This window comes from Ursus maritimus, unplaced genomic scaffold, assembly GCF_017311325.1.
Source record: "Ursus maritimus isolate PB19 unplaced genomic scaffold, ASM1731132v1 scaffold_12, whole genome shotgun sequence".
In the NCBI taxonomy this organism is placed as follows: domain Eukaryota; kingdom Metazoa; phylum Chordata; class Mammalia; order Carnivora; family Ursidae; genus Ursus; species Ursus maritimus.
The window spans coordinates 3,239,625-3,311,713 of record NW_024423564.1 but is presented as its reverse complement, the minus strand read 5'-3'; the positions used below and the strand labels follow the sequence as shown (position 1 = coordinate 3,311,713).

Here is a 72,089-nt window from a genome sequence, read left to right as displayed (position 1 = left end):
GACTGAAAATCTTTAACACCCACCTATTATCAGAAAGGCTAAGGTAAATGCATATGAAATTAAATCAGGCAGTGAACAATGAGTGATACTGAGTGTTTCCCTTTGACCGCTCTTGGTGAAGAGTGACAAGGAAGGGCCTGGGGAGGTGTTAGGACCTGAAGGAGTAACACGAGAGAAGGGGACACCTCTGAGGAAGGCAATGGATGCACAAAGGGAAGGGGAAAGAAACCAAGGATGGACTTCATCTGCCAGGACGACTTGGGGAGGGCCAGGTTTTTCTCTGAGAATTTCAAATGTCTTATTGGTACACTGCCTGGGTGCTAGAAACGGAAATGCTTCAAGCCTTTCCTCCTCACGGCTGCACCTCTAGTCACTGGTGGCCAGGAAGCCCGGCTTTAAACTCCACAGCAAAGTTTGAGAGGCAAGACTGCTTTATGGTTGCATACCAAGTGTGTGCACACGTGTGTGTGTGTGTGTGTGTGTGTGTGTGTACCTGTAGAAATAGTCTCCTATCCTGCAATAAATAGCTCTTGACCTAAGGAAGACCTTTCCCATGGAAGCCTGAGTTGGGAATTCTAAGAACAGTCTCAATCTAGGCCTGGGAAGATTATAGCACAGAGAAAAGGGAGCACATGGATGTGAAGCAACTCATCCTCTCTGTAGAATACCTCAGAATGCCCCCGACTTCCTGTATTCTCCTGCTCAGAGTGACTCCCTCGGGAGGGGCAAAGGGAGAAGCACTTAGAAAGGTCCGGCACTGGGCTGGCATCTCATTCTCTGGCTGGGCCACAGGATACTGCCCCCTTCACCTCACCCAGTTCTGTGAGCCAGGATCTAACAGAGGAGTAAAACAATCCTTGGGCCCAAAAAGAATGTGTTCCCTCCCAGCAATGGGCTCTACTTCACCACCTGCTCCTTGTGTTTACCAGAGGGCTTGGAGTTGGGCCGGTACAAAGAGGAGAACGGGGACAGATGCCCAGATGCATTCATTTTCTGAGGCCTCGTCTCGTCCCATGGGCCACTGCTGCCCCGCTGCCCCGGGCCTGGCGTCCCGCTCAGTTGTGTGCTGCCACTCGGAGGATGGGACGGCTGGGCAGATCTGGCATCTGGGTGGTTGCCGAGCGATGAAGCTGAATCAGCAGGAGTGGCTGGGCTGACATCTGTCCAGAAAGGAACGTGAGTGAGAAACCAATGGGAAGTCAGATATAAAGTGTTTTTTAAAGATAATTATACTGGGTTCAATGGTGTCCTCCAAAAAGTCATGTCCACCCAGAATATCAGAATGTGACCTTATTTGAAAAGGGAGTCTTTGCAGATGTCATGAGTTAGGATGAGTGATACTGGATTAGGGTGGACCTTCATCCAATATGACTGATGTCCTTATAAGGATAGGAGAGGAGACACACACAAAGAGACACACGGAGGGAGAAGACCCCATGACAAGGGAGTCAGGAGGCTGACACTGAAGCGATCCATCTACAAGCCAAGGGAGGCTCCCAGAGACCACCAGAAACTAGGAAGAGGCAAGAAAAATGGAGCATGGCCCAGCTGACACTTTGATTTCAGACTTTTAGCCTCCAGAACTTGGGCAAAACAAATGTCTCTTGTTTTAAAGCACACAGTCTGTGATACTTCGTTGCAGCAGCCTAAAAAACAAATACGGTAATGCATGGAGTGAAGACTAGAGCGGATATCAGAGACCTCAAGCACAGGCAGTGATTTCTCTGACATCCGCTCTAGCAACATTTCTCCAGATACGTCTCCTATGGCAAGGGAAACAAAAGCAAAATTAAAGACTACGTCAAAATGAAAAGCTTTTGTGCTTTTTATTCAACAAAGCAAAAAGACAACATACTGAATGAGAATATTTTGCAAATGATGTATCCAATAAGGGGTTATATCCACATAGATAAAGAACTTCTATAACTCAACACCAAAACCCCCAAATAATCCAATTAAAAAATGGGCAGAGGACATGAATAGATTTTTTTTTCAAAGAAGACATACGGATGGCCAACAGACACATGAAAAGATGTTCGATATCACTCATCATCAGGGAAATGCAAATCAAAACCACAATGAGATATCAGCTCACACCTGTCAGGATGGCTAGAATAAAAAACACAAGAAATAAGCGTTGGCGAGTGGGAATGCGGAGAAAAAGGAACCCTCATGCACTGTTGGTGGGAATGTGAGCTGGTGCGGCCACTGTGGAAAACAGTATGGAGGTTCCTCAAAAAATTAAAAATAGAACTACCAGTATGATCCAGTAATTCTACTTCTGGGTAGAAGACAAAAACATGAACTTGAAAAGATATATGCACCCCTATGTTTACTGCAGCATTACTTACAATTGCCAAATTATGGAAGCAAGTGTCCACCCATACAGGAATCGATAAAGAGGATGTGGTATTTATATACAATGGAACATTACGCAGCCATGAAAAAGAACAAAATCTTGCCATTTGTGACAACATGGAAGGAGCTACAGGATATAATGCTAAGTGAAATAAGTCAGTCAGAGAAAGACAAATACTATATGATTTCACTCATATGTGGAATTTAAGAAACAAACGAACTAAGAAAAAAAGAGATAAACAAAAAAACAGACTCTTAAATATAGAGAAGAAACTGGTGGTTGCCAGATGGGAGGTGGGGGTATGGATGAAATAGGTGAAAGGGATTGAGAGTACACTTATCATGATGAGCACTGAGAAATGTATAGAATTGTTTTTTGTTTTTGTTTTTTAAGAGAGAAAGAGAGAGTAAGCATGGGGGAGGGACAGAAGGAAAGGGGGAGAGAGAACCTTAAGCAAGTTCCATGCCAAGCATGGAGACTGATGTGGGGCTCAATCTCACAAACCTGAGATCATGACCTGAGCTGAAACCAAGAGTTGGGCACTCAGCTGACTGAGCCACCCAGGCACCCCATAGAATTGTTGACTCACTGTATTGTACACCTGAAACTAATATAACTCTGTATGCTAACTGTACTTGAATTTTTTAAAAAAGGACAAGCATAGAAGTAGTGGCTAGATGTAGTATCTGGGGATTACAGCGCATGCACAGGAAAAGTACAAGGACCCCTCTCCTGGCTCCCTTCACGAGTCCCAATACTGCAATGATCCCAGGGAGGGACCGCAGAATGTCTCCTCCAGTAGCAGAGCTCACTGCCAATGTTAGAAATCATGAGATTAAGGAGATGAAGCATTTTGCTGGTCTGTGAACAGGTAATATACTCATGGAACAGTCTATGCCTTTCATGAGACTGTTCTATGTTGGGGGTTGTTGGAGGAAGGAGAGAAAGGGAAAATGGCTTCCGCTAATAGCCCATGTGCAGAGAACTTAAACAGGGTGATGCTGCTGGTGCCTCCCACTTCTCCTACCTAGCGCTCTGGGGGCCTACTGAGGTTGAGGGAGTCTCGGAGGAAGGCGAGGGGTGATTTGGATCCCACCCAGAATGGCTCACGAGACTGTAAAAATAATTCTTAAATACAGTTTAGATTGTCTGACTCCTGTCCAAAGAATGACTGGGTTATTTCCGCACGGGGGATTGTAGAACCAAAAATGCATGATGTCAATGATGCTAGGAGAACCTGGCTACACCCTTTGCTGTCTCCCTCTTCGAAAAAACCCACCTGGATGGTAGGGCCATAATTCAGCTAAAAATAGGAGTCAGCTCCCTTTCAAGGATTATTATCAAGGGCCACAGAGAAGGCAAGTGTCTCCTCTGAGCAGGTAGGAGTGAAGTCCTTATTTCCCTTCAACCAAGTCAAGTTCCTCTAAGGAACTGTGCACTTAAACCAAAATCCAGTGGGTCTTCTCCTTCCGTTATGGATGGCATTACCTAATACCAGATGTTATTAGCATCACTGTGAAATAAAGAGGAAGGTAAACTACATAAACCTTCAGCACAATTCCCGACAATGTAGGAACTCAACCAAAAGGTGATTCCCAGCGCCTTCCAAACCTCCTTTACCCCCTCTCCAGAAAATCAGCTTACTCTCAGCCAAGGCCAAAGGAGGTCCAAGTCCATCAGTAACAGTGATCAGCATTCTCATGTCCCGGTCTCCCCTGGCCACACAACACAGAAAATATGCCCTTATACTGCACACAGAAAGAAACGGGGAGCAGCCTCTTGTGAGGAGCATTTCACCTCACAGGGAAGCTGCCACACTAGCCACACTTTTTGTTAATTACTCCAGGAGTTTTGGCTCAAAAAGCAAAGGAGAAACAGTGATAAGCCATTGGCCCTCTGCGAGGATAATGACTTCAGATGGAAAAAAGAAGGGCTTCAGTTTCCCTCAGAAAAGATAGAGGTGGCAGAAAGTTAGGCTGATGCCACCCCAGAGGCCACATCTCAAGTGTGACCATTCCTACAAGTCGTGGCAGGACCTGCAGGTGAGGGGAAAGTGTGTCTGCCCTTCTGCTGTCTCTCAGGGTAGCAATGAGGTGGAATCAAGTGTCTTTGGGCAACTGAGTTCAAGGATGTAGGTAAGGCCCCACTGGCCCCTTGGAGGAGGTCATGTACATATCGAGGGCAGCCCATTTATTGATAAATTCTTGGATGAAAGTGCAATGGCATGTGCAGAGGCTAGATCTTTGTCACAAAGAGCGGAGGGGGGGAAACACCAGCTCCAGAAACCCAGCAAAAAAGGTGTAGAAAGAGGTGACTGCCTCCCTGCTCGGTCCCTGGCTGCTCGGGCTGCCGTGCAGTGGACGGTCTGAGCTTTCGAGTCACGCAGGCTCGCGGTGAAACCCCCAAGCTGGGCGCTCCTCAGTAAGTTCCCTGACTTTGCTAAGCCTCAGTGTCCTCAGCCGTGTTGTCAAACTGGGACGCCACCACCTACCTGAGAGGATGGTTGTGCCAATTAAATGAGGCAAGAGATGTAACGTAGTCAATAATGTGAGCATTAAATATGTGCTCAATAAAGGTGAATTTCCTCATTTCACTATGCTGCTCTGATCCCCGGGGTAAAATGGGAAACAGGAATAGTACCAGGTCAAACCCAGTATGGCTTATTCATTGCCTAAAACAGTCAATTCAGGAAAAAAAAAATCAGATACAGCCAGAGATTAAGGATGGTTTCTCCATGTTGTCCACACCGGGATTTGACTGATAGAGTTCCCTGAAAATAGAAATACTTTTCTCGGGAGGGAAATTAAAGAGAAAACTGAGCAGGAGAAAATGAAGGTTTGATTTTAAATGTAGTCTCCTCCTCCAACGCCCCACCGTGGCTACCCAAAGACCGTTCTTGGGGGATTCTGGGCAGGGGCAGGCTGGTGATGGATTCAGCTTCTACCCGAGACACATCCCAGGTAATGAGGGGTCAGAGGACATCATGGCTGAATTATTAGAATGTGGGATGGGATCTGCAAATCCACAAGTGGTAAAGAATATTTAGTGGTAAACAGAAAACAGGAACCGTGACTGTTTACCCCAAGGATTTCAAGATCAGGCCCGACGTGAGCGATGTTCACGCCGTGATCTGAAAGGTGACACGGCTGGGCTGCAGTGATGACGGAGCGTTTGCCCCTTCCCTTCCCAACTCCTGACTCCTCGCCTCAAGTCCAACACCATGCATGTGCCAGAGGGGGTCAGGTAGCTGATGACATGTGGGACTAGGAATGGAAAAGAGTTACCTGACACCCTTGGGCCTACGCTTGGGACGGAGTCCTGGGCCCGTGCTCTACCAGGGCCATCACAGTGGATCTGCAGGGCCCGGCCGCAAAGACACCTACTTTTGGTGTAGACAAAGGAGCCAGCACCTAGCAACTGGCCACGGTCTGGGTACTCACTGGCCACATCCACCGAAGGGCGTGCTTCTTGCTCTTCACGAAGCAGGAAGGTGCTGCTGGAGTGGATCTGGGGCAGAGTCTGGGGCTGGGCCTCCTGCCTGGTCCTTAGGACTGTTGTCACTTTACCCTTCTTATGCATCTCCCTTAAGAGACTGGTGGGTAAGAAAGACAGAGGAAAAATAAAGGTCACCTGAATGACATGGCTGTAATGATCTGACGGCTCACAGGATAAGTGCCAGAAGTCAAGGAGACCGTTTCCTTGGAGGAGAAGCCAAACAGTTTGTTTTTGTCTGGGGGTGGAGAGTGGGGGACAGGGGAGAACGGCAGCTGCCCAGTGCCTTGGCCACAAACATCCCGAGGAAGAGAGAAGACCCATCCCGCCCTTTCAGTAATACTCCTTGCTCCTGCGCAGGACAACCAGAGGTCCTTGAGAGTTCAACACACTCTGGACACGATGCGTTCAGTAGTAGTGCCGTGGCCCATTTGAAGCTGCTTCCTGAGGCAATGTGGCCTCCCAGGTGTCTGCAGTTTTTAGACCTCCATCCCAAGTATTATCATACAGTGTAAATCTTTTTCTTTTTTTGAGAGGAAAATTTGTAGCTCGGTAACATCGGCCAGCACCTCTAGGGTCACCATTGAAGAAACCAGATACAATCTCACTCTGGTCTTTAAAGATCTAGGGGAAATCAGAGGGTGTCCCTGGGGGTACAGGAGACTCCTAAGACTGGGTAATGAGGTTAGAGTGGCTCAGTATTGCTAAATTGGTGAACTAATAGAGAATGGGACCAAAATAATACTGAATTTTAAAAAATAGGAAACAAGACCACTTCATCACTAGGGATACGTAATGATTTGATGTTATAATCGCCATTTGCTTTTTGTGGGGTGTGAGAGCTCCTGCCTCTTTGAGATTCTAGCCCTTGCTTCTCAGTCCCTCACCAGATTATATGTTTCACAGCCCCTGAAAATTGGGAGTTACCCGAGGGTCCGCAGCATCTGTCCTGCTTGATTCTTCTCACTTGGAAAGTCATCTGAAAACCAGATTCAAAAAGGACTAGTTATAATTTAAACAGGTCTCATTTCCCAGATTACAGACAGACACTGAATTTTCTATGGAATCAGCTGTGACTACTTGATTTTTTCAGCCCAGGATACTCTGAATTTTCTCGGGAGGTGTCGGGTTGAGACTTTGGAGAACTTGCCTGGCAGGCTTTCCTGAGCCCACCACAAAGATCATCCTCTCTACTTGCTCTGTCCCGGGTCAGAGTCAAAAGCTAAAAATGTCACTTTTCCTACAGGCCATGGAGGCCTCCGGATTACTCCAAGCAGAGCCTCCAAGTGCTCCCCAAAAGCTGGTTTTCGGTCTCACATCTGTAGGCCCCCTCACAGCTTTCACGCAGAATCCACTCCCGTCTCTGTGTGGCAGACATCCTTGCCCTGCCTCTGATCTGCTATCAGCAGCCCACACAGCGGCCTCAAGATGGCTTTTACTATGGGCCCTCAGGTGCTCCAGGGAACATTCTGTGGTAAAGGCACCCGAAATAACTGACGTTCCCACCACCCGGTACTGGTATACACAGTGTCTGAAGCATGCCCAAATCAGCATGATTCTTTATCATTTTTTTTGAAGTGCACTGATTAATATTGCTGGTTTGATCCTTAGATCAATCATGCTGGTATTATTTGACCTAAATTTTTTTAGGTGAGGAAACAGAAATCAAGAGAAGTATGAACATGTCCAGAGCTAGTAATGAACACATACAGGCTAGAGCCAGGGTCTTCAGATCCTAATTCAGGGCTCTGTTCATAGCAACCAGCTGCCCCCATTCTACCTATCTTTCTGACAGTTTCAGATAAATGCTATCACCCCCCAGAGATGCCTTTTGCCCTAGTGTCCATATTCCACGAGAGATAAAGGAGCTGGTCATCATCCTGGCATCCCCATTCCTGTGTGCTTCTCCTCATTGTTCCTCACCAGCCAGTCCTGACTCCACCATGGTTCCAAGATGGTGACTACAAAGCAGAAGGTCAAACTGAAAAGTCACTTGTAGATGAGTGTGGGCTTCTCTGAGCCTTGGGTCCTTGGGCAGGACTGAAGGTGCTCCTGAGCCCTGGGACCAGCTTACCTGTGCTGAATTTGCTTGCAAGGCTCTCTGCCAGCTGGCTCCCCTTGCTCAGCTGCTCACGGAAGTGCTGTTCCATGTAGCGGTCAACTCTATTCCTGCTAAGGAGCTCCTCAAAGGTTTTCACCGTATTACTGACATGCTGCATGAGAAGGGAAGAGAAAGCTCTTCCCATCCTCACCTTTTGCCTCAGGTGGGTTAACTCTCGAGCCTGATCCTGGATCAAGGAATGGTATTTCCTGAAGTGGGAAAGAAACAGTAAGTAGGGAAAGAGGTGACTGACAGGTTCTGGTACTTCAGCAGAAGGCGCTTAGAGAATTTCACCCCTAAGTCCCCTACACTGAATTATATGGCACATGTTTAGTGACCTGAATGTGGTAAAGGGATGGAAGAAGGAAAGTGCAGCTTTCTTCTGCTTGGAAGTCCCCTTCTAAAAGTGTCTTTCCCCAGCTCCATACTTCTGAAAATGGAACCAGACTTTCTTCTCTAGTTCTGCTTTAAAATCTGCTTCCAGTCGCTCTCTTCAGTTTATAAGCCATCTCAATACGGTAAACAAAGCCAGGTATTAATTGGAAAGGTGGAAGGAAAACCATCATCCGAGAAAAGAAACCACTTGTTCTAGGCAGCAGGATTCTTCTCTCATCAGGATGGACCTATCTGCATCTTTCCTGTAGATGGCCAAGCTCCATTGGCAGGACATCTTCAAGCTCCTTTCATTCAACCACCGTATTCTGCCGCCTCTGTATGCTCCAGAGGAACTCACCAGCACGGTGTTCTGCTCATAGAGTTCAGAAGAATGATCTGAAAAACGATCTCCAAGAAAATGACACGAAGTAATCTAGTATCCCATAATATCCTGACCAACATGGCGACTATTTGTTACAAAGGACTGTAGAAGAGGAGGTTTTAGTTCATCTTGCTCCTGAGAGAGGCGACGCGGCTGGCTGGCTGAAGCAGGAAGCCACAGGCCCAGGCTGCAGCCCCAGTGTGCTCTCTCTACCCTCCCGCCGCAAGCTGGGGAAGTCACTTTACTACTTTGTGCTTCGGCATTCCTATCTGCAAAGTGAGGGCAAAATGACTACTTTGCCTTTTTAGAAATATGATCAGGATTGAAACTTATTTTAAATGTTGGGATGAGTAGAACAATGCCAGTAAAGCATTTGTCTTATCAAAAAGAAGACAGATGATCACTCGTGACTTAGGTAATGGTGAATTTATCAGACCAACTTGACATCCTCTGTGCTTCTGTAGGAGTGCTAGAGCAGAGCCAATGGCTTCTGATGTCACCAGCTGCTCCTGGAGACCTTGGCAGTGTTGGCCCCATTCAGCCAGCAGGGAGCACAGGTTCTAGTTGTTTCCTGAGAAGCTGAAATTTGCCTGAGGCCCTGAGTCACTGGTCTAGAACAGGTAATCCAGGTGTAAGGAGGAGCCAGATTAGGGATCAGGACATGTCATCCCCCAGGTAGCATCAAATCCTATTTGAACCTTTTAAACCACGCTATACTTGATTCATATTTCTAACCAACATTTCTTGTATCATTAGGCAGCTACTGGCTCTTAGACTAAGAACTCTTTCAGAGCTGGGAGAATTTTAGTCATCTTATGCACACAGCCAAACCCAGAGGAGGCTCTCAGTAAACATTTCTTCCAATTATGGGTAACAGAAGTCCTTACAAACCTCCACTCATCTCTCACTGTGTTCCTGTCCTAAATGCATAGGGATCCTATGCGTTTTCCATTGACACGGAAAACCCTTGCCCCTAAGAAAGATCCTGTACTCACTTGGGGAGCTCTACGAAGTGGGAATGTCCTTAGACTTGCAGGATATTGTCAATCCAGTGTCCCTGACATTTCCTAGTTAGCTTCTCCACTCTATGCACAACACTCAAGAACCCTTCTTCAGAAAACAAATATGAGGAAGCTTTACTGAAATTAAATGGGCTTTACAGAATCCTCCTGCATTGGGACTTCCTGACTATCCTAAACCTGTTACGTTGTTTGTTCAGGAATGTAATTATCAGGTTTGGGGAGCCCTTACTCAAGAAAATGAAGGAAAAAATAGCCCTACAGTCTATAATAGCTTAAAATTGCATCCAAAGACCAAGACATACCCAAATTGTTCAGGGAAATGAATTGAATTTACAGGGTTCTCATGCTGTAGAAAGTTTGCCAAACAATGAGCATACACACCATTTCTCAGCTAGTAGACAACATTTTGTGAGATTCTACTCTTGTCTCCTCAGTATTCTTTGCTGCAACTCTTTCTTTTTAAAGATTTTATTTATTTATGTGCTTGAGAGAGAGATCGCAAGCAGGGGGAGTGGCAGTGGGAGACGGAGAAACAGGTTCCCGCTGAGCAGGGAGCTGCATTCCTGCAACTCTTTAAATCCTGCTACCCTCCTACCCTTACCTAACAGAGGAGAGACTCTTTAACTGTTGACTTGGTCTCCTTAAATCAACTCCTAGATTAGATTTACAAGAAACCCTATTAGCCAATCCAGACTTAGTGCTCTGCGTTGATGTCTCCTATGCCAAAAATTCTGAAGGAAAATATCAAGCCAATTATGCTGTCACTACACAACATGAATTTTTAAGAAAGAGGAGCCCCTTCTTTACTTAATTCAGCCCAACCTGCAGAGTTGTTGGCCCTCATCGGAGCCTATAAATTGACAAAAGAAAAAACTTCAAATATTTACACCAACAGCAGGCATGCCTTCAGAGTAGTTTATGACTTTGGTTTGCTCTGGAAACAAAGATTTTTTTTTTCTTTCCAAGTAATCTCTACACCCAATGTGGGACTCAAACCCACAAACCCTGAGATCAAGAGTCGCATGCCCTAACACTTAGCCAGCCAGGGGCCCCTGAAAGGAAGATTTTCAATGTCACGTGATACACCTATAAAATAGAAGCTCAGGTTGCTGACCTCGTCTCTACATTATTATCATCCTCACAAGTTGCTATCCTAGAAATTGAGGCTCATATGCTCCCACCAGACCCTGAATACCAGGGAAATGCAACGGCTAACTTTCATGCTAAGGCTCTTACTCAAGAGATTCCTAATGTACCAAAACTTAAAATAAATTCCATAAAATGGCCAAAGGGTAGATACTAAACCTTTTGGTAAAGGCATTTTCCTGAATTTCCACAACCTATGGTCAACTATAGATCTAAGTCGGATTAGTTAAGACAGTTTGTGTAATAGACAAAAAGTTGTTTCACAGAAGTGGCACCAAGAAGGATGGAAATTTATCATAAAAAGAGGACTTTGGAGGGCACATATGACTGGCTGGTGCTTCCTGAATCTCTCAGTTACCACTTTTGTGGGGGCTTCAAGTGACTACCCACCATGGAATTGACTAAATGCTTCAAAATATAAAGAAATATCATGGGTGATTGTTCTAAACTAGCATCTTGAGTTTATAATCAATGTTTAACCTGTCAATCATATAACCTGGGATAAAATCATTAAATTAACCCCAGGGGCTGCTCCCCCATATCTGGGCCATTTGAACATTTTCAATTATACTTTTTCAATTGTCTCCAATTGGGCTATAAATATGTACTTGTATGGTGTATTTATTTCTTGGATGGGTAGGAGCGTTCCCATGTGGGCAAGCTACCACAGTAGCAGAGAAATTATTAGAAAATGTTTCTCCATTTTGGGGAATCTCAAAAGAAATTTCAAGTGATACAGGGCTCACTTTACCTGGACAGATTATAAAACAACTAAACAAGATTATTCAAACATGATGGCACTATCATTCTCTCTATCACCCTCAGTCTTTAGGGGAGGTTGAATGTACCAATGATACGCTAAGATTAAAACTGGCAAAATGGACTGAAACCACAGCAGTACCTTGGCCTAAAGTGTTACCCTTAGCCCTTATGAGAATGAAGTCAACATCTTCTGGGAAACATAAATTAACACCTTATGAATTCATCACTAGGCAACCCATGCCTTTGATGATAGAACCCCACAGACATCCTGCCCTTGTAAATTCTAATATGACCCAATGCTTTAAAGTATGGATGCAATATTCAAAAACTTATATTCAACAGGTCAAGGAGGCTTTTAGAGACCCTCTGCCTGAGGAAAACTTTATACTTCATACACTGGAACCTGGAGACTGGGTGTTCTGAAAGAGATATCAATGAAAAATAGCACTTGTACCTCGATGAAAAGGGCTCTACCGGGTTCTGTTTTTTCACACAGCAGTTAAATTATAGGGTATTGAACTTTGGGTCCATGTCTCTCAACTAAAGAGAACACCCCCCCCTCCCCTACCGTCGGCACCTGGGTGGCTCAGTTGGTTAAGTGTCTGCCTTTGGCTCAGGTCATGATCCCAGGGTCCTGAGATCGAGTCCAGCATTGGGCTCCCTGCCCAGTGGGGAGCCTGCTTCTCCCTCTGCCTGCTGCTCGCCCTGTTTGTGCTCTCTCTCTCTGGCATATAAATAAATCAAATCTAATAAAGAGAACCCCCCTGCTCCTCAATTCTTGGACTTGTCAACCTATGGTTAACTTAAAATTGAGGATTTCCAGGAAAAACAAACAAACAAACAAACAAACAAAACTTCCCTCAAAGCAGAAAACAAGGCAAAGTGGATAGCTTACACCTAAGACCACAGAAAAAGATTCTGCTAGATCCCTTATCTTTTCCCAGGACTCAAATTTTTAACAATTATTGTGATATTACTGTTTTACAAACTAACACAAAACATTCATAGTCGTGCTCCTTTTTCTGTTAGGGATTTTCTCTACCCACTAAGGCCTGCCATTCAATGCATACCCTCCTTAACTAAGCAAAATGATTGTTGGTTACGTGCCCACTTACGCGCTCAGGAAGACTCTCAGCTAATGTTAGAACCAGTGCCTACACATGCTCTGATGACAGGAAAAATGGCTTTACAAAAAGGTTGGGTATCCATCCCTTGGCCATTTAACTAATACTTATGGCCAATTAATCTAGTACTGGGAGGAAGCTTGGAAGCCATAGGACGGCTCATAACCACTGCAAACTTCATTGCTGGGAATTTGTCCCTATGCATAGAAAACCTTAATGGTACTGGACATAATTTAAGGCACGTTCCAGACTCACTCTATAATCACACACTTTGGTTTGACTCAAATGATGAAAATTGGGTTTCTATCTATAACACACAGATTTTAAAATAGATAATGACAATGATACTTTTGATTATGCTATTAGGAAAACTACTGAATCCAAACTTAGCTTATTCTGCTAAATAAATAAATAAATAAATAAATAAATAAATAAATAAATAAATATTGGGCCACTTCTGGCATATGTCTCTGAAAATCATAGATGAAATTCAAGCTGTTCCCCCAAATTGGCTTGAGGTGGTCACTTTTAACCAACCCTCAATCATTAGGAAAACTCTAATGACATAATCAATCATTGAAAATAACAAGCAAGCTCTGCACTCTCACTATATAAGCTGTCTTATAACAATATACCTTCGAACCTCATTCCACTGTCAGTTGGAGAGCTCCAAGGTGTAAACTATTTTTATGTGCACAATAAACTCTGACTAATATTTTAGTGATCTAGTGGTTTCAATCTTGCTATTTCTAGATTTTTGACACTTAATTCCCCCTAACTTCCTCTTTCACAACAACTTTGGCTACTCAGCCCCCCCATCCCCTTTCCCTGTCTTCTTACTCTCTTTTTCCAACCAAGAAGATGCCCCTCCCATCTGCTCTTTCAGCTCTGAGATCTCAGGATATAATGTTGGCACAGTGTTTTTTGCAAAATACACACACATGCACACACGCACACATGGACATAGACGTGCACCAGGGGCCAGAGCTTGATCCTGGCTGCAATTACTAAGTTAATAGACCTTTTAACATTCCAGTCCATCAAGATGTAGAAAATACTAGTGTAGGAAGAGGCCTCATTTTACAGATGAAGACATTGAGACCCACAAAGAGTAAGAAATATATCTGGTATATATGAATAATATCTCAATAAAGCTGGAGTGGGGAGAAATACACCTGAGCTCCCATTATTAGTTGCTGGAAAGACCATTATTAAAAAATTTGGCTCCAAACTCTCAGTCTAGTGTTCTTTATCAGAACCATCAGTATCCTCTTGCTCTGAGTTTCAGGAGTCTCTGAGATAAACAAGACTGTTCTACTTTTAAGACAAGGCCTTTTTCTGGAATACGTTTATCATTCTGGATTCTATGGGTTTATTATTTATTCCCAGCCAGTTTCCCAATAATAAGTAATATTTATCACAATGATAGTTAAAATGTATTTAGGTAGCGGCGCCTCAGTCAGTTAAGCTTGATTTCAGTTCAGGTCATGATCTCAGGGTCATGTGATTGAGCCCTGCATGGGGCTCCACTCTGAGCATGGAACCTGCTTAAGATTCTCTCTCTCCCTCTCCTTCTGCCCTCCCCCCACCCCTGCTCATGTGTCCTTTCTCTCTCTCAAAAAAATTTTTAAGGTAATTTTATTTTAAAAATATGATTATTTGAAAAGATCAATAAAATCAATAAGCCTCTAGCCAGACTAAAGAAAAAAGAGAGAAAACACAAATTACTAATACCAGAAATAAGAGAGGATCACTATAGAGCTGATGGACACTAAAAGGATAATAAAGAAATACTATGAACAACTCTATGCCCACAAATTGGATAATCTAGATGAAATGGGCCAATTCCTTGAAAAACACAATCTGCCAAAGTGCACACAAGAAGAAATAAACAATCTGAATAGACCTATGTCTGTTAGAGACACTGAATTAGTAATTAATAACCTTCCCAGGGTGCCTGGGTGGCTCAGTTGGTTAAGTATCAGACTCTTGATCTTAGCTCAGGTCTTGATCTCAGGGCTGTGAGTTCAAGTCCAGCGTTGGGCTCCATGCTGGGTATGGAGCCTACTTTAAAAAATAAATAAATAAAAATTAAAAAAAAAATTAATAACCTTCCAACACAGAAAGCACCAGGTCCAGATGAGCTCACAGTAAATTCTACCAAACGTTTAAGAAAAAAATTGTACTCATTCTATACAGTCTTTCTACAGAAGATAGAAGCAGAGGAGATACTTTTCAACTCATTCTATGAGATTAACATTGCCCTAATATCAAAACCAGACAAAGAAAAAAAAACCTTACAGAACAATATCTCTCATGAGCACTGAAGATACAAAAATCTTCAGCAAAACATTAGTAAACTGAATCCAACAATGTATAAGATGAATTATACAACACACCAAGTGAGATTTATTCCAGATATGCAGAGCTGTTTTCAATATTTGAAAATCAACTGGTGTAATTCATCACATCGACAGGTTAATGAAGAAAAATCACATGATCATACTAATAGATGCTGAAAAAACATCTGACAAAATCCAACACCCATTCATGATTAAAAAAAAAAAAGAAAGAAAACCTTTGGGCAAACTAGTAATACAGGGGAAAAATTTCCTCAACTTGATAAAGAATATTTACAAAAAACATACAGCTAGCATTATACTTAGTGGTAAGAAACTAGAAGTTTTCCACTCAGATCAGAAACAAGGTGACAGTGTCCCCTCTCACTACTCCTTTTAAATACCATATTGGAAGTCCTAGATTATGCAATAAGACCAAAAAAAAAAAAAAAAAAAGGAAATAAAAGGTTTACAGATTGGGAAGGAAGAAATAAAACTGTCTTTGTTTGCAAATGACACAATTGTCTATGAAGAAAATCTGAAAGGATTGACAAAAAACTCTTGGAACTATAAAGTGATTAAAAAGTCAGGTTGCAGAATACAAGGTTAATATACAAAAATCAGTGACTTTCCTATCTACCAGCAATGATCGAGTGGAATTTGAAATAGAAAACAATATCATTTACATTACCATCTCCCAAATGGCATACTTATGTAAAAATCTAGCAAAATATGTATAAGATCTATATAAGGAAAATGACAAAACTCTGATGAAAGAAAATAAAAAGGAACCAAATAAATGGAGAGATATTCCATGTTCATGGATAGGAAGATTCAATATTGTCAGATGTCAGTTCTTCCCAACTTCATCCAAAGATTCAAAGCAATCCCAATCCAAATCCCAGCAAGTTATTTTCTGCATATTGACAAACTGACTCTAAAGTTTATATGGAGAGGCAAAAGAACCAGAGCAGCCAAAAAGAACAAAGTCAGAGGACTGACACTACTGACTTCAAGACTTACTATAAAGTTATTAGTAATCAAGAAAGTGTGATCTTGGTGAAAGAATGAACAAACCAATGGAACAGAATAGACAGCCCAGAAACACCCACAAAAATAGAGTTGACTGATCTTTGACAAAGGAACAAAGGCAACACAATGGAGAAAAGATAGTCTTTCAACAAATGGTGCTGGACAACTGGACATCCACATGCAAAAAAAAAAAAATGAACCTAGACAAGACTTTACATCCTTCACAAAAATTAGCTCACAATACATCATAGACCTAAATGTTAAACACATAGTATAAACCTCCTAGAAGATAACAAAACAGAAAGTCTAAATGATCTTGAGTTTGGTGAGAACTCTTTAGATACAAATACCAAAAGTACAATCCATAAAAGAAATAATAATCTGGACTTGATTATAATTAAAAACTTCTGCTCAGCAAAAGACATGATCAAGAGAATAAGAAGACAAACCACAAACATGGAGAAAATAATTGCAAAAGACATATCTGATAAAGGACTATTAGCAAAAATATATAAAGAACTCCCCAAACTCAATAAAAAGAAAGTGAATGGGGTGCCTGGGTGGCTCTGTCACTTAAGCATCTGCCTTTGGCTCAAGTCAATCCAATCAAATGATGAGAAAAAGACCTGAGCAGACATCAAAGAAGATACCCAAATGGCAAATAAGCATAAGAAAAGATGCTCAACATCATAGGTCATTATGGAATGGCAAATTAAAACAATGAGATACACTGCATATTAGGATGGTAAAAATCTGGAACCTTGATAACACCATATACTAGTGAGGCTGTGGAGCAGCAGATTCTCCCATCGTTGCTGATGGGAATGCAGAATGCTACAGCCACTTCAGAAGACAGTTTTTGTGGTTTCTTACAAAACGAAACATACTGTTACCATATGATCCAGCAATTGTGCTCCTCACTATTTACTCAAATGAGTTGAAAACTTATGTCTCCATAAAAATCTGCACACAAGGCTTATAACAGCTTTATTCATAATTGCTGAAATTTGGCAGCAACCAAGATGTCCTTCAGTAGGTGAATTTATCAATAAACTGGCACATCCAGAAAATGTAATATTTAACACTAAAGAGAAATGAGGAATCAAACTGTGAGAAGACATGAAGGAACCTTAAATGTATATCACCAAATGCAAGAAACCAATCTGAAAAAGCTACATAGTGTATGATTGCAACTATATGACATTCTGGAAAAGGCAAAATGATGCAGACAGTAAAAAGATCAGTGGTTGCCAGGGATTAGAAGGGAAGGAGGAACAAGTGGAGGAACAAGTAAGCAGAGCACAGAGTATTTTTTAGGGCAATGAAGAGTCATTCTGCATGTTACTATAATGGTGGACACATATCATTACACTTCTGTCAAAAGTACAGCAGAATGTCCAACACCAAGAATGAATCCTAATGTAAACTATGGACTTTGAGTGATAATGGTTTGTCCAAGTATGTTCATGGATTGTAACAAATATACCACTCCGGGACAGCATGTTGACAGCGGGGGGCCGAGGCTATGCATGTGCAGGGACGGGGGATATACAGAAACTTTGTAGTTTTCACTCAATGTTGCTCAGAATTAAAACTGCTCTAAAAACAAAGTCTTTTTTTTTAAAGACTTCCAAGACTAAAAAGACATAAAGAATAATCACGTGAATATAAATTTTTAAAATGTATCTGACAAAGTGAGTGTAGGCTTTGTGAATTAAGAGTCCAAGATTCTAATATTACTTCTGCCAAAGGCTGCAACTTTGATCAAGCAGCCATATCTTTGGGACCGAACGTCCTCTGGTCTGAAATGAGGAAATAAGACGAACTGACTCTAAGATTATTTTAGCTCTAACATTCTTCTCTGGGTCGATGAAATTTAAGTGGCACATATTGACAGTGTCCCAGTGGAGCATGAAGCAGAATTTTATCACCTTCAGAGCTGTGCCCCAGCCTCTCAGCACATTAGTTATGTGTAGTATGTCAGTAACTGGTGTTCACAGATAAATGTATAATGGATTAACTCCATATTATTTTAATGCCTTCAAAAAGTTGTAAGCAAACTGGGGCGCCTGAGTGGCTCAGTCGGTCAAGCGTCTGCCTTTGGCTCAGGTCATAATCCCAGGATCCCTGGGATATGCCCCATGTCAGGCTCCCTGCTCAGCGGGGAGCCTGCTTCTCCCTCGCCTAGTTCTCCTGCTTCCCCTGCTTGCAAGCTCTCCCTCTCTCTCTGTCAAATAAATAAATAAATAAATAAATAAATAAATAAATAAAATCTTTTTTAAAAGTGTTGTAAGCAAACAGCCATTAAAAACATTCATAAACGTACCCAACAGGCCATTATTTGGCAATTTTGTAAGCTTATTTTAAGAACTGAGCTTATCAAAATTGCCATTCCAGAAACCAGGGACAATCTGATTGCCCTGAAGTCTCCTGAGGTAACAGGAGATTCTTAGGTGTTCTCATCAATGCAGAAAAGAGACATTACTGATGTGACTGGAAGATTTCCATGAAATCCCAAACACCCATGAAGATGATATATTTGGTGAATATATGCATTGTTATTTAGAATAAAATCAAATTTCTCTGAATAATAAAAGTAACTGATAATAAAAACACTCTAGGCTTTTCTCTAAAGAATTTCCAGGAAGGTCTTAATGCGAGAGCCTGGATGCAGACCCTGAAAGCTGCTGTGAGAGCAATGATTTACTTCTGGCAGCAGAAGTGTCTTACCTGCTGTGGGACACAGGGGAGGACCCTGCCTCCTCAGGCTGAGTCTGTTGCCCATCCACTCTCCGCTCAACAGGTCCCTTTTCCAGGGGCCGCTGCATTCCAGCTTTTAGTTGCAGCATTTTCTCATGAAGAACCCTCTTACTGCTTCCTTTAAAAGGAAAGATGGAAGAGAAATGTGTGTGGGTCTCCACAATGACCAGGCTTTCCTCCAAAGCTACCTAGAGGAATCAAGACAAAATTATGGTTTATAGAGTTGGATTACTACAGAGCATCCCATGGAGCATAAAGCAACGGGGGGGGGGGAGGTGTGCCTACCAGGAGGTAAAGAATGAAACCTACAACGTCCCCCCTTCAAGAGGTCTTCCTCAGCCGTGAAGACCCTGGTGACCCATTGGGTTGGAGGAAGGATGCAGCAAGTAGGGGGAGATGGTGCTATAAGGAGGAAGAGGAGGGTCCAGAGGTGTTTTAGGTTAAAACAAACCAAGTAAACAATGAAATAAACAAATGAAGGGTCACCTGGGTGGCTCAGTTGCTTAAGTGTCTGCCTTCGGCTCAGGTCATGATCTCAGGGTCCTGGGATGGAACCCCACATCAGGCTCTCTGCTCAGCGGGGAGTCTGCTTCTCTGTCTCCCTCTCCCTGTGTGCTCCCCTCCCCATTTCTCAAATAAATAAAATCTTCTTTAAAAAAGAAATAAATAGGGGCGCCTGGGTGGCACAGCGGTTAAGTGTCTGCCTTCGGCTCAGGGCATGATCCCGGCATTATGGGATCGAGCCCCACATCAGGCTCTTCCGCTATGAGCCTGCTTCTTCCTCTCCCGCTCCCCCTGCTTGTGTTCCCTCTCTCGCTGGCTGTCTCTATCTCTGTCGAATAAATAAATAAAATCTTTAAAAAAAAAAAAAAGAAAGAAAGAAATGAAATCAAATGGGCTTTAAACTGGATTAAGAGTTGAGGTTTTTTTTTTTAAGATTTTATTTGTTTGTTTGTTTATTTATTTAGAGAGCAGTGTGAGTCAGGGGAGGGGCAGAGGGAGAAGGAGAGAGAGAATCTCAAGCAGACTCTGTGCAGAGCACAGAGCCCAACGTGGGCCTCAATCTCATGACCCTGAGGTCATGACCTGAGCCAAAATCAAGAGTCAGTCACTTCACTGACTGAGCCACTCAGATGCCCCAAGAGTTGATTATTTTTGATTCTGACAGTTGAGCTAAAATTTCCTGGAAGTGTCCCTTCAGAAATCAGAAAGCCTTTTTATCACTCACAAGGTTTGAGAGTCATGAAGGCAGAAACAAATTTTGAGATAACAGAGCTCAAATCCAAGGTCACTGGGACATCAACACTAGTGCCACGGGAGGGACTCAGGGTTCCATGTCTCAAGTTGTAATCACAGAATTAGAATGTTGGTAGCTACAGAAGCTGAGAAATCTCTGCCTTCTGAGGGCCTGCCACACACAACATAAGGCTGCCTATTTCTCCCTAGATGTCTCTATCAATGGAGACCACCCCTCTTACCAGCCAGGTTTTTTTTTTAAAGCTTTTACTTATTTACTTGACAGAAAGAGAGAGAGCGTGACAGAGCAAGAGATGGATCATGAGCAGCAGGGAGAGGCAGAGGGAGAGGCAGACTTCCAGCTGAGCAGGGAGCCCGATGCGTGGTTGAACCCCAGGACCATGACCTGAGCTGAAAGTCGATGCTTTAACCCAGAGCTACCCAGGCGCCCCTCTTACCAGCCAGTTTTAATATCTGGGTACTCTTTTATTGATTTACCAATCAATTTTTTAAAAGTAATCTCTGCACCCAACATGAGGCTCAAATTCACCACCCCAAGATCAAGAGTCTCGATCTTGCTTTTATACAGAAAACATCAGTATTTTCTCAACATCTTTATTTTCTTGAAGATAGTTGCAGTAAAAACAATTCTCACTTTTCCTTCATCAATTTTTTTAAAGCCTCTAGTGATTCTTTTTTTTTTTCCATGGGGGAGAGGAGGGACAGAGGGAGAGAGAGAGAGAGAGAGAATCTTAAGTAGGCTCCACGCCCAGCACGAGGCCTGATGCAGGGCGCAATCTCACGACCCTGAAATCATGACCTGAGTCCAAATCAGGAGTTGCACTCTTAACTGACTGAGCCACCCCGGCGCCTCAAAGCCTCTAGTGATTCTTACTGTTCCTCTTTGGGAACTGTCCAGATTTTACCCCCTTGATCCATTCAAGAGCACAGTGACCAAAAACTAGAGTGTAATGTTCTAGGTATGATGAATAAATTTAGCATAATGATGTCTTACTTTCACTCCATGATAATTAATATATCTCAGTGCAATGCTGAATTTCTTTCCCTTGCAGTAGGAAAACTTGTAGGGGTTTCATTTAACAAGAAGTCATTTTAACCTTCCAAACTCCCTACTTCACCCAACTTGTAAATTATTGTTTTTGCACTGCTTAGAAAAAAAAAAAAACTCTACCAACATTATACTCTGCTAATACCTGTTCTGCATTTCATTCTGGCTCTACAAGTTACTTTCTACTTTGTCTAAATCCTTAAAATAATTGATCTCTTTGAATATGGCTACTCAATGTGGTGCTGATTTATACGTCTAACAGATTTATTTATTCTTTCACCCAGGTCTCAACAGTTGCCTGGGCTGCCCAAAAAGCCATTGAAAATGGTCTGTCACAGAGTCCGGTAAAACCTAGACGATGGAATGGAGGGGATGGGTGGCAAGTACGAGCAATAGTTTGGTCACAGCGGCTGAGACTGTGAGGAGAATCACAAACATAAAAGCCTTGCTTCCCATCTCTTAGGCCTCCATTTCACTGGTGTGCTGGTAAGTGTTTAACAACAAGTACTATAGGGGATAAAACTCGGATGTGTAGCATTTGCCTGTGGGGTTAATACCGTCACCATGGCCAATTTTAAGCTACTAATGAGACCATCACTGAATATAGAGTTGGGATATATTATACTATTATATATTGGAATCCCATTATATAGTGGAAAAGTATTTCCACTATATAAATATTATAGATGTACCACCTTATATCCTTTAGGATGGTTACTATTTAAAAAACCAAAGTAACATAATAACAAGTGTTGTCAAGGATGAGGAGAAATTGGAACCTTTTTGCACTGTTGGGAATGTAAAATGGTGTGACCCCTATGGAAAACGGTATAGCAGTTCCTCAAAAAATTAAAAATAGACTTACCATACAATACAGTAATTCTGTATATACCCAAAAGAACTGAAAGGAGGGACTCAGAAATATTTGTACGTCCATGTTCATAGCAACATTATTTCCTACAACTAACCAACTGTGGCATATTTAACCACAATTAAAAAAAATACAATACACACAAATAACCTCAAGAGCACAGATAATAGTAAAACATAAAATAATTAGGAAGCGATGCGTTTTGGGTATTTTTTATTTTGTTTTTGATATAATTTGTTAAGTTGATAGACTTTAATTTTTAATAATGGCAGATTCCTGTGAACTTAAGAGCCAGCTCTGAGAGCTGGTGCTAGCCGGCATACTACTGACAGATTCCCGTCTAGGGTTTAGGAGCCTAAGACTTGGGTGGGATGCCCCGGTTAGCTGGTTCTATGGCTCTGCTGTCAGGGTTAGACAGGCCAGTCGCAGAACCTGTGGGTGTGATCATGGCCATCTCCACCCATCCTCCAAAGGATGTGGAAGAAGATGAAGAAAGGTAGTTTGGTAAAACGAATTTTGAAAGTTGTTATTGCTGCCTAATCCTTCCCCTAATTCTTTATAAACTGTAGATAGATATTGCTGTGTGGTGTTCGTCGGACCGTAAACTAGCACAACCACTTCGGAAAGATTTTTGGTAGTTTTTCATAAAGTTAAACATACACCTACCTATGAGCCAGCAATAGTACTCCTATTCGTTTCCCAAGAGAAATGATTGTATACATCCAAAAAGATTTCTACAAAATGATTATAGCAGTGTTATTCATACTAGGCAAAAACTAGAAACAAACCAAATGTCTATCGACAGGGGAACTGATAAATTTTTATATTCTGCAGATTACTACTCAGCAATACAAATGACCAAATGACACATGCTCACAATAACACGGGTAAATTCCTCCCAAACAGTATGTTCAGCAAAGGATGCCTCTGCAAAAGGACGTTTTTGAATATCTAAAACGACTTAAAAAAAAGTTTATTCATTTATTTTACAGAGAGAGAGAGAGAGAGAGAGCAGGGGAGGGGCGGAGGGATAGGCAGAGAGAGAGAGAGAGAGAGAGAGAGAGAATCTTAAACGGGCTCCATGCTCAGCCCAGAGCCTGATGCGGGGCTCAATCTCATGACCCTGAGATCATGACCCTGAGATCATGACCTGAGCAGAAATCAAGAGTCAGATGCTTAACTGGCTGGGCCACCCACGCATCCCTAAAACATGGCTATTTTAAGGTTCCTGTGTGTTATTCCTGTATGATTCCAGTTACGTAAAGTCCCAGAACAGGTGGAACAGGCAAAACTAAGTTGTAGCCTAGAAATCAGAACAGTGGTAGCTTCTTTGAGGTATTTTGACTGGAAACTTACATGAGGGAAACGTCCTGAGTTGATGTTCTCTAGAGTTTGGTCTGGCTGATGGTTACAAGGGTGTAGATATTTGTCGAGATTCACCAGACTGTACGCTTTATATAGGTGCATTGTTTGTAAATTATATCACCGTAACATACTGCTAGTATAAAAACAAGATTAAGTATATTTTTTAAATTGTTGAAATTACAAAAATAATTGTTCAGCTTTTAGTTTCCTTCTGATACGTGTTTTTTTTTTTTACTTTTATGTCTTCTGTAAAATCTAAACAAAAGACTCTAATAGAAATTAGAACTTTCATATGTTTCTAGACTATGTGTTAGAGTCGGCAGTTAAGTTAGGTTCTAACAGGATACCTAGAGGCCAGCAAAGAGTGAGGCATGGTCAGCTATCAGGAAAGTCAGAGGCCTGTCCCGGCAATTCTCCATAGAAGCTGGATCAAACCAGACATGCCAGCCCAAGATGGTGGGTGCCATGACAGGAAACCCTTGACTAAATAAGGATGAAAAGGTGAGGGGGCGCCTGGGTGGCACAGCGGTTGGGCGTCTGCCTTCGGCTCAGGGCGTGATCCCGGCGTTGTGGGATCGAGCCCCACATCGGGCTCCTCTGCTGGGAGCCTGCTTCTTCCTCTCCCACTCCCCCTGCTTGTGTTCCCTCTCTCGCTGGCTGTCTCTATCTCTGTCAAATAAATAAATAAATAATCTTAAAAAAAAAAAAAGAAAGAAAAGGTGAGAAACCCTGCTTTGAAGAAATCCCTGCCCCAAGTAATGAATATTCCATCCCCTACTTAACATGTCAATAAAAGATTGAAACCCAACCCCCAGGGTGCGTAGCTGACATTTCTCTCCCTCTCTCACCTTCCCTTTCCCTCTCTTTCTCTCTATCTAGCTCACCTTCTCTCCTATCTCGAGAGTGTATTTTTCACTTTAGTAAACTTTCCTACTTGTGTTACTTTCTCATCTGCTGTGTTGCATGTCTGTCCTTGAATTCTTTCTTGAGACAAGACAAGAACCTTCAGTGACACCTTTGGAATGGTCTGGGTCAAGGTCCCAGGGCCCAGGGTCTCCCTAGTTCACTTGGCAACACTAAGACTTTACTGATATTAATTCCATTTACTCTCCTGCCTTTTGAGTTTTTGTCATTAATTTTATTTCAAAATATATTTAAATCACACAGACATTATTATTATTGCTTGGGACAGTAATATTTATTTGATTTGCTCACATATTTAACATAACCATTGCTCTTCATTCCTTTTTTCATTTCCATGTTTCCCTTGGGGTCACTTCTGCCGGAAGAACTATCTTTTGTATTTCCTTTTCTGAAGGTATTCTGCTTATCTGGATAGGCCTTTATTTCACCTTCGCTTTGAAAGATATTTTGTCAGGGATTAAATGTAGATTGAAAATTATAGTATTTTAGCCCTGTAGTAATGAATATAACATGAGTTGTTTTCTTCCAGATGTTCCTATGACTTTTCTGTTTGCCTTTGATTAAAGAGAAACAAAACAAGTTCTCTTGTTTTTAATCTTCTTTGAAACTGATAGAATTTCTTGTATGTTTGGCTTGATAGCTCATCAGTTATTTTTTAATCGACCATCACATTTTACAAAATTGATTTTAATCCAATTTCCATCTCCTAATGAAAACACAGGCACATTAGCTCTTTAAAAACAGGACATGTACTTTTTAAAAACTCTCCTCTCCGAAGTTTCCTTCCTTTTAGCTTTTCATACACACTTCAGTTAGATATTTTATACTTATCATTTTTCAGTTACTAATTCCTCTTCAACTGGGTCCAAACTACTGTTAAAACCATATGCTGCGTTTTAAAATTAGTTATCACGTATTTCTGTTCCTGGATTTCCATTTGAGTTTCCAATAGATTCCTAATCTCCAGGGTAAGTTTCTGTCTTGTCATCTATGTCCTTGAACACCTAAAACATATATTTTAGTGTTCCTATCTGATAAGTCCAATAGCTCAATCATGTTGTCGGTTAGTTTCTATTGTTTGCCTCCCCCCCCCCCCTTATTTCTTTGTATCACTGGAAAATGTGATTGAATGATGGGCCTGATGTGTGAAAAACTCCGGAGGCGTTGGATAATGCTATCTTTTGGGAGAGATTATGTAGAGGCAGACCATCTCAATCCATCTCCTGAGGGAGCTGTTCCAGTTTGTTTGCCCTCGTTGGGTCTCAGTCTGTATCTGGTTCTGTTCTAGTTTGTTTGCACTCGTTGGGTCTCAGTCTGTATGTGGTTTTGCCTGCATTCCTAGGCAGTAGATCCTCAGGGCTGCCTTAGGGCTGCTGTCTGAGAGATACCATCTCTTTGGGGGGTCCTGAACTTCTATTTGTATCTATTTCCTCTGCACCGTGGTGCCACTGAATCTGATCTTCTTCCAGCCCTACCCTGCTTGCCTTCATAGCTTCTTCCCTACATGTAGCTGAATTTGCAATGGCTTGAGGGTGTGAAAATAAGAAACTGGAAACCTCAAGATTCAACCTCCTGGAGCAGGGAGATTCGTCAGGGGGAGATGTCACATCCTACTACCTTGCAGACCCAACAGGAAGAGAAAGACCTCTCAAGTGGATATTGCTTTACTATCCCAGCAGGAGGAAGATAGGCTTTCCTCCTCCCCCAGCAATAGCGCAGCAAGGAGAAACAGTCACAATTCAGCCAATGAAAAGCCGCTATACTTTGAACTCCCAGTTTACGGCAATAGACTTTATGTTTAGAATACCTACTCAACTTCCCCCTTTACTTTATTAAAGACCCTTCCACTCCTTTGCTGGGGGGACTTGCCAATGGTTTTGCTATAGCTTGCTTGTGGATTGCAACTTTCTTCAATTCTCAAATAAACCCATCTTTTGTTGGTAAAATAACTGGCAGTTTTATTTTTAAGGTTAACAAGGGCAAAAGCTTTACCAATCATCCAGCTCACATCCCAGTGCGCTCCAGGATCTTGGCTCCTCAAGTTGGAATATCGGGACAGCCCCACAAGTCTTCCCACTACCCCCCTCTATGCTTCCCCCCATGGATTATTTAAAGTGCTGCCATTTTTTTCAGATTCTTAGTATCTGCCTTCTCCCCAGCTTCTCAGTCTCTGATTCCTGCCCACGCCAATGCCCTGAGGGGAAAAGGCAGAAAATTAGTTTCATTCCAATGAGCACCTCTCTCTCTACTGCTGGCTCTGTGTGTCCTAGCTGCACTGGTAGTCTTCCGAAGACTTCAGACAATTCCTTTAAACCAGATTTTACCTACTTTTTTTTTCACTGTATGAGCTGGTTTGCTAGATACTCCATCATCACGGAAAGAGGAAATCTACAAATTCTAGGTTAATTAAATTTTCCTATTTTGATTTCTTAAATAGGTTACTGGTACATACTTGGACTTTTCTTAAAGTATTGGGGATAAGTCTGACTAGATATTAAAAGCTCTTCCTAGAAGCATATGTAAAATACTGTCTACCGAGAGCTGAACAATCATCATAAAGGTCCAAGGTGCAAGGATTTGATGAAGTTGGATCCAGTTCTCTGCTGTCTATCTCCACTGTCAGTTAAGTCACCATCAAAATTGTCAAGTAACCAATTTTCCAGGTGCCGATCACTAATATAGAGGTCACTTTGTAATATAATATAAAGGAAACCAAACCAATTAACACTCCTCCTTTATTCTGGGGAACGTCGAAAGCCAGCAGTGGTACAGTTAGAAGCGGAAACCAAAGTCTTAATTATCATACTACTAACGGCTTTCTCAGAGCTTCGGTGTGTGACCGGCACACAGTTCCTCGGTGCTGTACCGTGTATAGCGCCTCTAGTCCACATAACCACCCTGAGATAATGTAGGTTATGACCACCCTTGTTGCAGATGAGAACACTCGGGCGCTGAAAGGCTGAGCTGACTTGCCAAGGGCCCCAGCCAGGCCGTCTGCCTCCCGAGCCCCTGCGCTTGGCCATCATGCCGGTGCTAACTGAGAAGACTTCGACAAAATTTGCTTGCTTCCCCTCCTTGCTCAAGCTCTGTGATATTGAAGAGAAAAAGATTAAAAGTAGGGCCTACAACACAAGGAACTAATTAATGAAATAAAAAATAAGAAGAGAATGAGCGAACAAAACGGTTTAGTCTTCCCCAGAAATAGACTCTATGGCTCCAGGGATCACGTAGTCCCATCTCCCAACCAGAAGTCTTTGATTCTTGAATTTGGATTCTTCCTAATGGTCTGAACAGGGGAGTTCCATAGGGAGCACACAAGAAAAAGCGGCAGTGCCTTTTGTGTTCAAAGTGTAAAGGGACAGCTGAGCACCTGCCTTCTTGACTCAGGGCGAAAGGGAGTGCTCCTGGAGCGACAAGGGGGAGGGAGGAGGTCCTGTAAAAATGAGCCCAAATCATGTTTTTCAAACTTTATGAAATAGCACTTTCATATTTGGCCATATCTGTGTTCCTTTGCCATTGATACCTTAATGTTTTCTTTACATTGATTCACTTTTTATTTAGAAAAGATTATTTTTAAAATTTTCTGTCACTACCATAACTGAAATACCAGAATGAATAAATTGTTTTAAGCAGGATGTAACTGAAAAAATAAAGAGAAAGGAAACAGAACGGTGTTGTAAAATAGTAAAATAACGTTAAAATATTTAAAAATATGGGTTGAATAAAATAGTAAAAATACGGATTGAATAAAATAGTAAAATAACGTTAAAATATTTAAAAATACGGGTTGAATTGTAAATGTAAATTGGCATAAAATATAATAGGTAATTTAATTCTCATCACAGCCACTCAAAGTGAATACTAGCTCTATTGTTCTGGAGGAGGAAGCCGAAATGTAAAAAACTCAAAATTTGACTGACAGGCCAGAGCTAGTGGAAGAGGCAAGATCAAAGCAAAGTCTATTGGATGCCAAAGCCCCCAAATTCATGTCTGTGAGATTTAAAATAGATTTTGGATTACAGCACATGACAACATTGAAATGAGCTTTTACAGTTAGAGAGGAAGATGAGAGAATATTTTCATCAGTCTCCGGTCAGGACCCTTCAGTGTTCTTTGCTGGGGAGGCAGAAGGGTTAGCATTGAAGCAGAGCTCAGGAGCCTCCCCAAGCGTTCCCGTGAGACGTGGGTAGAGGCAGCCTTTAGAGTAACCCAGAGCAACGCTGGGGCTGGAATGATGGACGCAAGAAAACCCTGGTCATGCCCGGTTTACCACTGCCCTGCAGTAGCCAGGGTATGGAATGGTTCCTCTTTACCAGTCCAGGGAAAACAGGAAAGTCTTTGTCTCAAAGCTCAGGGACCACTTAGTGATCAGTATAGACCCCAAAGCTGCTGATACTAGGGATGAACTAAATCAACTAAAGTGAGTTTAATGGTGAGTGAGAAGTCAGTACTTTGAAATAAAAATCTTATGTGCAACTGACTAAACTAATGAGCTAGGTCTCCATTTTCCAATATGGTGGCCTTTAGAAACATGTGGTAACTGAACATTTGAAATGTGGCTAGTGCTTAAACTGAATTTTACTTAGTTAATAATAATTAATTTAAATTTAAATAGCCACATGTGGCTAGTGGCTACAGTATAGGACACCACAGGTTACAGAATAACCATTTTACCATAAAATCATCTGCTTTATTTCCCTATAGCAATAAACAGAGTTAATAAGGTCTCACACTCCGTAACAATTCTGAATGGCTTTCTCCACCTGCCTTGATACAGCTGAATGTCAGTTCAACCCCAGGGGCCATCTCTCCTGCTGCCTCTGCTTCCTCATCAGATCCACACACCTTCCCCAAGGGAACAGGAGCCCAAGCCAGTCATACTCTCTCACAGATGGGGTTCTCAGTCCCTTGACTGGTCATAGGTTCTACCGAGATGGTGGCTTCACGCCTTCCTCCCCACTGATTTATATTGCTGCAGCAGTGTGAGGTGGTGTTCATTGCAGTTTTCCTGTTTTTGAAGGCCCCTGGGAAAAGAGAGTGCAAATCCAGACTCCAGTTGGTGGGAGTCCACATAAAGCTAGGCAATCTATGTTAATTAGGTGACTTAAGTCAGTCATGTCAGCCATTGTGGGTCAGTGATAGATTTTTTGTCCCCTCCCCAGGACACTGGATTTGATTCCCAAGAAGCGTGTTAACTGAATTTTGCAAAGCTAATCTCTCTATTGCACAGGTAAGATTGCAGTATAAGAATGAAAGTCACAGAAATAATGTCCTTAGAGGATGGAGGAGGATGAAGCTTTGTGGTAGGGCTTGAATGGTGATGGAGAAGCAACCCTTAACAGGAGCCAGATGGCTGAGCCCAGGGAAGCTCTAGCACCTCAAGGGCTTTGACCCTACATGCTATTTCCTCTTCATTCCCCAAGTCCCTCCTGAGAACAAGAGTATCCTGGAGCAAAGCAAAAGCAAAATGGGTCTCCAAGACCTCTCAGAGGCAGGGGGTGAGGCATGAGGAGCAGAATGTGGAAGCAGAGGTTTAAACACAGAATTACAATGAATTTGTTAACCATGCTCTGACTGGGAACTGTCTTTATTTAAGGACTAAGTCATCTTCCAGTGGTTCAGGGGCTAAATTTTCCACGGAAGTGTGTCAATCCCCGCGTATGATGTATACACAGAGATTAATATAAAAATTATACTTCAATAGTAGTAGTAAATAAGGGACTGTGAATGAGTTATCTCACCTAAGTTTACTCAAAATAGGGAGACGGTCATCAGAATGTTGTCAAATAAGTAGAAAGCAAAAAGTATGAGGATAACTAAAATATCATAATAAATATTTGGAACCTACTTTGTGTTTTGGGAGGTTATTAATTATTGATTCAATTTCTTTAATAGATATATGTCTATTCAGATTATCTATTTCTCCTTGTGTGAGTTTGGTAGATTATGTCTTTCAAGGAATTGGTCCATATCACCTGAGTTATCACATTTGGGGCCAGAGAGTCTTTCATAATATTCCTTCATTACTTTATTACCCTTACATGTCCATGGGATCGGTACTGATGTTCTCTTTCATTTCCTACATTAGGAATTTGTGCCTTTTCTCTTTCTTCTATTGGTTAGCCTGGTTAGAGGTTTATTAATTTTACTGATCTTTTCAAAGAGCTAGCTTTTGTCTTTGTTGTTTTTCTCTACTATTTTCCTATTTTCAATTTCATTGACTTCTGCTCTGATGTTCGTTATTTCTTCACTTCTGCTTACCTATAATTTAATTTGTTCTATCTCTAGTTTCCTAAGGTGAACCTACTTTTCATCCTAGCCTAGGCTTTCCCAGGAGAATAAATTTCATTATCAGCTTGGCAAACCTTAATTAAGCAACCTTTTAATTATTTTTACTCAGTTATAAGAAATGTAAAGTACACTAAGTTCGCAGTTAAGAGTTCCTTTATTAATGTAAACCCACCTGAGTAACCACCACCCAGACTAAGGTACATTACATTTCCAGACTCTGGACAGCTTCCTCATGCCTCTTCCCAGGCAACATTCCACAGAGTTAGCCTTCCTTAAATTTCTATTACTATTTAATTTTGCTTGTTCTTTGTCTTCACATAAATAGAATCAGAAAGTAAATACTCTGGGGCTTTGTGTGTGTGTGTGTGAGCTCAGGGAATAATCTTAGTTCAGTATAAATTATGGTATAGATTCATTCATATTTTTTTCATAGGTTTTTACTGTTGTGTGTATTCCATCATATGATTATATCACAATATATTTAGTCTGCTCTTGTTGCACATTTGATTTGTTTCCAGATTAGAGCCATTTGGAATAAAGCATTTATAACCATTATTTACAGGCCTTTTGGTGAACATATGCATACCGTTCTCTAAAGCAGTGTTCTCCAATAGAAATTTAATGCTAGCCACAAATGTAATTTTATATTTTCTAGTAGCCACATTAAAAAAGTAAATAGAAATAACTGAAATAATGTTTTTAAGGATTTTATTTATTAGAGAGAGAGAGCTTGCCTGTGCATGATCGGGGAGGGGCAGAGAGAGAGGGAGAGGGAGAGGCAGACTCCCCACTGAGCCAGGAGCCTGACGCAGGGAGGGATCATAACCTGAGTCAAAGGCAGATGCTTAACCACCTGAGCCACCCAGGCGCCACTAAGTGAAATAAATTTAATATTATATTTTATTTAGCTTGCCATATCCAAAATATTACCATTTCAACATGTGGCACAGCCATAATGCTCGACAGCTATATGTGGCTAGTGACTATCAGGTTAGCAACGTAGTTGGCTATTTAGCTAAAATTGGAATTGTTGGGTCACAGGATATATACATATAAGCCTATTTCCCTATCTATATCTATTTCTATATTTATATTTACAGTCACTTTTAGTAGATAATGTCAAATAATTTTCCAGAATTGTTGTACCAAATGACACTGCCACCCACAGGGAACAAGACAATTATCGGTACATAATTCACTCTCATAAACTGTTGATCTTTAAAGCCTCTCTCCAAAAAATTATACGAAAACAAAATAGGTGAGAGGGGAGAAAAGAAAACACAATCAGAAAACAATGGCTCTCTCCCTCTCTCTTTCCCCTTCTTTTTTTTTTTCATAGGCTAATATTCTGGAATTTGTAAAAGGACAAGCTAAGCAATCTGCCTTGGGAGCAATTTCACTGGGTCATGAAGGAAACCAATTTCAGTGATTTGGAGGTTTTCTGAATAGAATTGAAAGTTTAGCTGAAAATTCTACATGACAAGTTATCTCTGCCAGTGTCCATCTGCTGAAACCAGATTTGTGTCTTTTCCTTTTCAGAATTTTTAAGCTGCCAGTGTTGGGTCAAAATTCTGCTTCAAATGGAGATAATTTGACCATGAGAGTCTCAGTCTCTTTTTGATACATCAGCTGGATGTTACCACAGGGTAATGGTCCTGTACCAGCATTTAAACACATGAATATGAGCGGAAGAAAAAAGTGTGAGTATAATCACAAATATCCTAAGAAGTGTGGAATCTACTTCATACCCAGTTTTCTAGTCAGCATAGGCCTAAACAGGATAATAAGGCTCAAGAATCACTTGGATCAACTTTAGCTAACAGGTGAACTTTTTAATTGACTGATTGATCAATATTTTAAAAATCCTTACTTCAAAAATGTAAAATAGCTTTTGTATGGCTAGCCAGTAAATATTAAAGAGCAATTTTCCTGTTCTGGACTATTCTAAGTAATAGAACACTCTTGCTAATCTGTGGAGTATCTAAAGCTAAGGCCGTTTTGTTATTTGAACCAAAGTCAGTGACAAGTTGGAAATTACATGTTCCAGTTTAAGAACAACAAGCCAGAATAGAAATTCTCATACAATACAAACTGGTGAAATTCAGAATCTTGGATCAGATCCTTAGCATGTTAGGTTCTTTTTTTTTTTTTTTAAAGAATTTATTTATTTATTCGACAGAGATAGAGACAGCCAGCAAGAGAGGGAACACAAGCAGGGGGAGTGGGAGAGGAAGAAGCAGGCTCATAGCGGAGGAGCCTGACGTGGGGCTCGATCCCACAACGATGGGATCACGCCCTGAGCCGAAGGCAGACGCTTAACTGCTGTGCCACCCAGGCGCCCCAGCATGTTAGATTCTTAATAAGATATGAGCAATTGCCCCCCTTTTGTAGCAGTGTGGTTAGAATGGTCATACGACCATGGTCCAGGCAACATGTTGATCATTTTGATGTGAGCAGGTGACAGTCATTTGATTACTCAGAAAGAATAATGTCAGGGAATCACATAGAAAAAGCACAAAATTACCAATGAAAATGGAAAGAAGCCAAATTCTCTCTGAAAATTTGAACATACATAGTAAAATTTCTTTTTTTTTTGGTTGAAATACTTAATTTCTCTTATTTTCAATTCATATAAGTGATTATTAGTAACCATAGACCAATCTGGGCAGCACCTCCTTTGAATTGTTAAGAGACCTAATTTGTCCATACCCTCCAGAAGAAAACAAATTATACCAATTAGTTTCCTTAGAAAATAATTTGTAATTATACAATGGAAATTTCTCCTAAAATTACTGGGCATTCTAAAAGAACTAACTGTAGAAAGTAATAACACCATTGAAAGGAAAAGAGGCAATGTTATTTATTAAAAATGCTTATCTGTGAGGAAAATAAAAGTTAATAACTATATACCATTAAATGTTTGGAGAAGACGCACTACTGGAAATCTGAGTAATTTTACGATAGCCTTTTCAGTGCAATAGGGCCTTCTCAGAGTCTTTTGCATTATGGTCACTGAATTTTATCAGTTTTTAAAAATCCATTTTAAGAAGATTTTTTCTTTTTTTTTAATAAAAGGATGAACTAGTTAACAGTTCTGGAAATTATTAAATCTTGATTTATATAACTGTCAGAAGCCCTATTTGTTCACTTAATTGCTTAATTGTAATGGCATAAATATCCTTTTCCTCCTATCTTTAGCCTGATTTAAACAGTTGTGAAATTATTCTATCATTTAGTAACTTCAGTATAGACTACGAAACAGACTAATGGATACCAGAAATTCAGTTTCCTTTCTTTTCTATGATCCCCAGCATGTAGAGCAATTTATTAAAGTCAAGAGTTCTTAGGGGAGAATCACAGTGTGTTGAGATAATTCTTGTTATAGATAGTAAGTATTCCACTTTTGGGTCCATAGAATTTTATCTAGTGTTGGATAAGATGTGAACAAATTCTCAACACTGCAGACTCAAACACCAGAAAATACCAAAAACCTCAGGACAAAGAGCCAGTCATAAAAGACTCACAGATTAGACCATCTGTCATCTACCATCCAACAGAGAATGGGTCCTTGTGAACTACCACCCAACAGAGATCATCTCTGGATGTTCACTTCATAAAAGCAAAACCAGAATTCCACATCGATACCACTGATGGGAGAAAATAATTGACAATGTACAAATGAGAAAGAAAAAGACTGTCCAAGAATTACGCATAGTATGTAAAAGTCATAGAGCTTAATTTCTGCTCCTGAGGCTCAACAGAAAAATCAAGGGAATATGAACCAATGGCTCTAACACAAGGTGCCCCTGTCAGACGCAGAATTCTCCTGGGTACGATGATGTGTCTCAGGTATGTGACTTTTTGTGGAAATAGCTGCCAAAAACTGTCAAGGAATAATATAGCGTGAGTGATGGTTAATTTTATGTGTCAATTTGGCTAGGTCACAGCACCCAGATACTTGGCCAAACAATATTCTAAATGTTTCTGTAAAGGCATTTTTAGATGAGATTAACATTTAAATCAGTAGACTTTGACTAAAGCAGATTGCCCTCCATAATGTGAGTGGGCTTCACCCAATCAGTTAGAGGCCCTAGTAGAGAAAGACTAACCTTCCTGAAAAAAGAGAAAATTTTGTCAGCAGAACGCCTTTGGAGTCAAACAGCCTTCTGTGGGTCTCCATCCTGCCATCCTATCCTGTAAGGGCAAAGCCCCCACAGTCGTGTGATCTAATTCCTTACAATAAGTCTCTGTCTTTCTTACTCTATCATCCATCTATCTTATCTATCAGTCTACCTACCTACCTACCTACCAATCTCCCTATCTCCCTATCTATCTGAAGTGCTAAGGATGAGTTAGTATGTTGTGTGTATTAGTTCTATATTGATTCTGTTTATCTGGAGAATCCTGACTAATACAGACAACATACTAACTCACCCTTACTATTTATAGAGAGAGGAGAAAAGGAACAAATGTCTGGGACCAGTGAGTTTTTTCTCCCTCTAGGTAAGCTGCTTGGCACAAAGCTGTTAAAGAGGCCACACTGGCCAGTCTTCTCTGCACCTGGTTGACAGGTCTCTGCACAAATCAGTTACAGTTATATAAAAATATCTTGGCAGTTAGTTGAGGAGTAGATGCAGAGATATCCTACTGCTTAATGCCCACCATGTCATCTGTTGTACCTCCCTGTTAGTTAAGTCAGGAGGAAAACACTCCCCTTATTAGATGATCAAAGATAAGTGTATATAGAAAGTGTGTTATGCTAGCAAGAGTACGAGGAAAAGAATTCTCCTATTTAGAAAAATAAATTGAACTATAAAGTGGTACCACTACAATGAATGGCAAATTTACATTAAAAAACATACTGTAACCACTATGACAGAGCAATTGCATTTACAGGACTCTCCTACAGAAATACTTGTGTAAGCGGCAAAAGATATGGGTACACGGATGATGGCTACAAGAGTATTTGATTATCATAAGACCAACTTATTTTTTTAAAATAACACGTAAAAGTTAAAGTAATAGTACAAAGAAATGCCTTCATCAAAAATAATGCAGAAGATAATAATAATGCTCACGATTCTGATAGCGTTATTGATTACTAAATCCAGACACATCCCACGAGATGCTATTACACAGTTGAAAATTTGAGGTACATAAAATTTGTTACTAGCCCAAAGAAACAAGATTCCATCCCACAATACACTCTCTACATCAAGCCTCTCTTGTTCCTTGTTTCTAGGAACTTCTGTGTTTCCTAACTACATTTCTTCCCGGCAGATCTTCTGGGAGGTCATGGGAGCTCAAGAAGGGGGCCTGATAGCACTTGAAAGGAGGGAAGTGAAGTATCTTGCTCTTTGCCAAGGAACCAAACCGATGTAAAAAGGCCCATACCGTCCCTGGGTGGGCTCGAACCACCAACCTTTCGGTTAACAGCCGAACGCGCTAACCGATTGCGCCACAGAGACACGGTGCACCCTCTTTCTTCATTATAATAGAGAGTGATCCCTCACTAAACGCAAATGGCTACCAACCCCTGCTGTGTGATTGGGCAGGCTCCAAAGTCTTGGAAAACCGGAGAGATTAGAGTGACAAATGAGCCGTTTGTCGCGTTTGAAACCGGTGCATTGGGTAATTCCGAAACTGGGGCACCCAAATGGCCTCGCCCTGCCTTGCCCCTCACCGACCTCAGAAGCCAGAACCTCCGGAGACAACCGGGGCCGCGACCCTACCACCCCTCTACCCCCTAGGCTGAGTAGAGAGGGCCCAAGGAAAGCTGAATGCCCAGAGCACTCAATTAGGACTTGCTGAATTAATGCACTTGAGAGTCTGAACATACAAAGGGACAATGGCTAGACCACATATATGTTTATATATATGTTATGTAATATGTTATATATAAACATGTAATATATAACATGTAATATGTTATATATACATAACATATATATATAAACACGCATATATAAACATATATTTATACACACACACACACACACTCTGATAAACTCTGGTCCTCCACCTGCAGCCAGCTCCCAGGAAGCAGCCTGCTAGAAGTCAGATTTGTAGGAAGTCAGGCTTTTAACTCTAGTAACAATCCAGGGAGCTAAAAAATAAACTTGTGGAACAACTGGTTCAAAATGGCCAGGATTTGATTAATAACTTACAGCTTCCCTAATTTTTATTCCCATTGCAACTTATGACCAGTCAGAGAAAGTCAAATATGCACCCTAACCAGTCATACAGGATGCTCAGCTTCTAGTTACCCACTTACAGCTTTCCCATGCCAATAGCTTCTATGGCTTAAGTCTTCCCTTTTTCCTACTATAAAGCTTTCCCACTCCTCCCTCAGCTTTTGTCTCTTTTAAAATGCAAGTGACCATGGCTGATGCCCTTGCTATAGCAAGTTCTGTATAGTCTTTGCCCTTCTCCTTTGGTTGGTCTTCTTTTTTTTACATACATTGTCACCTTTAAGCTTTTAATCCTTTGAAGAACTCTGAGAGCTGAAATAGAAAATGTTTTTAAAAAGGGAACATTCTATTCAAAAGGTTTTATTTTGGTCAATTGATTCCGAACCCTGCAATGTCCCCCAGGCTGGGGCGCAGAGAGACCGACAGTGCACCATCTGTGCAGCTTAAGCTCCAAGGGCTCAATTCAACTGCGTTCCATCTTCAGGGGCCAATGGGGTCGGTGTGAGGGAGCAGGAAAAGGGTCGGGGCCAAAAAAGAACCTTCAGGAGAACGGAAAGAAGCACGGTTGAGGACAAGGAGACCTCCCACCAGGCTTGTGGAGACGCACTGGCCAGATCCTGAAAGACGAGATTTGTTTTTTATTTTGTATCAGAATGGGGAGGGACAAATGGAGAGAGAGGACCTGAAAGAGAGAAAAGTGCAAGACCCTGTAGTTGTTCAAGTACAAAGCAAGAAAATATTGCGAATATTTTTGCATCAAAAATATTACAGGACACACACCAATTGCTAGCGGTTTCCTCCAGCGCTGTGATGGTACAGAGGTTAGCGCTTCACGTTGTAGTTGCGGCTCCTGCGGTTCGAATCTGAGGCACAGCAGTATTTGATATTTATCAGAGCTCATTGGGCTGTGCAGTTAGGATCGTGTATCACATTCTACGTGAGTTAGATTTCAATATTAGTACTATTAGCATAAAAATTGGGTGGGAGGGGTAGAAAATGGCATGTAATTTGGCTTTTGTTAGATTTTATTGTAAAATACCCTGCGGAATACAAACTCATAAAAAGCTCGTTGTCATAGTGTCTAAAAAGGCCCCATCAACATCTGAAATATCCCAACCAGAAAAACGGTTACGGCTACACCGTTACGTAAATGGATAGCCCTTTACCTTTTGGGATAGTTCTGCGCATGCTCAGATATGAGGCACGGTTTTGGAAGACCGAATACCTGATCCCAGGTTAGTGCAGGGTCGGATTTCCTCCCCTTCTCCTGACTGCAAAGTATTAGGGAGCCACCGCAAACCCTGATGTTAGGCCACAAAAAGTGATGAGGAGATTAAAACCAAGGATAAAATACTTTCCAAATTTTGTCAAGAAAGATAGCAGTTACTGCCGTGACTCGGATTCGAACCGAGGTTGCTGCGGCCACAACGCAGAGTACTAACCACTATACGATCACGGCGCGCCACAAACCCGCAGGCGTTTGCGGTGCCTCCTTTAATATTTTTGATGTAAAACCATCCACACCTAGATAAAGCTATACAAAATTTCTGTCAGCTCAGAAACATCAATACAGTCCTTTCCAACCAATTCCCACCTACTCATGCTTTGCTTAAGCAAATCATTCTGATTTCTTTTTGTTGTTTTGAAAGGACTTTACACTTTAGCAACAAGTTAGATAAGTAACTTTGTTAACTCGCAATCAAGATTTTGAGCCCAAGAGAAAAGAAAAAATTACAAGGCCCCAAACAGGCATAATCATTGTTATTTTTTAAAATTAATTTATTTTATTTTTAAAAAATAATCTCCACCCAACGTAGGGCTGGAACTCACCACCCCAAAATCAAGAGTCAGATGCTCTACTGACTGAGCCGGCCAGGTGTCCCAAATCACTTTTATTTTTAAAGCATTTTTTAAAAAGATTTGTTTATTTATTTTAGAGAGACAGTGAGTGGGGGTAGGGCAGAGGGAAAGAGAGAATCTTGAAGCAGACTTCCTGCTGAGCGTGGAGCGCAACTCAGGACTCGATTCCCAGACCCTGAGATCATGACCTGAGCCAAAATCAAGAAATGGGGCCTCAACCCACGAAGCCACCCAGGCACCCTACTGCTATTTTCAAATGAACATTTTATATATGTAAAATAAATAAATTCAGTTACAATCTACTATAGCGCTGTGAACTGATTTAAAAGCAACATCACCCAAAGGTCCATGATTATGCATAGTATCCAGGTTTTTATCTTTAATACTATTCCCTACGAAATGAATCAAGATTTCTTAAAGAAATGACTACTTCCAGGAATGGTGCTGGGGAATTACAGGGCGAGCATGGGAAAGCTTAGATCAGAAGGCAGTGATTCGTTAACAACGCACTAGGATCTTTAAAAAACACATAGCCAGCTTGAAGGAATTCTCACTATCATGAGTTGTGATACTTTGGGTATGAAAAAGAACTGTGATTTTTGTGCAGGGGTCAGTAAACTATGGCTTGCTGGCCAAATCCCACTCAGAGCTGTTTAGTAAATAAAGTTTTATTGGAATACAACCATACTTATTCATTTATGTATTATCTATGGCTGCCTTTGTGTTACAATGGCAGAGCTGAGCATTTCAACAGAGACCATATGGACTACAAAGCCTAAACTACTTACTATTGGGCACTTTACAAAAAAAATTGCTGGCCCTAGTCTAGTGGATTGAAAGACTGAATTAAGGAATATTGGAGTCAATGAAGTCATTTGCATGCTGAAGTATTTAGGTTCAATGATCATGATAGAACTTACTTTAAAATGGTTCAACAAAAACATATGATTAAGTAGATATAAACGGTTCTGATTTCTATCTCCATAGGTTAGTGTTGACTATTTTTGAAATTCACAGAAGTGAATATACTTTTTTGTGTGTCTGGCTCCCCCCCCCCATGCTACATAATGTTTTTGAGATGCATCCATACTGCTAAGTGTATTATAGTGTTCTTGATGAGTGTTATTCCCATGTGTGACCATACTGCTGTTGATGATACTTGGATAATTTCTAGTTTGGGCCATTGTAAACAAAGCCCTTATACATGTGCATTCATTTTTAGAGTATATATTTTGTCGTGGAATTGCTAGGTCATGGGATAGGCGTAAATTTAACTTTATTAGGAACTGCCAAACAGTTTTCCAGAATGACTGTGTGATTTTACCTTGTCAACAGCAACCAGGTACAGTTACTCTATATTCTTTTCAGCAGTTGTTCTCCCTCTTTAAAAGTTTACTGATTTTTGTGAGTGCATAAAGGTATCTCACTGTGGTTTTAATTTGTGCTTCCCTAACAAATAATGATATGAGCATCTTATGTCTTTTGCTCATTTAGAAATTATCTTTTGTGAAGAAAGCCTATTCTGGTGTTTTGCTAATTTTTAATGCTTTGGCTTTTATTATTGACTTCTAGAAGTTCTCTATCCATTCAAAATTTGAGTCATATTCTGGTAAGAATATTGCAAATATCTTTTCCTACTCTATGGATTGCCTTTTTACTTTCTTATGGTGATTTTTGATGAGCAGAAGTTTTTAATTTTGATGAAATCTAATTTCTTTATTTTTTCTTTTATTGTTAAGGTATCTTACTCTAAGACATCTCTCCTGCCCAAGATTGTGAATATGTTTTCCTACATTTTCTTCTAGAAACTTTAATATTTTAGTTTTCAGCTTTAAAATTTATGATTCATGTCCTGACCTCAGCACAATACTTAACCACTTTGGCTTAAGAATCTTTGACTTGCTTGCAGATCACCAACCTCCCAGAAATTCTTATAACCTTTGATGTAAAAACATTCATAATAGTTTCCTGCTCTGCTCTTTGTTGACTACAGATCTTTGTGTTTCTATCCCTCACTCCTCCTCTTGCCCTCTCTTTCCTTCTCTCTCCTTTTCTCACCCCTACATCTGAGAAAACCAGAAATACCTAAAACTGAGAAGAAGAAAGATCTGATCAATTTGTGTTCAGGAGCCCAGGCTCTGGTTTGCAAATCTGATCCTGCCCTTGTGTGGTCTTGGAGAAGTAGCTTATACTTCATGTGCCTCAATTCTTTCTTCTATAAAATGGGGCTAATGAGAGTAACCACTTCATTCTGTCGTTGTTGTCTGTGCCTGAATTTAGTAGCTACTCAATAATATCATAATCAGTAGAATCATCACCCTCATTGTCATTATCCTCTGCATTATTTTTGAAAATTATTGTGCTGATATTTTGCACCTTAGTTTTGCTTCTCCTAGAAATTCTTGTAAATGGAATCATGGGAGTATGTATGCTGCTGTATTCTTCATAATGTCTCTGAGTTTTCTTTATATTGTGGAGTATATCAAAAGTTTATGCCTTTTTATTGCTGAATAGCATCCCACTATATGGATCTGTTACAATCTGTTTACCAGTGTCCTGATAATGGACACTTGAGTAGTTTCTACTTTGGGCTATAGTTAATAAAGACACTACGAACATTCTTGGTTTGGACATTTGTTTTCAGTTCTCCTGGAAGACTATCTAGGTGAAGAATTTATGGAAATAAAGGGATGTTTATGTAAATTTATGTTTACATGTGTAAGAAACTAAAACCAAAATGGTTATAACACATTCCCAAAAAACGTGTGAGAGTTCTGGCTGTTCCACATCTTCACCAAGATTTGGTGTTTCCAGGCTTTACAATTTTAGCCATGCAGTGGTGGGTGCAGTGGTATCTCAGTGCAGTTTTAATATCTATTTCCCTGGTAACTAGTGATATTGAGCACTATTATATGTGCTTACTGGCCATTGGTATATCTTTCTCTCTGAAGTGTCTGTTTAAGCTTTTGCCCATTTTAAAAAATGGGTGTTTCAGCTTTTAATATTGATTACAAGAGGTCATTTTAAATTCTGGAGATAGGGTCTTTGTCAGATATGTTTTGTGAATATTTTTTTCCCAGTCTGTGATTTGCCTTTTCACTGAATGGAATCTTTAATGAGAAGACATTTTAAGTATTTTAATTATTTTTATAATTTTAATATTTAATATTATAAGTATGAATATTGTTAAAGTCTAATTTAATTAGACTAATATTAGTTTAATATTTTAAATTCTAATTTATCATTTTAATATTTAATATTGTTAAAGTCTAACTTGTCATTTTTCTTTTTTACTTTTTTTTGTATAATATTTACTTCGCTTACCACCAGGTCATAAGGATGTTCTCATGCATTTTTTTCTAAAACTTTATAGTTGTAGCACGTGTATCATTTGGTCTATGATCCAACTCAAATTAGCTTTCATGTCTATTGTAAGGTAGGGATTGTAGGTTTTTTCACTATGTAGATATCTAGTTGTTCCAATGCTATTTGTTGAAACCATAGTCCTTTCCCCATTGAATTGCTTTTGTGTCTCTTTTTGGAAAATCATTTGACCAGAGGTGGTCTATTTTAGGTGCCTCAATCCTTCTGTCACTCCCACACTGTCTTGTTTATAGTAATATGCAGCTCAATAGTAAGTCTTCCAGCTTTGACTTTTTCACACATCTCAGCAAATTTTGAAATGTGTACATACCAAAGTAGCCAACATACAAATCAAGATCTGTGGTCCCTTAACTTCTCTCATCTCATTGTAAGACATATGTCCTCCCATATTATGTCTGGTCCCTTAGCCAAAGATCCTCTATTGCAGCTTCCAGAAAAACGAAATCTCCAGTTACCGTTAGAGCTGATGGAGAGACAAAATGTCTGCAACACTCAACCACGAATCTAGATTTTTATTGAAAACAAAGTTCATATTCCAGTTCTTTGGCTAGAGCAAAATTTTCTATTATTTATGACCATGAATACAACGTTTGGTTTGGAATTCTCTGTTCTTTGTAGGGAGATAAAGTCCCAGGGAGGGCCTCTAACTTACCCAACTGTTAGTTGACTATGAGGTTGAAGTTGGAGGCTGGGTAAGAATAGACTTTTATTGTATTAAAAAAGATGAGGGAGAGATGCTGAGAAAAGGTGTAGGGAAGAGTAGGTTGGAGCTAGAAAGTCGAATCTTGGGTCTTGCAGTGATTGTTAGATTTTGTAGAAAGAGGAGTTCGAGGTTACCTATCCAAGGGGGGAAAAACTTCAGTGCAAACAACCAATATTTAAAACCATTTTATGATACTTTCTCATTTACACATCGTCTTTCTTTTCCATTTTTGTAAAAATGGCAGCCTTCATGTGCTTGTTATATGACTTTTAAAATGTGTATTTAAGTTAAAAACTATTAAAATTAAACTATGCATCACGAACGTCCTAAATTCATCTTAAATTCAACCAACAGTGCATTTAAAATAAAATGCGTCCAGCCTAAGAGCCAAACCCACGTGGCTGTAGTGCAGTTCCTGGGTGTGTGATTTTCAACTGCAGTTGCTTTCTCTACTTTCCCGCACTCCTGGAAGTCCTCATTCAAAACCCATCAGAAACCGTTTCCTTTGCTAAAAGATTTGAAAGTACTCTTACTTCAAGTAACTGCATTAAAAATAAATTTACCAGTTGCCTCCTTGGAATCCACAGAGAGCCCGGGGGAGACGTTCAAACGCCAAAGGAACAGGGGCCGCTCACTCACTGGTAGCCAGGCCAAGGCTTTGGCTCCCACTGGAGACGGGAACTCGACTCACCTCCACCAGCGACGGGACCCCGATTTCATCGTCATGCGGTTTTCAGATGAGGAAAATCGCACGGAGTTCTTCCTTTCCCTCGGCTCTATTTCCACCTCTCCCTCTCTGTCTCTTCCAGAGCGTCCTGGGAAGCTAATATCGGACAGGACCGAGAGGGGAGGCTGCCCTTCTCCTCCCGGTCGCTCCCGCCTGGGCGTCTCGGCGGCTCAGTCGCGCCGGGACGTTAGGGCCGCGAGGGCAGCGGGTGCGGGGCCGCGAGTTCGCCGCCCGTGTCCGCGCGCCCCGCGCACCTGCGCGTCGCCGGCCCAGACCCAGGGACTCGACGCCGCCCGGGGCTGGTCCGCAGGCCGCACGCAGGGGTGCGCGGCTCGGACCCGCGAGAGGGGCCGCGCTGAGGGGGCCGGGCCGGAGGAGGCTAGTTTGAGGCGCCGAGCCCAGGAAGGGCGTCCACGGCGGCCCGGGCCCGGTCCCGAGGTGAGAGGTCTCCAAGCCCGAGTGTTAGCGGAGCGAGGTGGCGAGGGGAGTCCTTCTCCCGCCGGTACGGGACAGTCGTTCGCCGAAAGCGGGCCGGAGGAGAGTGTGGCTCCGACGGCGGCCAGCGAAAGAAGAGACGGGGTTTTCCGCCCGAGCGGCCGTGTGGCGCGGGAGAAAGGCGGCGTCCGAGAAACTGTTGGGCCCGAGCGTGCGGCGCCTCGGCTGAGGTAGATCGGAAGCGCAGGGCGGCGGTTGCGGGCGAGACCCCGCGTCAGTTCGGGGCCGCCGAAGCGCTCTGAAGGCGGTCTCGGTCCGCTCTGCGCCCTGTGCTGCTGCGTCCCCCGGAGTCCGCCGGGTGATGTTGGGGACGCCGGGTCTCACGCCGGGCGCCTCTCCTCGGCAACCTCGCGGCGACCTCGTGTCCGCACGCGGCCTCGCGAAGGCGCGTCTCCAGGGCAGCTGGGGGGAGGGGGGGTCGGCCGGGACTTGGGGACATGGCGGGGCTCGGGGCGCGCCGAGCTCTCGGTCTTTCCTGTGGGGCTCTTTTTATTGAGAAAGCAGGGAGGGAGGCCTTAGGGGGGGCAATTCCTTAAAAGGGTGGGAGGCACGGTGGTAAAGGCAGGCGGGGGGCTTTTCTAGAGATCAGGAAAGGGTGTGAATCTTGTCAGAGGATTTTAAAAAAAACTCCTGGTGCACAGTTCCCTGGTGGTCTAGTGGCTAGGATTCGGCGCTTTCACCGCCGCGGCCCGGGTTCGATTCCCGGTCAGGGAATCTATGCACACTGAGTTCATTGAGCGTGTTTTGCTCTAGTTTGGTTTGTTTTCCCTTTCCGAAGACTGGCGGGAAAATAGAGTTAACTATTTATTGAGGATACATTCCAGAAAGCAGAACTGCTAAGTAAAATGGAGTGTGAATTTCAAACTCTCCTATACACTACCCACCAACCTATAAGCACGAATTATATGCCCCAACCTGTATGAGACTTCATATTCCCCCCCACATTTAAAACTAACACTATAAATTATCAGTCTTTTAAATATAATCTCAAATTTTATTTACCACCATCCAACCTCTTCATAGTCAGTTTTCCCATAGACTTTAAGTCCACTAGGGACAAATAAACTGAAGAGCTGCCTTGTATCTCAGCGATCTTGAACTGAAGACTCCATGTCCTGTTCTGGTATTTTCCTTTTCTTCCAGGTAAGATTAGTTGCAATAAAAATGTAAGCCTGGCTTTTTTACTTGCAGTGGTCTCGCGGATTCTAAATTTTGTGGATATGGAGCTGTTGCTTGAATAGTTTCATGGGCATACTTCACCTTTAGGAAATTCAGGAACATGGTGCACAGGAGGGTCCCTAAATCCATCTTTGGAAGTGTTGGCAGAAATAAATGAGCACCAGAAACGAAGGTAACAGCTTCTGAAGACCTAACAATGGTTGGAAGCAGAGCAGATTTTTTAAAAACCAGAGAGAAGTTGTTTCAGTAATTTAATTTTCATTTTGATGGCCACTTTATTTTTCTTACAGGAAGATAAGAGTTAGGGGCACCAGGGTGGCTTAGTTGGTTAAGCATCCCATTCTTGATTTCTGAGCATTGCCAGAAGGATTTATCTACATATTCCCAAGAAACTTCACTTGGCAAGCAAGCTACTGAAAGCTGGTGGGGTTTATCAGTCACTCTTGCTGGCAGAGATCTGATAACACTGCAGTCAGAGCTGTTGAGATTAAAATTTTTGACTTGCCAATCAATAAGACATTATTTATACAGTCAAACTTTAGACATCAGAGGGTTTAGGCACCCATGCTAAATTTTAAGCCATCCATTGGTGGCAAATGTCAGGGGAGTTTGTTTTATTAGCACTTTACACATGGCAGTGCTCTGAACAGAAGAATCTCCTCTAACACTTTAAGAGTATTCATAGTATAAACATGCAGCTCATTGATTTCAGTTATACATTTTCACAACTATACATTAATTTGGCACAGAGGCCTTTCTCTTAACTTTGACTTCTTTTTCTCTTTACCACAAGTTTTATCCACACTGTCAGTTGAATTTACACTCTCTTACAGGAACACAGAGCAAGGAGTTGAACACTTGTACTTGACAGGTTACACAGCAGCCAGGAGACCATTTCATCTCCTTGCCAAAGAGCTCAGGGAGAGCAAGGAGGTGTGACTACTCTGTGAGGCCCATTGGTGTAGTGGGGAGTCTTCTTATTACCTGAGATCAGGATAAGGGGAAGAGAGGGATGGAGTGGGGGCCATGGAGGGAGCAGTACCACTACAGTAAGCACAGCCACATACTTGCTTTTGTTTTTAAGAGGTCATCCACTCAGTCTCAACAAACTTTTAGCCACAGTTAAAGCACCATTTAGGTGGCTGCTTTCAATCCTTCCTTGTCACTGCTGAACCTCCAATTATCTATCCATGGACGTATGGATAGTCAAAAGGTCCTTACTCCCCTGGCTCATAACCACCCCCACATCATCCTGAGAAGCCTTCTCATATCCCCTAACCTGGCCCATGCACTCCGTCTGTCTTTCCTCTGAGAAAGCACTACGACCTTACCGGTCGCACTTGAATACCACATTTGTCAAGCAGTATAGCAGTCCCTAAGCAACAGTATATCATGTCACACTTCTGTAGAACTGACCCGTAAGGAGACAAAAGTCTCAAATAAACTGAGGTAATTATTACTTAGACACACAGCATTAGCAAGTGTAGCATGTTGTCAGCTCCCCACATCTGTAATCCCACAGCATGACACCACGCCGGAGGGATCAGATGACAAGAAAACACAAGTGGTGGCTTGCTCTGTCCTGAAGGAGCCAATTCCATATTGCTGCCAAGTTGTTTGATAACTTGTAGTTGCATCCTAGGGAGGTGGAGGCAAGGTGGAAATTTCCAGGTCTCACCAGAACCAGGGAGACAGATGAAAAACTGCCTACTTGGAGCCTGCCTCAGGACAGGCAATCTACCACAGAGATCAGTGAGAAATAGCCATACAATAGCACCCCACAAGACTGCCTATCTTTCCAAGTTCCAAGGGGGTATTCAGCCAAGAACTGGGTCAAACAGCAGTTGAACCTTGCCTGTGTGGCCCACGTGGAGAAGAACAAGGTCACCAGAGTGCCATAGCAGAGCCATTCTCCTATACCTTGATCATTGAAAAGGAGGTTGGCTGGATCTAATATCTGTGATTTGCACTTTCTTTACGTACGTTTCTTGAAAATGCTGCTTCACTGTTGCTTTGCTTTCTATGTTAGTGCTCATCTAATTCTGTTGCTTTTGTAACTTATTTCACAGTTTTACCTGGTGAACTTGAAGATGTTTTCTTTGCCTTTAAAGTCTATTAGGTTTACAATGGTATTGTTTTGAAGTTGATCATCCAGGGTCAATCCCTGGTACCTGATGAACCCTTTCAGTGTGCCTCATCACCTAAGTGATGTATCATTTTCCTTTTTATAATAAGATCAAGGCCCCTAGATTGTTCTCTCTAAAGCCTGACTCCTGTTTAGAGAAAAATCTTAAAAAACGAGAAATTATGTATCACAGTGTTTATTCAACAAATAGAGATATTCCCAAACAAGTTAAAATAGTAAAACCACCCTGATGATTTCAACACAGTCTTGCCAGGTAAGAACTTTTAAAAAATGACCATCAGTTTAGAACAAAATGTAGAAAGACATAATGCCAGAATAAGAAAGCCCTTGAACATGAATAAATTATTAAAAAGTGAAATGTCGCTATAGGCTTAAAAAGCTTAAATTTTAAGCTATTCTTAGATGAAAATTAATCACCCGTAGTGTCTAACGCAGTCCAAACCCCTACTACCCTCAAATCGGAATCCCTCCCAAGGAGCGCCCAGGAGCTAGAAAACAAATCCGGGTCAACAGTTCCCAGAGTCTTTAGCTCCTTCTCCCTTTTTACAAATACACTTTTCGGGCCAACACCTGTTGAGGCGCATCGCCGGGCACGCGGTATCCTTCCCCGGAACCGCGAGGCGCGGGCGGGAGGAGCGCAGGCCGCGCCGCTGACGACGTGAACGGACCCGGTCGCTGGTGTTGCGGTGCAGCGGCGCGAGCGAGGGGCCTCTGGCCGTAGCTCCCCTCGCGTCCACGCGGGTCCCTCTCCACCCATCTGCGCTTTCCTTGGGCCGCCGATGCCACTGGGGTGTCTGCCGACCCTGCGGCGGCTCCCCTCCGGGGACCTTGCTGTCTCTGCCCTCGCTCCGTGGTGAGACGTGGCCCAGCGGCCGACCCAAGGTCCAGAACGGGCATCAGTGACCTGGTGGCTCTTTGGGTCCTGTGGGTCCTCCAGGAAAAAGGCTGAAAGTAACTGTGGTCTTAGGTCCAGATAGACTAAAACGCAAACCCCGCAGAAACCCTCCCCCTTTCAAAGACAGTGGTTGTTGAATCCAAGTACTGCAGCAGTAGCAACCAAAACTCCTAAACGATGCTGTTTGCCCATGCAGCATAATTTTGTGTGAGAGGAATATAAAAACCCCAGGGAAATGAAAGCAGACAAAAGTTCACTGCATTGGCCGGGAATCGAACCCGGGTCTCCCGCGTGGGAGGCGAGAATTCTACCACTGAACCACCAATGCTTCCCTGTGTGGCCTGACATAGATGGAATCTAGGGTAGGTATCCAGAAAGACTTGATGATAGTTACAAAACAGGGTTTTTAGAGTGCTGGCTAATACCTGATAAAGGCACCCAAACCGAAGGTTTTTTATAGGAAACCTGTACTAGACAAAACATCGATACCAAAATATCTGATTTGTATGAACAAACTCTTAACTCTGAAAAGGGCTCTCTCCAACTGCGAAACAGACTCCAATAGAAAAACGTAAGAAATTCATCTAGGTTCCTTGTTTCTGTTCCTAAATCTTTGATTGTCAATCTCAACTGTTGTCTTCGTGGTTCTGGGAAGGTAACCTAACTTGTAAGTTAGGTGAGTAGGATTCTAATCCAGGGAAGAAATAAGAATTGGAACCAGAATTAGTATCAGACAGAAAAGAGGGGAAAGACCAGAATCAAGATTGATATAATGAAGAAATAAATTCTGGTCCATGGAGTTAGTTCTTTGTAGCTTTTAAAATTTTTCTATTTTATTTTTTTGGTAAAAGAGTAATGATCAATCTTGTAATCATTATAATGTGTCTGGTTTTTTAAGGTGTATAAAACATTTGAATGGATATATGATATAAAAAGATTAAGTTTGCAATCAAGGTTTGGGAGAATCCAATTTCCCAAATTAATAGGCTTTGATTTACTTACTAGCTGTACGATGAGTAGACTATTTAAAAAAATTACTTTAACATTGAAATATTAACATAGAGGTCTTTTGTTGAAGTTCGAAAAATGGAGAGAGATTTCTTTTTTCAGTTTTCCCTGGGGAAATTAAACTGAAGAAGGGAACCTGGAGAGCTCCTACACATGTTGGTACTAGGAATCATTATGACTTTTTGAAGGACAAGAGCCACAGAGGTGCAATGACACCTCTCTTGAAGGCAAGCCAAGTGGAGTCTGAGTCATAAACTTGAGCTCAATAAGGAAAACCACCATCATCTCGACCTTGAAGAGCTTTGACTCTATCTGCCCTCTGCCCGACACCCAAGACACACACCAGTTCTGGGCAACATGCTTTCAATTCGACCTACATCAACCAGGTGTACGTTTATTCCTATATCTCTTTTGAAACTACAAACCTGCACTTCCAGCTCACAACTCCTGATTCACAAGTCAATGCCTCATCCACGTCTCAGAGTCACACATGCTAAAACTCAACATACCAGTGAGTTCCGTGTCAGCATCACACATCACCACTCACCGTACCTCAGCACTCTCGGATCAGACCCGGGGAGCAGCCTCTCCCAAAAAGTAGTAGTGCACTGTCTTGGTTTCAGTTGATCACTGAAACAACGTGTCCACGTTGTTCCTAGCCCTGCCTAGTACATTTACCTTCACCACCAACCATTCTTTTTTTTTTTTTTTTAAAGATTTTATTTATTTATTTGATAGAGATAGAGACAGCCAGCGAGAGAGGGAACACAAGCAGGGGGAGTGGGAGAGGAAGAAGCAGGCTCCCAGCGGAGGAGCCTGATGTGGGGCTCGATTCCACAACGCCAGGATCACGCCCACAACGCCGGGATCACGCCCACAACGCCGGGATCACGCCCTGAGCCGAAGGCAGACGCTTAACCGCTGTGCCACCCAGGCGCCCCACCACCAACCATTCTTTTGCCCAAACCAGATCTTGCTGCTCTTTTTGGATAAATTTTCTTATCCTCCCAACACAGAAACTTGTTTCCAGTATAAATAATAAACAGTGCTTAAGTTAATTGGACTTTCTACAGATTTACTGCCATTTCATTACTAAACTCTTCCATCTATCACCTCTTACCTCCATTAATATAAGTAGATAAAAAACTGGTCTTCTTACAGCTAGTCTAGTCTGCTTCAGTCCATTTGCCGCATTGCATTCTGACTGATCATTCCATGGTGTAAAGTTGGACATCCCTATAGCCTAAATCAACATCAACCACCACAGTAGCTGACCAACAGCAGTCTTCCCTTCCTTGGTCATTGGAGCCCTGGAGACCATAGGAAGTTTTGGGAAAGAACTGCAGTGGTAACGCCTAGAGCTGTGGGTTTGGGACTTGTGTTGGCTTTGAGACATATGTACGTATTGGAGAAGCTCAAGAGTCAGACAGGGATTGGTGATAAAGAAGTAAGAATAAAATGAGTCACTGTGCTGGTAAACCTGACTTTCTGACTTTTCAATTTCACCAAGTCAGTTTCCTGACAGCTGGGATGAAGGCCACCAAAAGGTCCCTGTAGGGAGTTCCCTGGAGAAAATATTCTGAAATTTGGTCTTATGGAATTCTTCGTAGTCAAGCTTCAGAGGTGTCCTAGGAGCACAGAGGTCTCCACACAGGGATAATTTTGGATTCTTCAGCTGAGAATTTGTACCCTTTAGAAGGAGGAGGTCCCACCTGAGGTTCTCATCCATCCCAGATCAGGCTCCAGAGTGAGCTGCTTAGTGTAGCTGGAATCTGTGTGGTCATTGAGTCCATGTATGGACAGGTAGCTCCATTTCCGTGAAGTCCAGTAGATGAAGTCTTAGGGCCTGCTGTGGGTTGTGCGAGAAGCAACCTCATGAAGTATTTGGATATGTTACAAGATGAAGGACACCTTAACCTAAGAATACTGGTGCTTCAATAGCAAGTATCTCACCTCCCACCTGACTGTCCCAGCTTGCAGGCCCATACATGTAACTGTCTTTCTTCTTTTTTCTCCACCACGGTAACTTCATTTACTACCTCTTCTTGAATCTTTTTTACAAGGGTAAGTCTGGTCTATGCAAAGATCCAGCAGCCAGGGGCAACACTGCAGTCAGTTGAGGAGAGGGAGAGAAAGAATGAAATGGGCAGTGTTTGGAAAGTAAAAATGATTAAAGAGTGTGTCTATACAGTGACTCGCAGCCTTGGGACTGGGACAGGGCTATGATCATGGAAGGATTAGTGCTGGGCGGGAGGTGCACAACTGTTCCTCTGAGGGGCAAAGTAAGTTCTGGTATGTTGCTGGGGACATGTAACATTTGGAACTAATATTCTTGCCACACTCATGTGCATACCTTCTGATATCATGACATCACCTACTAGCAGAAGCATCCTAGAATATGAAGAATAACTTCAGTGTGTGTTTCTCTCTTTGGAAATTCCTTTTGGAAAAAGGCCAGAAGATTTCCCTTCTTTGTTGTGCCTATATTCTTCTGATTTTCTGTTGTCATGATACATGTAAATATATCCCTAGAAGGAGACTTGAGGAGCATAAAGAATGTCTCATCCTCTGTTCTAGGTTGTCATTCCATTAACTTTTCTCAAACCTCCTATATGTTGTGTTGGACCAGAAAGTTGGGAAATTTGGCCAATAGAAAAATTTCTTTCTATAGGTCACTGTACAGGTCATTATATCATGAATGGTCAAAATCATACATTAAATTAACTTCAGGAACCTAGTATCTGAGAAGTCAGTTGTTCCTTTTGAATGCTAATTATTTACCTTTTCTATCAGAAAAAGCAAATAGAGGAGTATTCAGACTTTCTGACTTAGGTGGACATAGCAAATGCACAATAAAAACTGTTCAGAACGAGAGAGAAACTGAAGTATGGAATAAGTGCTAGGAAGTTCTAAAGCCAATCAAAAGCTGATCAGCTTTAATTGCTGACCACTCAATTAACAGCTGAACTCCCTAACTGATGGATCACATGGCCACTTTTCACAAATGAGACTACATCAAGTGATAATGTGGATAATGTGATAATTGCCAAAGCAGAAGCATGTCCACCTTACCTCTACCCTGTCCAAAATGCCAACTCCAGAAGGCTGAAAGTGCAGGAGAGTATACAACCTCTGCTTCTTAGGAAACACAATAATTTAGGGGATACCCAAACGAGTAGGACAGAGAAATGGCCATCACCAGTTTTGGTGTTCTGAAGAGACAAAATTAAGGGGGTGAGGGTTGGGGGACGATGTTGGAAGTTCAGTGGGGGTGGTGGAAGACTGTTCTGGACCAAATACTTCCCACTGTTGGCCTTGTTATAAGGAAAGCAGTTAGCATGAGAGGAGCCACTTGATGAGCATTTGATACACTGTGGGAGACAGAGACAAAAATTCAGCAGAAAGCTGGGCAACACAGGCACAGGATTTGGCACCACCATATATCCATCCCCATGCCAGGGGCGGTCATCCTGGGTTCTTTCTTGCAGTCTCCCTTGACACGAGGCAGTTAATAACCTAGGATTCATCTAGGGAAGAGGTTCTTTTTTTTTTTTTAAGATTTTATTTATTTATTTGAGAGAAAGAGAGACAGCCAGCGGGAGAGGGAACACAAGCAGGGGAATGGGAGAGGAAGAAGCAGGCTCCCAGCGGAGGAGCCGGATGTGGGGCTCCATTCCAGGACCCTGGAATCACGCCCTGAGCCGAAGGCAGACGCCTAATGACTGAGCCACCCAGGTGCCCTCTAGGGAAGAGGTTCTGACATCAATGCAGGCTGTGGCCAGGGAATCATCCTAAATTAAGATATGACCGTAATCACACACAAATTTAAAAATAAGGTATTTTAAAAGAATTATTAGTTATTATAGTTGGAGGGTGAAGAAGAAAATATCAAAGTTCTTTGTCTAACAAAATGGCTCCTGGAGATTAATTTATATATCATTACCCATGACAACCAACTAGCATAAAAGGCAATTAAAAATGGATGGTTATATTCCAGTAGAGACATATACCGAAGTGATTCTTTTTGCCTTAAAGTCTATTAATGTAGCTATCTTTTGGTTAATGTTCTCAATAATGCTCCTTTTCTCTTCTTTCATTTTCAATCTTTCTATCACTTTATGGGTTTTGGTATGTCCCTTGAATACAGCATATAGTTAATTTTTTAAAATATTTTTAAAAATTATTTATTTTTTTGAGAGACTGAATGAGTGAGAGAGAGCAAAGGAGCAGGGGTAGAAGGAGAGGCTGCTGAGCAGGGAGCTGGCTTGATCCCAGGACCCTGGGACCATGACCTGAGCTCAAGGCAAACATCCATCCGAGCCACCCAGGTGCCCCAGCATATAGTTAATTTTTAAATCCAGTCTAGCAATATTTATTTTTTACTGAATAATTAAGTCTCCTTACCTTTAATACAATTGTTGATATAGTTAATTTCAAATTTACTATCTTTATTTTTCTATTTGTCTCTCTTGATCTATGTTTTTATTTCTTTCTCTTTTTGGATTAGTTATCTTTTAAACTATTATAACTTTTTTTATTGTTTTATATACTTTACTTCCATTTTTCCTTTTATGTTTTTCACTGTATTTCATTTTGCTTCTGTTCTTCCAGTGATTAATTTAAAAATTAGTCTTAATCTTTATTTTTCTTTTTCAGTTAATTTTAACCCTTGATTTATCAAGCATAGTAATACTTATTACATTTACCCTCATCCTAAACACTATAGAGACCTTGGAATACTTTTATTCCATTTAGTGTCATCCACATATATGCAGTTATTATTTGTTATAGTTCTGAGTATTAAGCCCCAGAAGATAATTTATACACTTTTATATGATCAGTGTTAGATATCCATGTATTTATGTCAACCTTTCTCTTTATATCTTTCCGTGCCTGTCTTTCCATATGGAATCATTTTTCTTCTGCCTGAGAAATGTCAATTTAGAAATTTCTTTTGTGTTAGTCTGCTTGGGAAGAACTGTTCCAGGTTTTTTTCTCTGGAAGCGTCTTTATTTTACTTTAATTATTGAAGACTTTTTATTAAGTATGTAAGTCTAGGAGGCAGTTACTCTCAGAATGTTGAAAATATTTGCGTTTGATTTTTGTTTTTCAGAAGTTAGTCAGTGGTCTGACTGCTACTGCTTTGAATGTAATCTCTTTTTTCCTCTGGGTATTTTTTTTTTTTTTTTACAATTTTTGTCTTTGTTTTTTATTTTCTGCAGTTTTACTGATTTCTCTAGTAATGATGTCCCTTTGTTTACCTTGTATGGGATTGGTTGGCCTTCTGGAATCCGTTGATTTGTGTCTTTCATATTGCCTGGAAAACTCTCAAATATTTTTCAAATATTGACTTTGCCTTGTTTTCTCTCTCTCTTCTACTTCCAGGACTCTAACCAAAATATAAGATACACTTTCCCACTTGATTTGCTATTTTTTGTTCGTGTGTTTAACACATTTTTTTCTCCTTGTCCTACATTTTGAATTTTTTCTTCTTCCCCATACTCTGCTTTACTGTTTTTTCTTCAGCTGTGACTTCTCTCCTATTAGACTCTCATTGAGTTCTTAATTTTAGCTATTTTTATTTCATTTCAAAGTTTATTTTTTCCCCCACCAAGGGAGGAAAATGTTTAAGGAAGAGGGAAGGATCAGTTGTAAAATGTTGATAGATTAGATTAAATGAGGGTAAGAACTGACCATTGCATTTAGCAAAAAGTTTTTGGCAGCCTTGACAAGAGCAGTTTCAGGAGAGTGATGAGAATAAAGGTGTGATTGTAGTGGATCCTAGATGAGGGACTGAATATGCAAATGGGACAATGGCCAGACGGTGTATAAAAATAGAACTCTGAGCCACAATCTGCAGCAACCGTTGCTGGAGACCAATCCATTATTTACACTAACCAGCCCAGATTCTAGTTGTAAAGAGAAAAGTCTGCTTTTGTCCCTTTTGACTACAAGATGTCTATGCTTACTCTTTGAAAAGTTGAATTTTGAAAAGATTGTGATCAAGGCTTGAAAAGATTATCCATTTACTACCCCTACCAAATGCTAAGCTGCCAGGAGATGTAAAAGCTTTATCTCTAGACTGTCAGCACACTTCTACTGCAAATAATTAATTTTCCCCAGAGGGCATCTGGCTTTGACTGCCTTTCCACATGATAAAGCTGCTAATTGCCTCAGGAAATATTTCTGAGTTACAGTACAGAGGTAAGCATATTTGGGGTCAATTTACAATAATTCTGTTTTTGCTAAATCTTACCATTATCATATCACTACTGCACGAAACAACCAGACTTGGAGCTAGTTTGTGTATCACTGCATTATTTATTAACTTTCTGACCATGAGCAAGTTGCTTGACCTCTTTTAGCTTTATTTTTCGTGCACAAAATTGAGTTAGTAATAGCAAGATATTCTCATCCAAGTAAAATGTTGGAGTGCTCTAGCCTTGTTTAGATGGATAAGTCTACTTTGTTACCCTGCCTTTCCAGTAAGTTTTGTTTTTACTTTTTGCTGAGAATCAGCCTAGAGGCTATTGGAGGAAGAGAAACTAAATTGTGGTAGCAAAAAACAAGTTAGACTGTGATAAGGGTCAACATCACCCAAATAGACAGGATAAAACCCTAAGAAACAAAGTTATTGTATGGAAATTTTCTAGGATTAAGACCCTGTATGCACTGCTTCTGATTTCTAAAAGTACAAGATTTTCATTCAAATAATTCTATCACAAAATCTTACAGAGTCCATCAATTCACACTTACCCACCCCTAGTAGTTCTGTGAGCCAGGAGCTTTTCAAAGTTCAAAAAAACTGGTCTGACTCCCACAAACTTTGATCACAAAGTGAAGGTTACTTATTATCTGGACTCTGTTGGAGGAACTATAGGCAGGAACATTAGCTGAATCATTAGAGTAGAAGCTTCTAGCTGAAGTAGTACTGTATTATAAAACGTTCTTCAAACTGCCAATTTCACTTGTAGTACTCTAGTCTGCCTCCCTCATAGGTTACTACAAAGAAAACATCACTATTATTTTCATCATTAATTCATCAGAATATTGAGGGTCAGAATTGTGTCACCAGTAGTAAAGTTCTTAGAAATTCTGGGTTATGTTGTCATAAAGGGGGTCATTTCTTTTGCACAAAATGTTGAAAGGATTGATAGTATGCAGATAGCATCTTAGATTTGCTGTAAGTTGAAATAGTTTTAAGTAAAAAGTCATAAAATAGAGCTTCTATAGAAAACATTCTATATATTAGAATTCCATGACAATGAGCTTTTGGTAAAGCCACTGATTTGATCACTGAAAAGCTTAGGAAAGAATCTCAAGGGCGCACAGAAAAATTAGACAAAAGGCTTGATGAATATATTCATTATGACCAAAAAAAGTGGGGTTAGAGAAAGAGGAAATGGACAAGGTCATCCCAGACTGAGACAGCCTATAAAAGACAAATTATAATACCACCAGAAATTAACCATAAAGGCTAGATTATATAAATATGAAGTCATAGATGAAAATTAATTTTTTAAGTTGATGAAGTTACTTTGAGGATTCATGAAACAGAGAAAGATTTGATAGATCAAATAGTAATGATGAGGGAATAGAAGGCTGGCTGAAGACAAAGCAGAAGCTGACACCCTGCAACCCCCCCCCGCAGAAGGAAATGTAAATAAAACAGAATTTCTTTGTGATGAGGGAACGGAAGGCAAACTGAGGACAAAGCAGAAACTGGCACCCTGTAATCCCCCCACCCCTGGATGTATGCAACGTTCCTCAGGCACTCCTGGCTGCCCTGAAGGACAAAGAAAGTCCTTGCTACCTACAGCCCACTGACAAGTCCTTGAAATAGGCACGGTGACATTCCTCTGGGAATTAAGCTGCCTCCATGTTAATACTTTGCTAAGGGCAAAAGGCAGTCCTAGCCTGAGCCCCTCCCCTCCACTAAGATCCTGTAAGTCTACTTGAGATCCTGTAAGTCTACTTTAACGTATAAAAATTCCTTTGGAAACTTCCTTTATCTCTAACCCCCCAAGATACGTATTGGCAATCACCCCCCAAGCATATGGCCCACTGATATACATCTGAAGGGTCTCATGACTCAGGTTTTATTAGACAGTAATAAATGACCCTTTCCCAATAGTAGCTAGCCCCCTCAAGGTCCTGGAGACCTTGCTCCCAAGATTCCTTAGAGACCTACGCTACCCCTAGCCCCCTCCCCACTTGAGGGTATAAAATAGGCCATTCCTCACAACCTCAGGGCAGCAGCTTTCTGCCCACGTGTCCTGTCCCCCTGCTTTAATAAACCACCATTTTGCACCAAAGACGTCTCAAGAATTCTTTCTTGTTCGTTGGCTCTGGACTCCACCCCACTGAACCTCACCTGTATTCCACAACCTCATCAGTAAGAATAACTAAGAATAAAAAGCTCATTGAATTTCTAATGGAAACTTGAAATTGAACTAATCAGGAACTTTTTATAATGAACGGCTGTTGAAGAAAAACATCAGGTAAAGTTTATCGAATCTCTTGAAAAATCCAGCATTAGCAAATATATAAAGGTAGTATATTACAGCTATTCAAGAGATATACAACAGCATACAAAACATAATAAGCAAAATTGTGCTGTAGACAATTATATGCAATTACTTAAAACTTTGTCGATAGGTTTCAATAGTTCTTAAAATTATGGTTGTTAAAGAAGAAGGAATTGAGTAGAGAATAAAGTATTACTGACTGCTTTTTACTTGTAAAGAGTGTAAAAATAAAACAATTTTTTGGTCAGTTCTGTATGAGATTTAAATGATCTTACCTCATAAAACATATCAAATAATTGTTCACAAATTATTTTCTGTAGTGAAGAGAAAAATTTTAGTTAAGATAGGCAAATAAGACTTTGCATCTCCCTTTGAGAAAAGTGTATTTGTGAAGTGATTTTAAAAGTATGAAGCCTATGAATGTGATGGTCTTATAAAATTCATCAGTAAATGGAAATATAAATGTCATATACAGATGTGAATTCTCCTATGACTCTTGTGAGCGTCACGATTTTCATTGATCATTAAATACTGGAGATTAGTCTTATCTGCCTTAGTTACAGTGTTTGCTCCATTATCCTAGTTGTTTTTTCATTTGGAAACTACAGATGCTTATTAGAAAAAAAAATACTTCATCCTCCAGATCATGGATCTCTTTCACTCCTCTTCCACAACAATACTCATTTCCTCATGTTTTCCTGATTGTTCGCTCAATTTTCAAAGAAGCAGCTGTTTTACTACAAAGGAATTGTGAGGGATGGGGCGGGTACTGTTTTACTCTGTTGGTAGAGAATGTGAAGGAAATTAAACTGCCTGTTTTAAACCTGGCTTCTACTTTTTTTATAACCTTGGTCAAGTTACTAAATTCCTCTTTGTCCAGTTTCCTCGTATACAAAACAAAGACAACAAGAGTGTCTACTCACAGTTTATTATGAGGGTTAAATGAAGAAAGACATATTAGCATATTTGCCTGGCATATAACAAGCACTCTACAAAGATATACAATGATGATGGTGATGATGATGATAAACAATCTGACAACATTTATCTAAAGAAAAACAAGTACATTTCCTCAGACTGGGCAATGTTGGTTCTAGGAATGCATCCCGTGGAGATAGTAAATTGAGTGCTTAAAGACAGGTACAAGTCTATTCATTGCAGTGCTGGTCATAACAATAAAACATTAGAAATATCCTGCATATCCATGAAGAGACATCCCTTCTTAGGGATATTTCCACTCATATATATGTCATTTTTCTTCTGTACAGCATTTACATTAAACAGTTAATTTCCTTAGAGGAAGCCAAGATAAACACTCCAAATTCATAATGTCTTTCAGGGAGGTGACTTTAAAAACAAACCAACCAACCAAAACGGGACATCGATCCTGTATGCGTTCCCGAGGAACAGAGGCATCATTGCAGTAGGGGAGCTCATATAAAAGAGTTGTTCCTCACATGTCATGTAGAGGTTGATATAGAATAATCTGGATTCAAATAATAAAGTTTTAGAGGCATTGGCCAGGCTTTGAACCGGTTTTAGAAATGAGGATTTGCTATATTTTAGTCCCAAGAAACAGAATTAGTGAAGAGAGAATACAGTTAGAATAGAGTATCAATAAAAACTTTAGTCTTTCCCTCGAATTCTGAGAGTTTCATAAGCCCCAAACCCAGAGTTTCAAACTAGGGAAGACAGCCAAGTAGTCTGAGACCAGGGAGAGAATGCTGCAAGAATTAAGGATGTATTTCCCAAAAAAGGAGCATGACGGTAGTGGTTAGAAGAGGCAGTTTCCTTCCTCTTTTCTAATTTCAGCTCCAGAGCCTCCAGCAGAAACTCTTCAATATCTTGCATGTTACAGACTTTACTACTCCCAACAGCTTGGAGATAACATGTGGCTCTTGACAGCTCTGCTCCTTTGGGGTAAGTTGGGCTTAGAGGGGATAGGTAGAAGGGTACTGACTATGGCTATGGGACTCAAGACTTTCTGTCTTCCTTTGGCATCCTAGGCTAGAACTCATGAATATGGGGACAACTGTGCCTGTGCTTCCATGGTTTATTCTTGCTCATTATTTCAAAAGCATAGGAAGAGAGACTTAGTGGTAACATTTAGCCTGGAAGCATCATATAAAAACAAAGCCTTATCAATAACCACCTATAGGCTGTTCGTACCACTAGTACCTGATTTGGGGGAAAGGGGGTAGAGAGAGATTCAAGAGACCTAAGCTAGCCCCTCAGAGTCTACATTAGTTTTGTCTCTTCGATTTCCTTCCTTGTCATCTCCCACTGACCGACTTATGCCTCTATTCTTTGGTCTCTTACAGTTCCAGCTGGTGCACAAATGGGTGAGTAATTTTTAACTCAGTTTCTCTTCCTCTGCCACATTCCTGNTTCTAAAGGGTGAGTTTTGTTATCCTGAAGAAGAGAGTATAGGGAGAGGATAGAAACAAGATTTATAAATTGTGTAAAGTCCCCAATATTCAGAGTATGATTTTGATAAAATCCTAGTTTTTAAGGTTTCTCTCTAAGATTTCCTGAAAAAGCCGTGACCTCAGGACTGAATGCCTACGTATATAATATATGTATATATGTATATAATAGCAGAAAAAAGCCAGAATTGCAAAACCATAGACGTAGCTCTGCTGGGTTTTCTAACATTCCTCAAACCAGTCCCCTTTACAAGAAAGCCAAGTAATTTTTTTTCTCCTCAGAGAGAATGAAGCAAGTACTAAAGGTTTCAAAGAGAGGAGTTTGAGTCTTGGTTTCCAATGCAGATGTTAATTAAGGCCTGAGTTTAACCCTCAAGGATGGTATTGCACAGGGAGAACAGTATTGGGGCTTCTGAAGCTCTCAGAATTCAAGGGAAAGACTTGATTGCACAAAGCTAATCAACTTGCCTTGGTTTAAAACCCTGCTTCTTTGTTTACCAACAGTAAAAACTAAATTAGTCATTTGTTTCTTAGGAACCCCAAATCTCCAACACCCAAATGTAGATTTAGTAACATGAACACAGCTCTCTGCATGAGGTCTGGATACTCTCAGTAGCTAGTTTTTGTAGGTTCCCACCTGCTTATTTTTCAATCTCACCTACATACATATGTTTACCTTGTGCAATCCACGAAACTTTACAAATTGCTCAGACTATCCTTTTATTCCACTTGGTCTTTTTTTCTTTTTTTAATCCCCAAACAGACCCCGCAAAGGCAGTGATCACCTTGCAGCCTCCATGGGTCAATATATTCCAAGAGGAACATGTAACCTTATGGTGTGAGGGACCCCATTTACCTGGGAACAACTCTACACAGTGGTTTCTCAATGGCACAGCCATTCAGACCTTGACCCCCAGACACAGAATTGCCGCTGCCAGTGTCAATGACAGTGGTGAATACAGGTGCCAGACAGGTTTTTCAGTGCCAAGTGACCCAGTACAGCTGGAAGTCCACAGAGGTAAGTATGGCACGGATCAGGAGAGTTGGAAATCACAAGGTCTTCCTTTGTGTTTTCTCCTTTCTGCATGCCAGATATGTGGGTTTTCATTTATTGGAGTACGAGTCTCAGCTCTCTGTGCCAGGCGAAATTAAGTCAAGATACTCAGAATATCACATTAGGGTCCTTAAACTGTTCCCCAACAGCACCCCAACTGGGACAGCTGTGAGCAGGGTATCTAGTGTAAAAACTCAGACCCTAAGATTTTATTATTTGAAATGATCTAATTTGGGGGTGCCTGGGTGGCTCAGTTGGTTAAGTGTCTGCCTTCCACTTAGGTCATGATCTCAGGGTCCTGGAATTGAGCCCCACGTCGGGCTCCCTGATCTGCGGGGAGTCTGCTTCTCCTTCTCCCTCTCACTCTGCCTGCTCATGCTCTCTCGCTTACTCTCTCTCTGAAATAAATAAAATCTTTCTAAAAAAACTAAAATGATCTAATTTTATTGAAAAGTTATGCCTGCACATAGTAAATAAGAATTCAGAGAAATGTACAGTGATGAACAATGAAGTCTCTCTTCCACCCCAAACCCCTATTCTCACAGTAACCTGCTGTGGAAACAAAACTGTTAATATATATATAAACTTTTTAAAAAAGTGGTTGGTATATACTGTTCTACACCTTGCTTTTATCACTTAAAATACCTTGGAAGTCTGTTTAAATCTCCCATCTACCATGAGCTTTCAAATGTCTGCCATATGGCTGGGCTATAACTGATTTAATCATTCTCCCTATTAGTAAACTTGTAGTGTATTTCCAGTTTTTGTTTTTACAAGCAATGCTGCAATAGACATCTCTATATGTATAGTCTGGGGCACATTTCATAATATATCTGTAAGATAATATTCTGGACATGAAATTACTGTGAAATGAAACATTTTAAACTGATGAATAGAAGGGGGAAAAAAACCCCACTATCCACTTAAATCTGTAGAAGGTTTCCATTTGTCAAGAAATGGAAACTGCAATACTTTTTAGGGTAAAATGTTTCATTATTCAGTTAAAATCATTCAAATCTGTTCTTTAGTTATTCAGAAGCAGTAAGTTAAAACTTCATTGTTATTGGTCATGCAAAAGTTAATCCATTATGTTCCATTATGATCATGCAAAAGTTAATCCATGTCCAGTAATCTAATTATGCCTCCAGCATAATTAGATTTGTATGGACTAGGTTTCTTTTGGAGGAAATGTGTTTTAGCCAAGGAAATATTGAGAATGTCAGAGGAAATGCTAGGCGTTCCTCATGAGTCTTTTAGATTTCTGGGAATCACATCCTAGGCTACAGATGTGAGGGGGGCTCTCAGAACTGTTTTTGTTTTTTAAATTTGATTTATTTATTTGAGAGAGAGAGTGTGCAGGCACAAGCATGACGGGGTAGCGGGGCAGAGGGAAAGCGAGAAGGAGCCTCCTCACTGAGCAGGGAGCCAGACCCCCGGAGCAATCCCAGGACCCCGGATCTTTTTTTTTTTTTTTTTTTTAAAGATTTTACTTATTTATTTGACAGAGAGAGAGACAGCCAGCGCGAGAGAGAACACAAGCAGGGGGAGTGGGAGAGGAAGAAGCAGGCTCATAGCAGAAGAGCCTGATGTGGGGCTCGATCCCAGAACGCCGGGATCACGCCCTAAGCTGAAGGCAGACGCTTAACCGCTGTGCCACCCAGGTGCCCCCCAGGACCCCGGATCTTGACCTGAACCCAAGGCAGAGACTTAACTGACTGCCCCCCAGACAGAACTGTTTTAACAAGGGACTGTGTAGTTCAGGCAGAAGCAGAAGTGTTTCACGGTTCAAGTGGCAAAAAATGAAGCGGGGCTGGGAAGAGGCCATTTTCTTTGCCTCTGCAGACTCTAGAAGCCCCAGCATTGATGATGTATTGAGAATATTTTACATTTTTTAAAAAGATTTATTTATTTATTTGAGAGAGAGAGGGAGAGAGCATGAGCGGGAGAGGTAGAGAGAGAGAATCTCAAGTAGACTCCACGCTGGGTGCAGAGCCCGACGTGGGGCTCCATCTCAGGACAGTGAGATCAGGACCTGAGCCAAAATCAAAAGTCAGATGTTTAACCAACTGAGCCACCCAGGGGCCTCTCTATTTTGGGCCTCTTATAAATAGTACCACTGTGAACGTTTTTTAAAAAAGATTTTATTTTTTAAAGTAATTTCTACACACGACATGGGGCTCGAACTCACAAGTCCAGGATCAAGACTTGCACACTCTACCCGCTAAGCCAGCCAGGCGCCCCCCACTGGTCGTTTTTATACATGTTTTTTGATGCACGTATGTATAGATATGTGTTGGAATATGCCCAGGCGTGGAATTTCAGGGTCACAAAATCTTTCTTTCTTTCTTTCTTCCTTTCTTTCTTCTTTCTTTTTTTCTTCTTTCTTTCTTTCTTTCTTTCTTTCTTTCTTTCTTTCTTTCTTTCTTTCTTTCTTTCTTTTTCTTTCTTTCTTTTCTTTTTTCTTTTCTTTCTTTCTTTCTTTCTTTCTTTCTTTCTTTCTTTCTTTCTGTTGTTTCTCAGTTGTTTCTATATTTTTCAGTTTAGCCATTCTGGTACGTGTGCAATAGTTATCACATAGCTTTAATTTGCATTTTCCTGAAGATGACATTAAGCATTTGTCACATTTATTACCTATTTGGATATCCTCTTTTGTAAAGTACCTGTCTAGGTTTTTTGCCTTTTTTTTTTTATTGTTGTCTTTCCTTATCGACTTGCAGGAGCTCTATATTTTGTACATGAGTCCTTTTGCAAGTGTTGCAAATATCTTCCACTCTGTGGCTTGTCTTTTTGCTATCTATGCTGTTTTCTTTTTTTCAGTGAAAGAAATGCTTACATTTACTGTAGTATAATACATCAGGTTTTTGAGTTGGTGCTCTCTATGCCCTTACTTAAAAATGTTTTGCCACGGGGCTCCTGGGTGACTCAGTTGGTTAAGTGTCTGCTTTCAGCTCAGGTCATGTTCCCCAGGTCCTGGGATTGGGTCCTGGGATTGAGACCCCGAGTCAGGCTCTCTGCTCCCTGCCTGTTTCTCCCTCTCCCTCTGCCTGCTACTCCCCTTGCTTGTGCTCACTCACGTGCGCTCTCTCTGTCAAATAAATAAATAAAACCTTAAAAAAAAATGTTTTGCCATTGTTAACCGGCAGTGGAGCATTTAACTGCAGTTCTACTAGCTCTCAGTCACTTCAGTTAAATCTGTGTGTGCTGAGACCACAAAAATACAGCTACTTTGAGGACCTAAGCCCTAATCATATGGCTTAGAACGAGCATCCCCATCCTGCTCCAAGGTGATGAAGATGGAAAGAATGGCTTTGAGTAGGAAATTAGTAATGTCTGCTAAAAGCTGCGTCCCGCAGTTTTCCATCTATAATACTCCCACTATCATTTAAGGCTAAGTATTTTTAATTTTCATTAGTATGTGTGTATATATGTTTTCTTTCCTCATGAATTATTTAGAAGTGTTTTAGGAAGGTGGCTTTTTGTTACCGATTTCTAATTTTACAGCATTTTGGTCAGAATTTGTGTTAAATATGATATCAGTTCTTTAGTATTTGTTGAAAATTGCTTGTGGCCTAGTATGTACTCAGTATTTGTAATTGTTGTATGTATGTTTGGAAAGCATGTGAATTTTCTCTAAGCTAAGCATCCTATATAAATCCACAAAATCAACTCTATTAATTGTGTCATTCAAATATTTTATATCATCAATAGTATTTTTGACAGTTTCTGATGGAGGTGTGTTAAAATTTCCCACTATATTTGTGGATGTATAAAGCAAGGGTGTCTGTGTGTTTGGGTAGTGTAGTCTTTGAACACCTCTTGGTTGGGAATGAGAATAAGGGAGAGAAGAGTATTCATTGTATTTAGAAACACGATAGCAGCATCCGAAACTATAAAAATCATGCTATATCTAGCACGGGAATACCTGACTTCTATCTTTTGTCCTTTAAGAACCTCACCCTCATTTAGCCAAACCCACTGCCCCAGGGAAAGAAAAAGGAAGCATTTTTAGTTATGTGTAGAGGTGTATATCTAAAGGGAGGGCCCCTTGGACTTGGAGCTTGTTTTTTACCGACTAGATCACTGATCGGCACATATGTGTGTATCCTGTCTGTTTAGAAGCACATACCACCTGGACATGTTTGCTATTTCTGTGTGTTTGTCTTAGTATGTGGGATCGCATTAACAAAGTAGTCAGGAGTTGGAGTGTATTTGTTTTTCATTGCCGTGTAACAAATTACCACAAACACTGCAGCTTAAAACAACATACATTGATTATCTTTCCGTGGGTCAGGAGTCTCAGCACAGCTTAGCTGGGTGCTCTTCAGGGGCTGCAATCAGGGTATGACTGGGCTGTGCTCCTTCCCGCAGTTCTTCCAAACTCACGTGGTCATTGGCAGAATTCAGAATTCATCTCCTTACGTTGTAGGCCAGAGATCCCAGCGTTTTTGCTGGCTGTCAGCTGGAGGCCAATCTCGGCTCCTGGAGGCAGGCCCCTGCCATACAGCCGTCTCCCAACATAGTAGCTCACTTCTTCAATGGGAGACTCTCTCAGTCCAGTCAGCTAAGACAGAGTCAAATAATGTAACATCATCATGACAGAGACATCCCATAACTTTTGTCATATCCTGTTGATGAGAAGCAAGTCTCAGTTTCCACACACACTCAAGGGGATTACACAAGGGTGTGATTCATTGGGGTCATACTGCCTACCACATACAGTAAACTGTTTTTTACGCCAACCAACTTCTGAAATCTGGAAAGGGAAGATAAGAAGGGGCTGTGTGCATGGCTGCTGGTAAAGATGACTTTGCTTCCCAGCAAAGCTAAAGATAATTGAGGGATGGGCCTCAAATTCAGCAGAGCTCTGAGGTTGGAATGTTATAAAGAAAAAAAGATAAGACCCCCCCCCCCCCTCGGGCCCAGTTCCAGCCTCCTTGAACCTCTGCTACTGTATGCATACATTTTGGGTCTACATTTTCCAGATTGGCTACTACTCCAAGTCTCTAGCAGAGTCATCACGGAAGGGGAGCCTCTGACCTTGAGGTGTCATGGATGGAATAATAAGCTGGTGTACAATGTGCTTTTCTACCAAAATGGCAAGGTCTTAAAGTTTTCTATTCAGAATTCTGAATTCACCATTCTGAAAACGAACCTGAGTCACAATGGCATCTATCACTGCTCTGGCATGGGAAAGCAACGCTTTGAATCAGCAGGAGTACCTATCACTGTAAAAGGTATGTATCTGAATAGTCATAAAGCTGTAGTTTTAAGGACCATCATAAATTATCACTTAAGTTTGCAAGTGAAGACACTTAAGTTCCCAGAGAGGTAGCTGTCTCACTGAAGGCCATGAAATGACCAGTGGCTGGGCGGGGACTGGAACCGAGGTCCTCTGGGCCTCAGTCTGTTGCTCTTTCCGGTAAACCACAATGCCTCATCAGTAATTCCAGGAGCTAACGTGAAGGCCAGGTCATAGTGAGGATCTATTTCATCAATTTTATTTCAGTTGCAAGGAATAGAGATACACTCGAGGGAGGTAAGAGAGTTATTAGAAAATAACTAAATGGAATCTCATCATAAAAAGCTCCATAGACACAGAAGCCATGAAGACATTAGGACTTGGTTATACTTTCTGTCTCTCAGAGGCAGTATGGGGCCCCTCTGGTTCTACTTTTCTCTGAACATCTGCTAACTAAGCAGCTTCCTCTGTTCCAGCTTGCATGTGGGCCTGATTGTGGTTCTTTCATCTTAGTACTCATAACTACTAGCAACTTTTTTCTATCTGAAAAAGGATTCATTCCTATGGGAAAGAGAGGATTGTCCCAGATTATCTTTTTTGGCAGTAACACAAGTAATGAGTCACTGACCTGTCTAGTGTGTGGGTCAGTGCCTACTGCTGGTGACGATGACCAGAAGTCATGGTCACGTAATCAACAACATGGCTATTCAGGGAAGCACGGGCTGTGTGGAGGTATTCTCCACAGTAGGAAATGCGGAAGATGGCCATTATAAGAGTATCTGTGAGGAAACCCCAATGCCTCTCTGCTGGAAGTGGGAAACATTGTCTTATGGATGTATTCTCTGGGGGCAGGTTTCCCAAGGAGGAGGGGGTATATCTTCTGTAAAAAGAACTTTGACAGTGAAGCAGGCAACCCTGTCCCCATTAACTTTTTCTTTAGAGCTATTTCCAGCCCCAGTGCTAAAAGCATCTTTGTCATCACCCATCCGGGAGGGGCAGCTGGTCAACCTGAGCTGTGAAACAAAGTTGCTCCTAGAGAGACCTGGTTTGCGGCTCTACTTCTCCTTCTACATGGGCAGCAAGACCCTGCTGAGCAGGAACACGTCCTCTGAATACCAGATACAGACTGCTGAGAGAGAAGATTCGGGGTTATACTGGTGTGAGGCTACCACGGAAGATGGCAATGTCATCAAGCGCAGCCCTGAGTTGGAGCTTCAAGTGCTTGGTGAGAATGAGGGGAATTGACAGGAGAAGGCACAAGGAGAAGATGCTTCCTTTTCCCCTTTGGGGCTGAGGTTTATTTAAGGGGATTTCATGGCCCAGCCAGGAAAAACCGATGAACAGGCCCTTCCACTCTTTTTTTTTTTTTTTTTAAGATTTTATTTATTTATTTGACAGAGATAGAGACAGCCAGCGAGAGAGGGAACACAAGCAGGGGGAGTGGGAGAGGAAGAAGCAGGCTCATAGCAGAGGAGCCTGATGTGGGGCTCGATCCCACAACGCCGGGACCACACCCTGAGCCGAAGGCAGACGCTTTAACCGCTGTGCCACCCAGGCGCCCCCCTTCCACTCTTGATTTGTAACTTCACTATTCTCATGAGCTTCATTAAATGTCCTGTCCCTTCTCCCTTTATTTCCTTCCTTTCTTCTTCATTTCCTATTTTCTCACCTCTTTCTTTTCCCCTCACTCCTCCCCCCACCCCCCAAATCTAATCAACAATAGATTGAGTTCCTCCCATCTATTGTCATGGGTGTGGGGATATGAAGACACTGGGGTGCAGTTCTTTTAAGATTTATTTGACAGAGTGGGAGAGCACAAGCAGGGGAAGCTACAGGCAGAGGGAGCGGGAGAGGGAGAAGCAGGCTTGTTGCTGAGCTAGGAACCCAACGTGTGGCTCTATCCCAGGACCCTGGGATCACGACCTGAGCCAAAGGCAGAAGCTTAACTGACTGAGCCACCCAGGTCCCTGGGGTGCAGTTCTTACTTCAAGGAGCTCACGTGGTAGATTGGTGAGGTAGGAATTTTGTGGATTGCATATAATACTTGCTCAAGTGCTAATCTGGCTGAGGTAGAGACTGTGAGCTCCAAAACAAAGACTCTTTGGGAAAAGAGTCCTTGGGGGTCTTCAACCCAAATTCATTCCAAGCATTAAATGGCATAGAAATAGCCTTTATGTCTGAAACTAGCAAGTAAGTCCACTGAGAGGGCCCTGGCAGTTCAACTCTTAGGGGAGCCTGCCCCCGGTCTGTATACCATGTAGCCCAGGGGCAGCGTCTTCCTGTCCCCTGAAATTACCAGTGTCTCCACGGGGGACAGGCATACCAGGTGTCAGTCAGCCTTCCCTCCCAAACGTAACTCAGCCAGATCTCTTTGTGTTCTAACTAGCATTTCTTCTCTTTGTCATTTTCTTTTTCAGGCCTCCAGATACAAACTCGTGTCTGGTTTCACGTCCTTTTCTACATGGCGGTGGGAATGCTATTTTTGGTGGACACCATTTTCTGTATGATTATATATAAGGAACTGCCAAGAAAGAAAAAGTGGAACCTAGAAATCTCTTTGGACTCTGGTCATGAGAAAAGAGTAAATTCCTACCTTCAGAAAGAGAGGTATTTAGAAGAACCATAATGATATGAACAAGAGCACCTGCAGGAAAGGACATACCAGCAGCCCCTGGAGGGAGGGCAGTAGCAGCAGCCCAGAGCGTACCCACGGATCTAGACAGTCCCTCCCCTTCTTCTCTGTGCAAGCACTGGGGTGCAAACATCCAAAAGTTTAAAGACATTAGCACTGTGAGTCCCATGACATCTGATTAACTCTGAAATAAAGTAAGCAAACGAGCTGACTTCAGTGGAGATAAACTTAGAAAATGGGTCATCAGGGATGATCTGAAGTGAGATCTAAAGAAATCTTTAAAAACTTGTAAGTCCAGTCTAACCTGATTATCCTACTCTGTAGTTTGAGCAATAATATTATTTCTAGGGGCAGGGTGAAAAGGTAATTGTGTGCATATGTACAAGAGATTAAAAAAGAGAAAGAGACAGAATGAGGGTTAGAAGGAGGCAGAAAAAGAACAAATATCAGGGAGACAAGAGAAAAGGGCAGAGACCCAAAAGAAGGAAAGGTAACTTACAGATGGCTCCTGCGAGACTATGGGTGGAGTGCTCACACCTCCCTGGAGTCAGCGTGGTTATCTGGTGGGTTCTCTCTTCAGCACAGGAGCGGGGAATGCACCCCACACAGCTTGCAGAGCTAAGGGCTGTCCCTCACCACGACAGATGGGCGCCTGATTTTTGCCCTTTCATATGAGGCTTTCTCACCACCTCTCTGTGTCCAGGGACGCCAGGAGTCTTCCTTGCCTATCCCACTCCCCCACCCCCCAGGAAGACAGAATGTGACTGTGGCTTTCCTTAATAAATTAAACCCAGACCTCCCAGCAGAGCACGGCAAGGAGGAGCTTCAGCTGGGGAGGGGCAGTGACATCATAAAGCCCCAGGTCTTACCGCCAGAGACTTACTCTCCCCTTCTGATTTTCTGGATGATTACTAACCAGCTTCAAGATAATGCTACTCTCCCACTTGAGTTCTCATTTGGAGGCAAAATATTTTTCTGCTATCTAGAACATAGCTGAAATAAAACTGAAACATGTGAAAGGACTTTATTAAAGCTTAGAAAAAACCAAAAGGGGTGTAAACAAACCTAGCAACAAATTCTAGATTTGGTTTTTTAAAACAGTGTAGCTTATCCGCCAGACAAGGATGCTCCCTGCCTAGCTTCCGTCCTGGCTCCGGTGGCGGGGCTCACCTTTACCGTCCAGCACCTAGAGGCGCTCTAAAGCACCTCAGCAGCGTGAGGTAGATGGAAGAGCACCTCAGCCCACTACTCGCCTCGTCACGGACAATGAGAATGTTCTCTCTTTCAGAATAAAGTACAGCAATTATCATCTCAGTAGAAGTACAACTTCAACATTGGAAAAAAAATTTATTTGAGAGAGAGAGTGCGAGCGTGAGTGGGGGGAGGGGCAGAGGGAAATAATCTTCAAGCCAACTCCCAGCTGAGTGCAGAGCCGGATGCAGGGATCTATCTCATGACCTACGAACCCATGACCTAAGCCGAAACCAAGAGTCGGAGGCTTAACCGACTGAGCCACCCAGGCACCCCAGTTACGACTGCAACATTTGTATTAAAAGAAATGATCATACATAATAGTAAGAGTTTCATTGATTGCACATGTTTGGTTTTATTGACTGAGAAGATGGAAATGAGAATTGCAGGGAATGAGGCCCAAAGACCCTCTATAGAGGGACCATCTGTAGAACACTCTAACCTGAGGAATTGGGAACTGAAGCAGGAAGTGACATTCACACTCAGAGGAGAGAGCTCTCTGCTAACCCTCACAGGGTGGATAGAATTTCAGGGAAAGGGCTCCCTGAGAGAAGAAGATGGGGACAGACAGACACCATGACCTGGGGTGGAACTGGAATGGAGACAGTCATTACTAAAGCATCGTGAGTGCTTCCTCCTTCCCCACTCTCCTCTTGTGATTCCTCTCCAGATTTTTCCATGCTTTTCTATCTTTGTCATAGTTTTTTCTCACATGTTCTTTACTGCTTAAATAACTGATTTGGTTAAATCAATTTTTTCCCTCTTTTTGTGATTAAATTATTAGTTGTGTTGCTGGATGAACTGGGGAGATCCCAGACCCTGAGGCCTTGACCCATCCTGTCCCAAAGATGTCACCAAAGGTTGTCATGAGAAAGAATTCAAGGACAAAACACAGCAAATGAGCTGAGGGATACTAGCAGAAAAGTTTATTAAAGTGAAAGTACACTCCTGAGATGTGAGAGTGGGAAAGTAAGAGAGAGAGAGAGAGAGAGAGAGAGAGAGAGAAGGAGGGACTGTGCCCTGGGGGTTTAGGTTTCTATTTTTATCAATAGTTGTTAACAAGGGGGTGGGTATTCATTACTGGGGGCAGGATTGGAAGCAGGTTTTCTCGCTTTTTCTTCCTTATTTGGCCAGGGGTTTCTGTCATGGCACCTGCCATCTTGGGCCTGTCTGGTTCAGTCCAGCTTCTTAAGGAGTGCTGTGGGGACAGGCCTCTGACATTCACAATCGCTGGCCATGACTTTCTCTTTGCTGGCCTCCAGGTATCCTGTGCACCTAACTGCCTACTCTAAGATTTGAACAATTTGCACCTCAGTCTACCCTTATTTCTAGCCATAGCTGTGACAGGAAGAGGTTCTTGGAGTCCCCCAAATTGATGCTTACCTGCTGGTTCCCCAAGTTCTGGGTCTGGTCAAGGCCTGGTACCACCTCATACTTTCTTCAGGTGGGTGCCCAGCCCTCCAATTTCCCTACAGTTGTTGGGTGCTCTGTCCCTGACACTTTTCCCTATCTAAGGGCTCACTTCTCTTTATTTTTATTCTATCCAGTACTAGAAACACACAGAGAAATGCCTGGATCCAAGTGGAGAGAGGCCTAAAGGGAGAGAAGGGAAAGCACTGCAAAACCCAGCAGAAGGCAAACTGTCGCCTGCTGAGACCCCAACAACCCAAGCGCTCCCAAAGTCATATCCTTCCTGGAGCACCCAGCATGTCTTGCCTGAA

At 41.6% G+C, this 72,089-nt stretch overlaps 2 protein-coding genes and 4 non-coding genes across 8 annotated transcripts in view; 2 read left to right on the top strand and 4 right to left on the bottom strand.

Moving 5' to 3' along the window:
- Positions 1-36,044: 36,044 nt before the first annotated feature.
- On the bottom strand, positions 36,045-36,118 carry TRNAN-GUU. Its single transcript has one exon. It is a non-coding gene; the product is annotated as a tRNA-Asn (tRNA).
- A 2,110-nt stretch (positions 36,119-38,228) lies between these two features.
- TRNAH-GUG lies at positions 38,229-38,300 on the bottom strand. The gene has a single exon. It is a non-coding gene; the product is annotated as a tRNA-His (tRNA).
- Positions 38,301-44,652: 6,352 nt separating this feature from the next.
- Positions 44,653-44,724, top strand: TRNAE-UUC. Its single transcript has one exon. It is a non-coding gene; the product is annotated as a tRNA-Glu (tRNA).
- Positions 44,725-48,487: 3,763 nt separating this feature from the next.
- TRNAG-CCC lies at positions 48,488-48,558 on the bottom strand. Its single transcript has one exon. It is a non-coding gene; the product is annotated as a tRNA-Gly (tRNA).
- A 10,996-nt stretch (positions 48,559-59,554) lies between these two features.
- FCGR1A (Fc fragment of IgG receptor Ia) lies at positions 59,555-69,328 on the top strand. The gene is made up of 6 exons (XM_008695753.2): positions 59,555-59,686; positions 60,088-60,108; positions 60,956-61,210; positions 66,229-66,480; positions 67,426-67,710; positions 68,903-69,328. Exons 1-6 carry the CDS (start codon positions 59,656-59,658, stop codon positions 69,109-69,111), a joined length of 1,053 nt encoding a protein of 350 aa, XP_008693975.2. The 5' UTR covers positions 59,555-59,655; the 3' UTR covers positions 69,112-69,328.
- The window catches only part of LOC103667578 (histone H2B type 2-F-like), a 26,176-nt gene continuing 18,148 nt past the window's right edge, over positions 64,062-72,089 (bottom strand). For 2 of the 3 annotated variants that reach the window (XR_569792.2, XM_008695754.2), the window contains exon 2: positions 64,062-65,871. Coding sequence is in view for 2 of the 3 variants with exons in the window: in XM_008695754.2 (XP_008693976.1) it covers positions 65,865-65,871 (7 nt within the window). In the remaining variant the exon portion in view is untranslated. The remainder of the gene's footprint in view (positions 65,872-72,089) is intronic. The other variant, XM_008695755.2, reaches the window with a different exon arrangement.

Coding starts and splice junctions, on each gene's coding strand:
- FCGR1A (XM_008695753.2), top strand. CDS start 59,656: ATGTGGCTCTTGACAGCTCTGCTCCTTTGGG. Junction 60,109..60,955: donor TCCAGCTGGTGCACAAATGG/GTGAGTAATTTT, acceptor ATCCCCAAACAG/ACCCCGCAAAGGCAGTGATC. Junction 61,211..66,228: donor ACAGCTGGAAGTCCACAGAG/GTAAGTATGGCA, acceptor TACATTTTCCAG/ATTGGCTACTACTCCAAGTC.